Consider the following 72,089-nt stretch of genomic DNA (forward strand, 5'->3'; position numbering starts at 1 on the left):
ATTTGACTTGAGATTTGTGCCACAAAAGGCCATCAAAGGTTCTGCAGTTTCTGACTTCTTAGCAGACTTTCCGCTAGAAGAAGCTGAAAAAGAAGAAGATGAGTACGATTTCCCTGACGAAGATTTACTCATGACCGAAGGCGATAGTTGGACGCTCTATTTCGATGGAGATTCAAACCAAAAAGGATGTGGTGTGGGAGTGTTGCTCGTATCGCCCAATGAAGAACACATCCCGATTTCCATGAAGCTCGACTTTGATGTCACCAACAATGCCGCAGAATATGAAGCATGCATTTTGGGATTAGAAACAGCTGTCGCCTTGGGAATCAAGAAACTCATAATCTACGATGACTCTTCACTAATCATTAACCAAATCTCTAAGAGATGGAAAGTGAGGAGTGAAAGTCTCGCTACGTATCAAGCTCATTTAGAAACTCTCACGGAGCAACTAGATGAAGTGGAATATACGTATTTGCCAAGAGAGGAAAACCAGTTCGCCGACGCACTAGCTAAGTTAGCCTCAATGGTACGAATTCCAGCTGACACGATCGGAATGCCACTGACCATAGAGAGAAGATATGAGCCAGCTTATGTTCATGCACTTAACGATGAACAAGAACCACAGGAAGAAGAAGAACCATGGTATACAGATATCCTTAATTATGTGACGAAAGCAGAATACCCTCCTAATACTGATAAAAGGGCACGCCGTGCTTTGAGGCTCCTGGCCTCACAGTATGTGCTCATCAGGGGAGAACTCCACAAGAGAACCGCAACTTGAAGGAATCTCTTATGTATAGCCAAGAAAGAAGCACATAAAACCATGGAAAACCTTCATGCTGGTATATGTGGAACTCACATGAATGCAAAAATGCTAGTCCAAAAGATTCAACGACAAGGTTACTATTGGACTACTATGGAGAGAGATTGTCACGAGTACGTCAAGAAATGTATGAAGTGTCAAATCTATGCAAACTTACAGCATGTTCCACCTTCGCTTCTCTACACGTATACTTCTCCATGGCCTTTCTCCACTTGGGGCATTGACATCATTGGAAAAATCACACCACCGGGACAAGGGGGGCATGAATTCATTCTCGTAGCAATCGACTACATCACTAAATGGGTCGAGGCAGCCTCATATGCCAAGCTGACAGCAAAACACGTAGCTCAATTCATTGAGAAAAATATTATATGCCGCTATGGGGTACCACATGAGATGATCAGTGACAATGGAACACATTTCCAAGCCGAATGCGCGGAATTGTTGCAGAAATATCATATCAAACATCACCGATCATCACCTTACAGACCATAAACAAACGGAGCGGTCGAATCGGCCAACAAAAATGTGAAAACTATCATCGAAAAGATGACGGAAAATTATAAGGATTGGCCAAGTAAGCTAAATTTCGCCCTTTGGGGTTATCGAACCTCTGTTCGTACATCGACAGGGGCTACCCCTTTTTCTTTAGTCTATGGCGTCGAAGCTGTACAACCAATCGAGCTTGATATACCTTCTCTCCGAATCGCATTGGAAAGCCAACTAGATGAAGTCGACTGGATTAGAGCAAGATACGACGAACTGGTCTTGCTTGATGAAAAACGCTTGGCAGCTTTGCATCATGTCCAAACCTACCAACAGCGTATGGCACGACATTTTAATAAAAAATTCAAGACCAGGAATATCAAAGAGGGTGACCTAGTGCTTAAGGCACTTCGTAAAAATGCGTTAGATCCAAGAGGAAAATTCAGACCAAACTGGTCAGGCCCGTACATTGTTAAAGCCATCCTGTCTGGCGGAGCGGCACAATTAGTAGACATGGACGGTAACGGTTTCCATAATTTAACTAACTTGGATCAACTCAAGAAATTCTACGCCTAGTCGCATGGGTTCATGACCCATTAGAGCTACGTCTGGCCTGATTCCTTTTTAGGATACGTAGGCAACCCCTCAAGGGGGCCCGACCACTTTAAAATAAAAAAATCCTCCCTCTGTTGATCTAATATGCGCGTCGGTTCAGCATTGCGTCACGGCAAAAAAAAAAAAAAAAAAAAAAAAAAGGACAAGGTGCCTCCCGTGACACGGGATTTGTTCTCGTCTGACGGGAAAATTGTTCCGTGCCACGTCATCCCTGTCTGCCGAAAAAAAAAAAAGAAAAAAAAAAATTTGCCGTGACGCGGGAATTTTAACCGTGTCACAGGACCCTTTCACCGTGACACAGCAGATTTTCAGTTTCCCGTTTTATTTATTGGCGCATTCGTTGCGGATTCATTGTTCGAGTTTTTATTTTCGTTCTTCCATTGCGTCCGACTCCTTAACTCGGATTAATAAATAAAAGTCATTGTAATTTTTATTTTTAAGGCTGAAATAAATATGTTATTATTAAAATAAATGCGACTACAAATATTGGCATCAAATGCCTTATGTTAAATAAAAATTATAAATAATAAAATGCAAAGCACTATTGATCTAATCTCTCTTCTCTTTAGGAACATCCTTCTCTTGCTCAATTAGGTCGGCCTTCACCATTAGGGTGTCTTTTGTAGCCCGAACCGTCACACCCCTAGTCGAACTCTCACCCCTTTCACCTTTTTTGAACTTTTTCGGTTGTTTTTCCCTATACACCATCTTTTCTTTACCCTTTCCTTTCACATAGGTCTTCTTTCTTGGCATCTTAGGAGTCTTAAACTCAATCCCTTGTGTTCTCGGACCCAAACGATCTTTAAGAGGAGCTTTCTTATCTCCAGGACGACTCTTTACATCGGACTTGCGTGATCCGAATCGTTCCCTCCTACTTCTAGGGTTCAACCATGCCTTGTATGCACTAGATAATGGAGGAGGAGCTTGGTCACTTGTAGAAACGGTCCACAAAGGTCTTCCAATCCAATAAGTCTCGTACTTGTGAACGTTACTTTCATGCAACGATACTTCACGAGGACTATCGTTATAGCGTGGAATTACTTGTTCAAGTCCATACTGCCGCATCAGACGAGAGGGACAATAAAAGGTCAGTTTGGAGATACTAGGAACACGGCAATATGGAGTTTCATTCGTGCCAACCATCCTAGTTAGCCTCCACCAAGGCACCACCCAACGAATGGAAAATTCCCTCTTTGCAAAGAAATTTTTCCAATCTTCATACGACATGTTCGCAGAGTAATTCTTCTTCCTACGGACTAAGTCGTTGGGGCCATATTTTTCAATATCGTCGGGGGCTTCAAATAATTACAAACGCTCCATCAACCCAATCTGCAAAAAAATGAAAAAAGAAAATTAGTCAAAGTCGAATTAAAAAAAAAAAAAAAAAAAAAAAACTGCAGACACGGCAGTTTTAACCGTGTCACGGCAGACCCCAACCGTGACACGGTGCCTGTTTTGTGTCACGGGGGCTATTCGGAGCGTATTTTTACCTGTAATAGTACCAGAGAGCCCTTCCTGATGGCTTTCCGGTCAGCTTTCGCCTCGTCAAGGCCACGAAATGTTTCTCCAAGGCACGTTGGCATAGGAGATCTTCCGGATTCTACATGCTCAAGCACATACGCTAGACAAGCATGTCCTACCCTACCGTTTGCAAATAGTAACTTGCTAAACATGCAAAAAATATATGCCCTTCTACGATATACATGATAAGACTCAGAGATAGGGCGATTAAAATATAAGTTAGCAAGTTTTTCTAAGTCTACTTCATTACCACAAACAATTCTATTTAAATCTGGATCTGTTAGATTCAGATGGCGTTCAAAGTCTTGGTAATAATATTCACGTAAGGTAGGCATGGCTATAAGATTTCTAGCAGGAAATCCAAAGATTGCACCAAATTCCTCCGGTAGAGGACAGATTTCATTATAATCAAATTTGAAACAGTGCGTTTTTGGACTCCAATAATCTAATGCTGCTCTAAGAAAATCATGTTCAATAGCTACATGTCGCAGGGCTAGCACACCCCTGACATGAAATAATTCTAACTCTCTTTTTTCAGCATTGGTCAAAGAATAAGACCAGTCGCGCAATGTATTATCAAAATTCTGAGACATGATTATTGAAATATGAAATTCTAAATTATTTTGTGTTTTGTAATTATGCATATCGTGAATAATCTGGTCTTATATTATAGCAAACGCGCTCGAAACTGCCCAGAATTTATCTTTTCCCACGCGTAAAACAAACCGCTGAATAATACGCGTCCCGTGACACGGGAAATTCCACCGTGTCACGGGAACCTTTGCCGTAACACGGCAGGTTTTGCCGTGACACGGTGAACAGTGCCGTGTCAAGGCACTTTACGCACTTTATTTTTTTCATCTTTTCCGTATCTGTCCGGATTTTTTTTTATTTTCTTATCTTTAGCGTTTATTTTTCAGTCTTCTTTGAGAGTTTTATTTCTAATAAAATTCTCACCTATTTTATTTTTATCTTTATTTTATTTTAAGATTTTATTTTTTATTTTATTTTTATTTTGGGAAGATATTTTTTATATTCATCATTTTATTTTTATTTCTTTTCTTTTCTTTTCTTTCGGGGAAAGTAATTTCATTTTGAGTGTCTTTTTTTTCTTTTCTTTTGGGGAAGGTCGGTACCCTCCATTACTCCACTAATGTTTTTCGTCGTGTCGTTAATAAATGCACAATCACACACAAAGAGTCTCAAACACACACTAACACACACAATAATAGATATATAAACTGTAAATAACGTACAAAGAGTCATAATACATAAATGTGTCAAGTGTCATCACAGTATGTACAAAAACCCTCGGTAAAAAATATCTAGAATCAGAATCAGTCTCATCTTGACCCTGTGCATGTGGTCCAACCTGTGTGTATGGGAACGGCGAACCGAAGAGTCCCTCAACCATCCGAGTACGGGGAGTAGCGTCCCTACTAGTCCTCGTAGGCCCGGCAGTAGCCAAGCTCAAGGCAGGACCCGTCCAACCGGAAAATGGAGTAGACTAGCCCAAAGATACTGGAATCGTCGGCGAAGGCATCGTCCCATACATCGGAACCGAGAACAAGCCCGACAGCGGTGGAGGAATCCCGGATAATGGAACCGAGAATGAACCAGGATCCAAAGGAGACCCAAACTCGGGAACTGGAGGCTGTGAAAAGGACTGACGCTGAGAAGACTGACCCTGCTGCCACTGAGCCTCCTGGAATGGCTGAGTAGTCTGAGGCTCTCGCAGAGAACGCCGGTGAGCCTCAGGAGATCGTCTACCACGACCAAGCTCCTCCTCGTCCAAGCCTCTGGGCCTCGAGCGCGAGCGGAACCTCCGTCGCTCCTGAAAAACACAAAATCAAAAGGTGTCAATGATGCAAAATAAAACAAATGGCAGAAATGAAGAAATAAGTGATACCTCAAGAACGTCGCTAGAGCTCCGACAACTCGCACCACGCCGAAGCTTGATGATGCAATACTTCAGCGCGTCCACCAGCTTCATGATTCCCATCACCTCCGGGCGGTTAGGCTGAGGATAAAACAAAGAAAAATCAGTAATAAGCAGCATTAAAAGAGTGGATAATGCGTCGAAGAAAAACTCACCGGCTCAAAAACCTCGGGCACTGACTCCTGCGCCTATCTATTACCCTCCGGTGCGTCAGCAATATGGTCCTCCGTGATACCGATCGGCCCAGGGTAGCGAACAGACTGAGGAGGAATCTGAATCCTCCCCACAGGGTGGATGGTCGTCTGAAAATATGATCGAATAACCAAGTTATTCGACTATTTAAAACAGAGACTAGCAAAGAAGACTCTCGAAAGAAATCATACCTCGGGAAGACGGGGTGGAGGAGCCAGAGAGGGAAGTAAATCTCGCGCAGAGTCGCTCTCCATGTGAACGAGCTCCTGCCATGGAAGAGTTTACCGCTCTCCCCTGGTGATCAACTCTCTGATCAAGCGGGAGTCCAGCATCGACTCTGGCGGGGATGAAGGCACCACAAAGCGACCGCCGCTATGCTGACGGACAACTCGCTCCCCCAAATACCAAACGAAGCGCCCAGTACCAACCAAAATGGTACAGTACACTGAAAGACGTAGGGTCTCGGGTAGATCAGTCATCCCGGCCCAAGGACAGTACTGGACATCGATGGGAACCTGGAAACCATAAAAACTTAGGCGTGAAACAACGGAAGCAACATTAGAAGGAAAAAACGCAACAAAACTAATCCTTACGCCAACGGAAGAGGTGCCTCGGCGTGGTAGCCCACGAAGCGCCGGAACAGACTCCACCCGCGACTCTCCTCGGTCGTGCCAGCTGGCCCAGACAGGAAAGTCGTGGACCGCTCCCCGACGCCGGCGGGTAATAGATAGGGAAAAGATAATATTCAGCACACGAGTCGAACAAGCTAAAATAATATTCAGCACACGAGTCGAACAAGCTAAAATGAAACAAGAAGGGAAAAGATCATCACCTCTACGACTCTCCACAGGCCGTAAACGGTGACAGGGGACTCGTCATTCAGCTGACGACAGCCATGACGTAGAGACAGAAGAAGATCCGCGTACCCAAGACTGGCCCAGCTATAGGATCCTATCTCGGGGATCCTGGCCAAAGAGGGGAGGTAGCAGAGGAGCACGCGTGAACTCCTGTCGGGAGAGAGGGTCATAGAGATCAGGATCAAGATGAAGATCCGTACCCGCTGCTCGGCCGTCGTATCCTCCATCTCGAAGCCGTGAGCAAGAACTGAAGCCAACTCCGATCATCCACTCCTAGGACCACCTCGAGACACCGGTCAGGTCCTGATGTGCTGAACAACCGGACCCAATAAATCAGCTACCTCAGCCGATGTCCAAGATAGATTAGACATCTGGCCTACTGCCTGGTCAGTAAAGCGCAGCACACTGATCATGCTGAAGTCCAGGGGGGTCACCGTCATCTCCCCCCAAGCAAAGTGAAACGTGTTGGTAGTATCCCAGAAATACTCCAACAATGCGCGAACAACCGTCGCGCCTCAACCCCGGGGGCTGCAAAACCCTACAACCGCCGCGTAGAAATCGACCAAGCCAGACGACTCCCATAGGGCGCTCGTAGCAGGATCCCTCGTAATGACCTGGTGAAGTCGAGGAATCAAATCACCGGCCCCGGAATCATGCTGGCGAAGTGTGCCATCGACTATGCCGGAGAGTGCGCGGTGAGAGACGTGGTTTTCACGGCAGAAAACCAACTGGTCTGGGGTCCACGGAGGTGGAACCCACCTACCCCTATTCGTAGATGTCCGAGGCTCGGACTCCAAGACGTCGTCGTCCACGCCCTCAGGGACAGTGGGAGTATTCTCCCGAAAAGCCCGACGCCGGCCGCGGGTAGAAAGGTCGCAATCTCGTCGTCTAGGCATGCTATTATAAAAATCTAAATGTTTAGCATCATTTCCTAAACATTTTTAGGTTGCATATTTATAATAAAAATCTAAATACTTAGCATCATTTCCTAAGCTATTTAGTTGTTTATTGAATTATATGCTAAATTTTATTAAAATCTAAGTGTTTAGCATCATTTCCTAAACATTTTATATTGCGTATTTATCATGATAAAAATCTAAAATCTTGGCATCATTTCCTAAGCTATTTAGTTGTTTATTGAATTATATGCTAAATTTTTACCTCAAGGCTAAAAATTGGCAAAATTATGGTATTTAGTTTCTCCATGACAAACTAATACTACAGTTCTCCTAACCGCATGATACTATGTTCTCCATGACAATATAGTACATATGCAAAATATGAATCAACACATCATTTCACAAGATTCACCACCATTTTTTTTTTCACCATTTCAAAACATGAACATTATTTCACAAAGTAGCACCCAAAAATGGTGATTTGCTCAATTCTCCATCAAATCATGCAATTTTTGTCCCAAATTTCTCACAAACACACATGTATACATATACAAATAAAATCATTGCAAGAATTTCAACATAAAGCTTCCAAATAAGAAACCCCCAAATTGATTTTTAGGGTTTGTCATGAAATTGTTTATGTGAAGCAAATTCAAAGCAAAAATCAAAGGAAACTTACATGAATGTTTGTAGAGGGTCGAAAATGAGGAGAAGATCGAGAAATTACAGAAAAATTGGTGAAATTCGAACTCCAAAACTCGAAAAAAATTTCCGGCCACCAGCGCGACTGCCGCGACACGGTCAGCACTAACCGTGACACGGAGAAGCAGTCCCGTGTCACGGCGACCTTCAAGGCTGACGGAGCTCCGACGATTTGGGCGGCAGCTCCGGGAAAGAAACAGAAACAGCAATGGCAGACAGAAGCAGCGCAGAACAGCAGAAACAAACCGCAGCAAAACAAAAACAAAAAAAAAAAAAAAAAAAAAAAAAAAAGGAAAGAATCAGATTTGTAGACTAACCGTGTCACGGTCGCCGTTACCGTGTCACGGTGAGCTTCGACGGCCGGCGGTTAACTCTAAGCGTTGCGCGGCAATTTTCGGTAAACAAGAAGCAAAAATGGTGAAGTGTGAAAGCAAGTATGAAGAAGAAATGTGAAATGGTGAAGTGTGAAAGCAAGCATGCGAATTTAAAGACAGAAAAGGACAAAAAAGAGAAAAAGTGACCGTTGCTTTGACTGATTCAAACAGCGGAAAGAAAAAAAAATGGGAGTCCTGTGACACGGGATACTAGTCCGGTCTGACGGGAAGCCCTGACCGTGTCACGGGAACCTGCTGACGTGGCGCGGCAAAACTGTGCTTGGTCAGGGAATATTCTTGGCTTTTTTACTAGTTTGACTGATTTTCCAAGTTTATTGGGCGATTATTTTTCGCTACAGTTACGCGGAAAATCCCAACTGATATTTAAGGGGGACTAAAATTACCATTTTACCCCTGGCAAGCGTCAAAGCCCATTTTTCGGCATTTTAAGCATTTAATATGGTCGGATAATCGGCTTAAAATTGTGAATCATCTGCGACCCACGTTCGGGGATAATCGAACCACCATACACTTATCAATTTTCATCAATCGTCGGCTTTCCTCAGGCTTGGAAAGCGTTATCGGTGGATTTTTCTTCAAGTATAGAAAACCGCCAAGTCGGCTTTCCTCAGGCTTGGAAAGCGTTATCGGTGGATTTTTCTTCAAGTATAGAAAACCGCCAAGTCGGCTTTCCTCAGGCTTGGAAAGCGTTATCGGTGGATCTTTCTTCAAGTATAGAAAACCGCCAAGTCGGCTTTCCTCAGGCTTTGAAAGCGTTATCGGTGGATTTTTCTTCAAGTATAGAAAAAACCGCCAAGTCGGCTTTCCTCAGGCTTGGAAAGCGTTATCAGTGGATTTTTCTTCAAGTATAGAAAAAACCGCCAAGTCGGCTTTCCTCAGGCTTGGAAAGCGTTATCGGTGGATTTTTCTTCAAGTATAGAAAACCGCCAAGTCGGCTTTCCTTAGGCATGGAAAACATCATCAGTGGATTTTTCTTCAAGTATAGAAAACCACAAAATTTCTTTGTCGGCTTTCCTCAAGTATGGAAGGCATTAGCGGTGGATTTCTTCAAGCATAGAATGACACCAAATTCGTTCGTCGACTTTCCTCAAGCATGGAAAGCATTATCCGGTAGCTTTCTTCAGGCTTAGAAAGGTACCAAATTCTTCAGTCGGCTTTCCTCAAGCATGGGAAGCGTTTCAATCAATGTCACTCGGTAGATTCCTTCAAGCATAGGAAAATACCAAATTCATTTATCACCGATACACTGGTGCCAGATACGTATTCTATCCCTTTACTCTTTTATCTGTGGAATTAACATTTTTCTGCAGGTATCGGCGTACACAGAATGATTTAGGATCGCAGAACGTCTTAAATCATTCTCCGTCCCTACCGGCTACTTTGACTATCGTTTTCGAAACTGACGTTTCTACAAACTCAGTCAAAGTGGGGGCTTTTGTAGACACCTAAAAATGTCTCCCCAAAACCAAACCCGATGATAAATAACCTTTCACCGCCACTGTTGGTCAGGTTTAGTATTTAATCCCGAGAGTGCTTAAAAAATCGTATTTTATTAAATTCATATTTTTGAAAGGTCCATGGATTAGTCTTGATGTTTGGTAAAAGCATAGTTTTAATTTTAGCCCAAGCTTATTAATTAATTTTAAGCCCAAACCTTTTTATTTTATTATTTTATTATTTATTTTTGGCCCAAACATTTTATTTATTTTTATTTTATTATTTTCTTATTTTAACCCGAATAATAAAAGTCAGAAAAAAGCCCGAAATTATCAATCGGCATTTAAAAAGCCGAAAGAAATTAGGGTTAAAAATGAATTTAGACGGAAAAATGGACTGGAGCTGACCGTGTCACGGTACAGTCTGACCGTGTCACGGGAGCCCTTCCCTTCTGACGGTGGGACTTCCCGTGACACGGGAGGTCTGCCGTGACACGGGATGTTCCGTGTCCTTTCCGCGTAAACCCTTAACGCGTTTTTCATTCCGTTTTCTGAAAATTTCCCGCGTCACTCTAAAACTGTACCGTGTCACGGGAAAGTGTACCGTCTGACGGTACAGTCTGACCGTGTCACGGCACAGTTTAACCGTGTCACGGGATACTTTTTTAGGGTTTTTATCATTTTAGGGTTCCGTGTGCTTCCTCAGTACATTTTCCCTATAAATACCCCCTTATTTCTGATGAACGGGGGCAGCCAGAATTTTATTATTCTTATTTTCTCTCTTCTATGCTATTAACCTAAACACTAGCCTACCCTTTTCACTTCAAAATTCCTTCTTCAAGCACTCAAAGGAGTCCATATTTTACTCGAGGTTCTGTCCTTAAGCCAAGGCGTGAAAGGTAGAATCGTTTGAGGGTTTGGCCCTAAAATAAACCTTAGTTTTATTTAATTTAATTTAATTATTGTTTTATTATTTCCTTGAAGTTACTAACTCGTTTATTATTTTGTAGTTGCAAACAAACAGATTCAAAGTAAGGATCATGCTCTTTTTATTATTATTATTTTTCTAACGATTTTTATGTTGTTGGAATTGTGATTAAATTGGTTTTGAATATTAATGTTGCTTTTATTTTATTGATCACTATATTGCATGTTTAAAGGGAATATGTAATTGAAAATCACGACTAATAAGATAATTTGGACAACCGGTTTAGGATCCTTTTTAATCTTATTATTAATTGAAGTGATCACCAAATTTTTAGAATTATGTGTGCATTAATTTTGAACCAATTTAGTTAAATAATAGTTTGGAGCGAATTAAATTATTGTTTGTATGCCTTTGAGATCACAGGAATGCTTTTCAATATAAGAATCAAGTAGAGGCCAATACGGGCGAATGTGACTCCATGACTCACTTCGTACCATCATCCCCGATTCTCCTTTCGTGGTTCCGAACCATATGGAGTTAGTAATCTCATGGATTATGAATGGGGTGTAACCTTCACGGGTCAATCGTTGTTGCCTTCGTTGTCCCTTATCGTGGTTGCCTTTTATGATCCGTGAACGGTTTACAAGTTCCTTGAAAACTTGTTGGCGGCTCCCTACTTTATTTATCCCTAATCGTAATGTCAATTCCCACTTCCTATGAGTGCCAAGCATATTCACAACATGCTTTTAACGTAGGCGCACTTCGAGCGACGCCTACACAGGGCAACGGACTCAGCAATAGCAATGCCTGACCTCCCAAGTCTCCAGGGCGCCTCATTTGACCTATTTTAATGTTGCGGATAGTTTTAATTTCTTTTCTCTTCTCTCTGTTTTTGAAAACCTATTTTAATAAAACAGCCAATCCAGTTTGGTTGGTCCATGATATGGGTCCAATAATAGTGTAGTTGGATGGGGCTTAAAAAGATCTTTCCAACGATATATTATAAGTCCAATTCCGATGAATATTGAGGAAGTTATGGCCCAATTACTGACCTGAGCCTGGTCTGAGCCTTATATGCGGCCCAATGATCTAGAGGAGGGCCTAATATAGATTTATCATTCCTAATGCAATTAGGAATGGTTTTAGTCTTCTAGATTCTTCTAGAAGGTTCTTTTCATTCCTAATTCAATTAACATTGATAAATTGACTTTTGTTGACTTTTTAGAGTTTTAATCAGAATAAAAGAACGTTTTTGAGGAAAATACGATTTTATCCTCCTGTACGGCAATTTCAATCTGATTTTTAGAAAACGCGTCAAACACTTAGTTAGTGCCAAACGCCAGCATTAGCGTTTGACGCTAAGCTTGGTGCCTGGCGCTAGCGCTCGCGCTAATGTCAGTGTCTGGCGCTAACCTAGTTTTACGCGTCAGAACTCTGTTTTGATTTTTTTATCTTTTTGGCTTATTTTCTCTATAAATAGCTTCTTAAAAACCCCGTTTTCATTCACCAATTCTCACCAACTCTCATCAAGATTTTCTTGATTACTCTTTCTCTCTTTTCTAAACTAGCTTTTTCTCAAATACAAAAATTCCGCATTCATTAGATTTAGATACACCTAGCCATATTCGAAGTTGCCTTCGCCATAGAAGTGAAAGGTTTAATTTCTGAGGGTTTGGTCCCAAATCTCTATTTCAATTATTTAATTTAATTGTTTTGATTATTATTTTCCTTGAAGTTACTAACGTGTGTATTTTGTTATTAGAAAGAGGTACGAGGCATCCAAGTAAGTACTTTAATGGTTTTTATTGATGTTATTATGTAGAAATTATGCTTAAGTTATTATTATGATTCCTAGTATCATGTCTAGGGTAATTTTAATATCAAGTATGATTAAAAGTATGATGACTTTTATGTTCTTCCTAATATTTATGATTGTTAGTATCATGTTAGGATTAAAGCTTTGATCTTTATTGCTTAGTAACATTCTAGGGTTTGTTATTAATCTTGTTAGTATCATGCCTAAGATCTTGCTATTATGCTTTAACATTATTATGATTATTTTAATTATAATTTGTAATTGTGATTTATATTGATTATTATTATGTTGCTTGATTTTTATCGTTATTGCTTGATCACCCTTTTTATGCATGTTTAAATGGAATTGGTACTTGTAATCACGCTTAATAAGATAATTAATAATCTTGTTTGGGGTTAATATGATTATAATTCAAGTGATCGCCAATAATAGTTTTATTTGTGCATTAATATTCAACCAACATAGATAAACAGGTTTAGGTTAAACCTATTGATTGCATGTTAGTCAAAAAGCACACATGAATACGATCAGAATAAAGTAGAGGCCTATTATTAGGGCAGGTTCAATCTCTTTTAGGTTTGATTTGTACCTTCATCCCCGAACCCTATTTGGTTCAAGACCTTATGGAGTTGACGATCTCTTGGATCGTTAAGGGGTGTAACCTTCACCTCGTGAATGGTTTACAAGTTCCTAAAAAAACTTGTTTGCGACTCTTTTGCTCTATCTTCTTTCCCTTTGGACGCCACCGTACTTTAGTGTATGATCACAGTGGGGTTCAAGATAGGGGTTAACGCTTTAAATATTCCCAACACTTGGTGATACTTTCAATGTGCATTGGGGTTCCAATTAGCCGTTCTCTTCTCGACTGGTGGGTCCCCAAATGGTCCAATAGGAGTTATAAGACCTTTTGCATTTAATCGGTCAAATGCGGTGTCATAACTCATACCTATAGGAGTAAATTTCCTCCTAAATCGGTCAAATGGATTGTTTTTCTTCTTGCCTTTCCAGCCACTGTTGGAGTTACTGTTAGCAGCTTTTAGCTTAGCCAGGTCGTCTTCAATATTGATTCCAATGTCATAGACGGCTTTGAAGGTATGGAGGTTATTCTGGTATTTGAGATTCTTGGAGTACTTCTCTTGAAGGTTTTTGATGAATAACCTCACAGATTCTTTTTCACTTGGCACCTCAATCATCTTGGCGGAGGTTTCTCTCCATTTGTTAAAGAAAGAGGTGAAACCTTCATTCTCCTTCTGTTTGAGGAATTCAAATTCCCTATAGTCAGTCTCAACTTGAATGTTGCACTTGTATCTATCAATGAAAGCGTTTACTATACACTCCCAAGTAGAGGTTCTTTCTTTCTCAAGAGAAAGGAACCATTGTTGGCAAACGGTTTCAAGAGATAGTGAGAACAAAGAGGGAAACGCCTTCTTGTTGATACCCTTAATACTCATTATTTTTTCGAAGGATCTTAGATGAAAGTAAGGGTTGTCAGTCGCTTTGAATATCGGCATGTCGTTGGCATTGAACTTATGCAGAAGAAGATCCTTGTCCACCGAGACCCCTTGTGAGCTAATTCCTGGAAACTTATAGTCACTAGACAGTTTACTCATACTCTCTTGCATGAGGTCCATCTGTTGTTGCTTCACAGGATCATCGATTTTGAGGGTTAATACCTTTAACGCCGCAGTCACAGTAATTAATTGGTTCCTGAGCTCATTAACTTCCTCTTCAGTTGTCATTATTGTCTTAGCTTTCCTTTTATGAGCGATCGGTTTATCGAAAAGTTGGACTTGAATAAAAAGGTTGTCTTTGATCAAACGCCCTTCCTTTCTTGACCACGCGCTGTAAATTAAACCATTTTTGTTTTAATGACTTGACTCAAATTGACTTTGACTTTACGGTTTTGAAAAAGAAAAAAAAAGTAAAAATAGGGTGCATATTTTTGGAAAAAATAAGGTATATATTTTTGGAAGTTAAGTATAGGGTTCAAACAAGTGGTTTAATTTGAGGATTAATATCCGACTTACCCCCATAAAAATGACGGAAAATATGCGCATACAAGACTCCCTTAGACATGGTCAAAGTGTACATTAGTGTGTGCTTTATGTGGTGAGTGTAAGTGACATGCTATTATGCTTTATGTGGTGAGTCAAAGTGTATATTATTATTATTAACAACAACAACAACAACAACAACAACAACAACAACAACAATAATAATAATAATAATAATAATAACAATAATAATTGAAATAATAATACTAATAATAATAATCAATAAATAATAATAATAATCATCAATAAATAATAATAATAATAATAATAAATAGTATATGTGTTTAAAATGTTTAGAGGTTTCAAGTTTTTAATATATTTTCCATACATTTTATAATTATAATTATATAGTATATTTTTCGTAAATATTTTAATATGTACATTTTTATATACACATATGTATAGTAATAAATAATCAATAAATAATCAAAGATCACTAATCCGTAGTTAAAAATCACTAATTAATAAGTTCAGTTCAGTTCAGTTCAGTTCAGTTCAGTTCAGTTTAGTTCAGTTCAGTCAATCGGAACAGGCCCTTAGTGCTTAGACTCGATTAATGACTTAACAGGGTATTATTGCCAGTAAAAATTAACTGAATTGACTAGGAAACTGTTCAATTAGACATAAGGTGATGACTCGAGCAACAAACCGAACTGTCGTCAAAACGACAGGACTGGCCCCTCTCTTTGTAGTGTAGTGCCAGACGACAGGACTGTCGTCAGGCGCTACGCTCCACAGAGTGGCGCTGCAGTTTTAATCTTGGCGCCATTGCTAGAACGTCAATCTGGAATTGCTTTCGGCATTATTACTCTACAGGGTATGCCTGAAGTCGAACTATGTCAACTCGGATTAAATTATTAGACTTTAATTACTCTAATTAATTAATTAATTAGGCAAAGTTCTTTTAGTCATAAATCAGTTTATTTAATCCTAACACAAGTCAAACAAACGATTAGGAAAAACACATAGAGGATGCATAACCAATAATGCACAATTAGTCAAGTAGGCACAATATGATGCAATGAGTTTGCAACCTAACCATGGCTCTAGTTCTCTAAGGTTCGGGATATGGGTTAGTCAATAGAGGGTCCATGGTTAAATGTCCGGATGCACCACGCAGAAGCCTAACCGTGAAGGGTTGGCGCGAGTGGATGGGACGCCGCGAGTTTAGAAAACTCGCTTCCATGGTTTGGTGAATTCAACATTCTCGGATGTACCCTTTGTTGAACAAAGCGTTCAATCAGGTAGATGAAGCATGAATTCCCATAGGGTTATGTCCATATGTAGAACACATATGGGTTTCAGAAAAGTGAGAAAAACTCAATCAGGAAGTAGAATCGAGCAAACAGTGCTAAAAACCGATCAAAATTAGAACGCATATTTCTGGCTCGGTAATGGAAGAACTTGGCGCCAACAAACAGAGGCCAGCGTCACAATTTGGTTTTAGCGCCTGGCGACAGAAGCTGTCGCCTGGCGCTAGCATCAAATTGTTGGCGCTAAAATTTGTTCCCTGACGCTAGTTCCTACATGCCTCAGCAGCTTTCTGTGCTCGACAAAATTTTCCAGTTTCGCGCAGCATTATTTCGATCTTAGTTGTGAAAGATATTCCTCAAATTTCCTACGTGTAAAAATCCTATGTTTTAACTCAGTACGGATGGTCTTTCCAATGAGATCTTTTTTATGCTTATGACAATAATGTTAATCAAAATTACGCACATGAAATACTTAGAACTTTTCGAGTCTCATCCACTCATTCTAAATCATTGCCGAAATAAATTTCAGGAATTAAAATAGAAATCCTCCCGAGCGGAGTCACCAAAAACTGTAGGGAATATTTCAAGCATTATCCCTAGCTTGAACCCAACTGTGATCATACACTAAAGTACGGTGGCATCCAAAGGGAAAGAAGATAGAGCAAAAGAGTCGCCAACAAGTTTTAGGAACTTGTAAACCGTTCACGAGGTGAAGGTTACACCCCTTGATCCAGGAGATCGTCAACTCCAATAGGTCTGGAACCATGACTTGTAGTTCAGGGATGAAGAGACAAATCCAACCTAAATGAGATTGAACCTGCTCTAATAATAGGCCTCTACTTTATTCTGCTCGTATTCATGTGCACTTTTTGACTAACATGCAATCAATAGGATTATCCCTAAACCTGTTTAACTATGTTGGTTGAATATTAAAGGACAAATAAAAGTATTATTTGTGATCACTTGAATTATAATCAAATTAACCCTAAACAAGATTATTAATTATCTTATTAAGCATGAATACAAGTACTAATTCCCTTTAAACATGCATAAAAGGTGTGATCAAGCAATAACAATAAATATATATATCAAGCAACATAATAGTCATAATAATCATGATAATAATCATAATTAAAATAATCATGTTAAAGCATAATAATAGCAAGACCCTAGGCATGATACTAACAAGATAAATAACAAACCCTAGCATGTCACTTAACTAGGTGCTTCTTGGTCTTGTGAATGCGGAATTTTGTATGTAAAAAAAGGGTTTGTTTAGAAAAGAGAGAGAGCGAGAAAGAATAAGCTTTAGCTTAGAGAGAGTTGTTGCGAATTAGAGAGTTGTTGAGAATTGTTGATGAAAAACGGATATTTTACTCGAGGTTCTGTCCTTAAGCCAAGGCGTGAAAGGTAGAACTGTTTGAGGGTTTGGCCCCAAAATCAACTTTATTTCATTTAATTTAATTTAGTTATTGTTTTATTTATTCCTTGAAGTTACTAACTCGTTTATTATTTTGTAGTTGCAAACAAACGGAATCAAAGTAAGGATCACGTTCCTTTTATTTTTATTATTTTTCTAACGGTTTTATGTTGTTGGAATTGTGATTAAATTGGTTTTAATATTAATGTTGTTCTATTATTTTTTTTATGATCACCATATTGCATGTTAAAGGGAATATGTAATTGAAAATCACGCCTAATAAGATAATTTGGACAACCGGTTTAGGATCCTTTTAATCTTATTATTAATTGAAGTGATCACAATATTTTAGAATTATGTGTGCATTAATATTAAACCAATTTAGTTAAATAATAGTTTGGAGCAAATTGAATTATTGTTTGTACGCCTTTGAGATCACAGGAATGCTTTTCACTATAAGAATCGAGTAGAGGCCAATACGGGCGAATGTGACTCCATGACTCACTTCGTACCATCATCCCCGATCCTCCTTTCGTGGTTCCGAACCATATGGAGTTAGTAATCTCATGGATTATGAATGGGGTGTAACCTTCACGGGTCAATCGTTGTTGCCTTCATTGTCCCTTTATCGTGGTTGCCTTTTATGATCCGTGAACGGTTTACAAGTTCCTTAAAAACTTGTTGGCGGCTCCCTACTTTATTTGTCCCTAATCGTTGTCCCTAATCGTAATGTCAATTCCCACTTCCTATGAGTGCCAAGCATATTCACAACATGCTTTTTAACGTAGGCGCACTTCAAACGACGCCTACACTTAGCTTCATGACCTGAGCAATGGTCATTGTTTCTCGCATCGCATAATGTGCTGAGTAACATTTATATATCAATCATTTTTAATCATACAAAGCATATCATGCTTAGCTTCTTGACCTAAGCAACATTCATTATGCAATACTCAATAATCACTTCATCTATATACGTGCTTAGCTTCCAGACCTAAGTGACGTTCAAGATCGTTTATTTACACCATATATGATGCTTAGCTCCATGACCTAAGTTCATTCATCTATCGTGTCACATGATGTAAAATTCCTTAGCCTCCTAGTCTAAGAACACGCATCATGCATACATTATCTTCAAGAAAAGCAATTCAATCCATGCGATTTATTTCGTCTTGCTCAATGAGGATGTTCAAAACTTCTTCCCTTTTTCATGTCTTTTCTTTTGGGGAAGTTCAAAAAAAATTTTAAAATTTTTATCAAGGGAAGTTCGAAAACAAAACTTCATTTTTCACGTCTTTTTTTTTCGGGAGAAAGTCTGTATCTTCCACTCATCTCATGACAAAAATGACGGAAAAATTTTGCTTTTGCATTTTTTGTTGCTTGTGTCTGCACACATACACCATACACACACACACAAGCATAATTTATACACATGTCATGTCGTGACAAGTCAAACTTGGTCAAGTAAGTTGGTTAAGTCATTCACGGTCTATATGAGTCCTTTGGCAAATTTTATTTTGCAAGTCTCAATTACAGCCCACATTCGGGGACAAGCGAACCATCTACAGCCCACGTCCGGGGACAAGCGGACCATCTACAGCCCACGTCCGGGGACAAGCGGACCATCTACAGCCCACGTTCAGGGACAAGCAAACCAATTACATCGCACGATCTAGGACAAGCGAACCATTTAAAGCCCACGTTCAGGGACAAGCGAACCAACTACATTCCACGTCCGGGGACAAGCGGACCATCTACATCCCACGTTCGGGGACAAGCGAACCATCTACAGCCCACGTTCGGGGACAAGCGAACCATCTGTCGACTTTCCTCAAGCATGGAAAGTATTATCCGGTGGATTTCTTCTAGTATAAAAAACCGCCAAATTCATATGTCGACTTTCCTTAAGCATGGAAAGTATCATCAGGTAGATTTCCTCAAGCATAGAAAGCTACCAAACTCGTTAGTCGACTTTTCTCAGGCATGGAAAGCATTTTAACAAACGTCATCCGGTCGATTCCTTCAAGCATAGGAAAATAACAAACTCATTTGTCACCGATACACTGGTGTCAGATAAGCGTTCTATCCCTTTACTCTTTTATCTGTGGAATTAATGTTTTTTTGCAGGTATCGGCGTATACAAAGCGATTTAGGAGCGCATAACGTCTTAAATAATTCTCCTTCCCTATCGACTACTTTGACTATCGTTTTTGAAACTGACGTTTCTACAAACTCAACCAAAGTGGGGGCTTCGGTAGACACCTAAAAATGTCTCCCCAAAACCAAACCTGATGATAAACAACCTTTCACCGCCCTTATTGGTCGAGTTGAGTATTCTTGGAGTGCTTAAATCCTTATTTCCATTTCATAAACCAACCCAACTTCTAGCCCATTTCCCCAAACCATAACTTATTTTTCTCTTTTCGTGCCTTTAAACCCAAAATAATTCATTTCGTGTCCTTTTTATAAAAACGTTTAATCCAGTTAATTTTGGTCCAGAATCTGGTTCCAATGATTAAATATTTGGATGGGGTTTTAAAAGATCTTTCCAACGATATATTATAATCTCAAATCCGACTTATAACGAATAAGTTATGGCCAAAATATTAAACTGAGCCCAAACCAAACCTAAGTCCACCTTACCGACGACCCAATAATCATGTGGAGGGTCCAAATTATTTAATCCCATTCCTAAACCAATTAGGATTAATTAGAATCTTCTATAAGTTTCTAAAAGATCTTAATTATCCTTTTTGAAAAGATAAGATTAAAGAGTTTGAAGTTGAATAAAACTTTTCTTTTTGAAAATCCTATTTCTATCCGAATTGAAAGACGTTCAAAGATAGTTAGATATAATTTTCATGTCTCATATTTTTTATCCAAATTTTATATGGTTGGATAGCCCTAGAAATTATCTTTCCAATGATATATTATAATATCAATTCCAAGTTATAACGAAAAAGATATGAATAAAATATAAAACTCTATATAAATATGACACCATCCCACTATTTCGTCCATTTCTTTTATTCTACAAATGATTTTAATCTGATTGCAATTGGGTTAGAAATTAGACTTCGACAAATTTATAAAGAAATATTATTTATCTTATTCCAAATTCTGGATCAAAAGATATGATAAAAACAAAAACCGTAAAAACTGCAGTCTATCGAGTTTTATTCCGATTTAATTCGCATCTTATCTTGTTTTTTCGACCCTTCTTTTTGCTCTTTAAATAGAGGTCATATCTCCCCTTTTTCAATCATCAACAATCTTGATCACAAAATAATTCTCTTCTCCCTCTGTAGCCTAAATACTAGCCATCCTATTCTCTCAAAATACTTCCCTTAAGCACTCCAAGGAGTTCATACTTAACCAGAGGTTCCGTCCTTAAATCAAGGCGCGAAAGGTATAATTAACTGAGGGTTTGGACCAAATCAAATCTAATTTTTATTTAATTTAATTGTTTATATTTGATTTATATTTTTTTTATTGAAGTTACACAGTTTATTCATGATGAAGCAATTCAAGGAAACGCGGAAAGTGAGTAATTGATTCACTTAATTACTCTTTTTTTTATTCTTATTGCTAGCATCATGATTAGGTTATTTTTATTTGATTTGACTAACGCTATTATTGTTGAATTGCTTCCAATATTAATGTTTATTCTATTATTAATTATTGATCACCATATTGCATGTTTAAAGGGAATATGTAATTGAAAATCACGCCTAATAAGATAATTTAGGCAACCGGTTTAGGTTCCTTTTTAATCTTGTTATTAATTCAAGTGATCACTAATATTTTAGAATTATATTGTAGGGAATGAATATTTCAAGCGTTATCCCTATCTTAAACCCCACTGTGATCATACACTAAAGTACGGTGGCGTCCAAAGGGAAAGAAGATAGAGCAAAAGAGTCGCCAACAAGTTTTAGGAACTTGTAAACCGTTCACGAGGTGAAGGTTACACCCCTTAACGATTCAGGAGATCGTCAACTCCAATAGGTCTAGAACCATGACTGGTAGTTCGGGGATGAAGGTACAAATCCAACCTAAAAGAAATTGAACCTGCCCTAATAATAGGCCTCTACTTTATTCTGATCGTATTCATGTGCGCTTTCTGACTAACATGCAAGCAATATGATTAACCCTAAACCTGTTTAATCTTTGATGGATGAATATTAATGCACAAATAAAACTATTATTAGCGATCACTTGAATTATAATCAAATTAACCCTAAACAAGATTATCAATTATCTTATTAAGCGTGATGACAAGTACCAATTCCCTTTAAACATGCATAAAAGGTGTGATCAAGCGATAACAATAATTATCAAGAAACATAATAATAATCATAACAATTATAATTATAATCATCAAAATAATAAGCACAATTAAAATAATCATGTTAAAGCATAATAATAATAGCAAGATCCTAGACATGATACTAACAAGATTAATAACAAACCCTAGCATGTCACTAAACAATAAAAATCAAATATATAACCCTAACATGATACTAGCATGAATATTAGGAAGAAAACAGGAAGCATCGCAGGAATCAAAATAAGCATATTTGATATTATAAGCTTTTCCCTACACATAATACTAAGAATCATTGTTGTCATTCAAAACATCAAACATCCTAACATGATACTAGGAATCATAATAACAACTTAGACATGATTTCTATATCATAATATCAATGCAAACAATTAAAACACTTACTTTGATGCCTCGTACCTCTTTCTAATAGCAAAATACACGCGTTAGTAACTTCAAGGAAAATATTAAACAATTAAATTAAATAATAATTGAAAGAGAGATTTGGGACCAAATCCTTAGAAATTAAAACCTTACACGTCTAGGGCGAAGGTAACTTCGAATTATGCTAGATTTTTCTAGATCTAATGTATGAGGGATTGTGTTTGTAAAAGGCTAGTCTAGAAAAGAGGGAGAAAGAATCAAGAAATTCTTGATGAGAGTTAGTGATTATTGATGAGAATTGATGATTTAAAACGGAGTTTTTAGGAGGCTATTTATAGAGAAAATCAGCCAAAAAGATAGAAAATCGAACAAGAGTTTCAACGAGAATAAAACTCGATTAGCGCCAAACGCTGGTCATTAGCGCCAGGCGCTAAAGGTTAGCGGCAGCGCCAAGTCTTAGCGCCAGGCGCTAATGCTTAGCGTCAGGAGCTAATAATCAGTTTCACGCGTTTTTGTTTTTATCATATCTTTTGATCCGGAAGTCCAAATAAGGCATATAATATATCGTTGGAAAGTTCTTGAAGTCTGATTTCCATCCCAATTAAAATCAGATAAAAATATTTTGTAGATAAAAAGATATGGACGAAATAGTGGAAGGGTGTCAGTTTTGGATAGAGTTTCATATCTAATTCAAATCTTTTTCGTTATAGCTCGGATTTAATATTATAATAAGTCATTGCAAATATAATTTCAAGATCTATCCAACCATATAAAATTTGGATAAATATTATGAGTCAGGAAAATAAAATCTGACTGTCTTTGAACATCTTTAAATTCGAATAGACTTAGGATTAAAAAAAAAAAGAAAAGTTTTTATTTAACTCAAATTCTTTAATCTTATCTTTTCAAAAGGGATAATTAAGATCGTTTAGAAATTTATGGAAGCTTCTAATTAATCCTAATTATTTTAGGAATAGGATTAAACCTTTGGACCATCCACATGATCATTGGGTCGTAGGTAAAAACCGGTTTAGGCCCAGTTTAGTATTTTGGCCATAACTTCCTCATTATTCATCGAAATTGGGCTTATAATATATCGTTGGAAAGGTCTTTTCAAGCCCCATCCAACTACACTATTATTGGACCCATATAACGGACCAAACTAAACTGGAATGTACGTTTTTCAAAAATAAGGTAAGAAAAGAAATATTTTCAAAAACATAAAGAAGAGATATTTTAATAAAAACATCCGCATCACTAGAATTTTCACACTTTCGCTTTGTTCGATAATCAAATCACGTGAAAGGTATTCATCACGGGGTTTGGTTTTGGGGAGACACATTTGAGTGTCTACAGAAGCCCCCACTTTTACTGAGTTTGGAGAAACGCAAGTTTCGAAAACAAAAGTCAAAGTAGCGATAGGGACGGAGAATGATTCAGAACGTTCTGCGATCCTAAATCATTCTTGTAACTCCGATACCTGCAAAATATCATTAGTTAAAACAGATAAAAGAGTTAAGAAACGCGTATCTTGCACCGTCAAGCACACGTCTCTGTAAGTAGTCGATTTGTTGTGACGATCTTCCGCAAGCTAGAGAATACCGCCTGAAGACTGCTACGCATATAACTGCCTCCATTTTCCGATGTGATAGTCTTCGAAAAGATCACTACTTGTTGATCCTTAATGCTGCAATGCTAGTACGTCGGCACTTTGCTGCTTGTGAACCAGTGTGTCGGTGCTTTTGTTGTGATGACAATCCTCTTTTCTTTGGGAATCGTTGCCAACATAACTCTTGTATGATGTATGACAATCCGATTTAGGGAAAGTTGTCAATGCTTTGTAACAATCCGTCATTGGAAATGTTGCTATGATGAAGCAACAATCCGTATCTCGTAAAATTTTCCAAAATCAAATTTTTGGGAAAAGTTGCCAATGCTTTGTAACAATCTGTCATAAGAATTTTGCTACGATCGACAATCCACATCTTGGAATATAACTCTTGAAAGCAATCCACCTTGGAAATTTGCCAACGCTATGCGACAATCCTTTTAGGAAAATATTGCCATAATTGACAATCCGTGTCTTGGAACATTTGCCAAAAAAAGAGTCGATCGACAATCCACTTCGGGAAATTTGCCACTTGCTGAAATGAATGACAATCCATGTTGAGGAACTTTTGCCGAAATTTATGATGAATAGAGTCCTACAACAATCCTTTGGGAAATTTTTCCATAGGGAACTGGGTGTATGACAATCCAAACTCGGAAAACTTGCCAGCGATGACAATCCGAACTTGGAAAAAATTGCCAATAAGAGAAGGAGCACAACAATCCACGCTTGGAAACTTTGCCAGAGATGACAATCCAATCTTGGAAAAATTGTCGTTGAAGAAGAATGTGCGACAATCCGTATTTGGAAATATTGTCCTTTAAGTGCTTGCTTTTAAACCGATACGTTGGTGCTTGTAATGAGCCAGTGTTTTAGGCGCTTAAGCTAAGTGAGACGATTTTTTGTCAGGTCAATCACTTACTACAATTGTAATCGAGCCGACTAATAATCATGTCAATTTGCTTATAGGGGCTAACTGGTGTACCAAGGAACCCGAAATTGCTGTATGAAGTCAAAATAACTGTTCTGAGAGGCTTCGAGCTCTGTCGCTGCTGAAATATCGTTGGCGCCAAGAATTGGCTCTGTCGCCAGATGCTGAGATCTAGCGCTAGGCGTTGAAATCTGTTGCTAAACGCCGGATGCTGTTGTCTGGCGCCGGAGTCGGGTCTTCCCTATTCTGCTCTTGTTGCCGCTGTTGCTCGGTTTCGCTTCGAACTTTGAACTTGGTCGTTTCCAAATCCGCTCAAGTCTTTTGTAAATTAAAGCTCTTCATCTCTAATTTACCGATCCATGTAACTCCTCTTATCTTGGAGGAATCTCCTATGTCATATACGCGGTTTTTTCAAAAAAAAATCCGGGAATGTCCTCGCTTGCTGGGATGCACCTGCATTTATATCTTTGACCATAAGACTTTGCTTATCTTTCTTTAGGGTTGACCTAAGACTTAGTGTTGCTTGACTCATTGACTTGACATGACTCAAGGTATAAACTTGACTCGACTCAAAGTGTTTGACACATGTGTTAGACTCAAATAATGGTGATATGACACGACATGACTCAATGTGTACATGACTCGTATGTGCATGGTAATGTGATCGTGCGACTCGAAAAATGCAAAAAGGCACAAATTTTCTGTCATTTTTGTGGAGGGTACCGACTTTCTCCCGAAAAAGAAAGACACGAAAAAGAATCAAAGTGTTTGAGAAGGTGCATGTTGAAGGAGCTTAGTCAAATGTTGTTTGATACTATCTCTCAAGGTGCAAGGATTAATACATCCTAGGCTATCTCAATAGTTTACTCAGTGATGAAAGTATTTGGGTAACTTAGGCATGGAGGCTAAGCACTCTATACTTCGATGCAATGATGATTATGATTGATGAGTGATTTTGATATGACAATACATGCTTCAACGTTGTGTTAAGATTTCATGACAAAGGGTTCCTAAGGGAAGGTATATTTGGTCATATATCTGTGATGTGTGTGAAAGTGACACTAAAGTTAGGCCGCAAAGGATAAGTGTGTGGAGAAAATATTATTTTTAGAAGAGTCAAATAATGGTGACTCTTAGGCTAGGTAAGCTAATGATGTAAGGATCAAGCCCCCAAGTCTAACTCTAAGTGAATAGGGATGAGCACAGGGGATCCCTCGATATGATCATGATGTGAGTGTGTGAATATGAATGTGTGTTTATTATGGCCGCACCTCGATGTGAGGTTGCCTACGTATCCGTTAGGAATCAGGCCGAACGTAGCTATAGCCAAACCTCAAAAAGGGCTTTTTAAGGGTTGTAACGTGGTTAGGCTAAAGGTTGAAGAAGAAGGGGATAAAAGGCTCAAGACCCTAGATAAGCCCCCAAGGTGTGCAACTTTGCTTTTGAATATTTGTATTTTTATGCTTGAGTTTCTACTCTTTTTTAGCTCTCTTTTCTTTTTTTTTTTTTTTTTTTTTTTTTTTTTTTTTTTTTTTTTTGCTTTAGTTTTATTTTATTTTTATAAGTGTGGGAAATTCCGATCATGCAGTCTATCACTCACTTGGCATTCATGTTTCTCTGGCACGGTACCGAGCACTCGATAAGAGACGCAAGCTGAGACGTGTTCTTATCATAGATATTTTCATATCAAAGAAATTGGAACACTTACCCTTTTGTACACTTTATTTATTTATTTATTTTTCTATTTTTGCTATTTTAATCTTTTGAAGTCACTCAAGCTTTTTTTTTTTTTAAATTGCATAAGTTGCACATAATCCCATCCCAAAGTTAGGTAGATACGGTTTGATAAAATGAAGGGTCTATCGTTAGACGAGGCTCAAAGTGGTTTACCAAAACAGGATGTATAATTGAAGGGTGAAAGGTGATATGATGTGGCTACAAGGGGTGCCTCAAATCATTGGTATACCTTGTGCTTAGTTTGACATGGATTTTTTTATATTTTTTATTTATTTTTTAATTTTTTTAATTTATATTTTTTTTAATGCAGTGTAATGAAATGATCATATGCAAGGAAATAAATACTCATTTTATTAAAAGGGAAAAAGAAAGATTATACAAAATTAATCTAAGGGAAAAGAAAGGTGTCTATGCTAGAATTATTGGGGGAAAGGGTAAATAAAAAAAAGAAATAGAAAAAAGAGGTCATGAAATCTCGTCGTTGAAGCTCACCTCTGTCTTGTTTCGTTTGCTTCATCATCACCCAGTCTTCTCGTTAGCTAGAGGCGATGGGATCTTATTTGCTTCTATGAGATCTTGAATGAGATTTTGAAACCTGTAGCATTAATCAGTAGTATGACCGCGTCCTCGATGGTACTTGCAATAAGTGTTAGGATTCCATCTCGAAGATCGATTTTCTGGCGTTGGATCCTCGGTAGGGCTAATAGGTTTGATTAACCCTCGATCATAGAGACGATTGAAAGCAGCATCATAGGTCATTCCAATGGGTGTGAAATCTCTCCTGGGTTTCTTTTTGTATCCTTTATTATCCATAGCAAAGACAACGTTATGGTCAAAGGTACTAACATTGTTACTAGAGTGGGCGTTTTCGGAAGAAGAAGGGTTTTCGTTCTTCTTTCCTTTCCAGCCACCATGGTTACTATTGTTAGTAGCTTTTTGCTTTGCAAGGTCATCTTCGATTTCGATACCTATGTCATAGACGACTTTGAAAGTATTCAAGTTGTGTTGATATTTTAAGTGCTTTGAATACTTTTCTTGGAGATTCTTGATAAACATCCTCACAGACTCTTTTTCGGTGGGCACCTCAATCATCTTAGCGGAAGTTTCCCTCCACTTATTGAAGAAAGAAGTAAAGCCTTCATTCTCTTTTTGTCTTAGCACCTCGAGCTGTCTATAATCGGTTTCGACTTGAATATTACACTTATATATATTAATGAAAGCGTTTATTATTGACTCCCAAGTAGAGGTTCTCTCTTTGTCAAGGGAAAAGAACCATTGTCTGCTAATGGTTTCAAGAGATAGAGAAAATATAGAGGGAAACACTTTCTTATCAATGCCCTTAATACTCATTGTTGTTTCAAAAGCTCTTAGATGAAAATAAGGTTTGTCAGTTGCCTTGAATTTCAGGATGTTGTTGGCATTGAATTTCTGCGGAAGAAGCTCCTTGTCCACCGAGACCCCTTATGAACTAACGCCTTGAAATTTGTAGTCACTAGATAGCTTACTCAAGCTCTCTTGCATGAGGTCCATCTGTTGTTGCTTCATAGGGTCATTGATTTTGAGGGTTAAAACCTTCAATGCCTCAGTCACGGTAGTCAATTGATTCTTAAGTTCGTTGACTTCTTCTTAAGTTGCCATTATCTTTTTAGCTTTCCTCTTTTGACGAATCGGTTTATCAAAAAGTAAGACTTGAATAAAGGTGTTGTCCTTGATTAATCGTCCTTCTCTCCTTGACCAAGTACTGTGGAAGGGGAAATTAAGGATATTCTTTATTAATTATTTGACTCAAGCTCTATTCAACATGCATAGATGGAAGAAGGCAAGAAGAATGAAGGTTGTGATGTGAAGAAAGATGATGTAGATGGGGGGATATGAAGAAATTAGGAATAGACTGTACCCTCAACTTAAATGACGGAAAAAACCGACTCATGAATGAACCTTAAACATGGTCATGGTGACATATACAAAGTGTGTGTTAAACTAGTGAGTGTAGGTGACATGTTAAGACTCGTGTCATGACCATGTGACTAGACTCAAGCAAAGACTAAGTTAAGACTTCACGTATATGCATTAAACTGGACAGGCTGTGGTATTTTAGTCATAACTTTTTATCTATAACTCTTATTGGGATGAAATCAACGTCAAATTAAAAATAAAACTCGGGGCTACAGATCCATAGGCTGTACGAATCGTAGTTCTTCCTAGAACTCCGGCTATGACCAAAACAAGTTGACGTTTGTGCAGTATACGGGAATAAAAATCCGGGTTGACTTAAAGGGACTATGACTCGATTTTAGGTATATATTTTTTTTAGCTCAATTAATAAAAAAAAGTCCTTTAGTCATTAATTAGTTTATTTAGGCTTAATCACAAGTCAAACAAACGGTTAGTTTAGTCACATAATAAGTATGCACAAGTAAGAGATGCACAAGTAGTCAAGTAGTCACAACATGATGCAATGAGTTTGCAACCTAACCATGGCTCTAGTTCTCTAAAGTTCGGGATATGGGTTAGTCAAAGAGGGTCCATGGTTGATTGTCCAGATGCACCGCGCGAAAGCCTAACCGTGAAGGGTCGGCGCGAGTGGATGGGACACCGCAAGTTTAGAAAAACTTGCTTCCATGGTTTGGTGAATTCGACATTCTCGGATGTACCCTTTGTTGCTCAGAGCGTTCAATCAGGTAGATAGAGCATGAATTCCCAGAGGGTTATGTCCATATGTAGAACACATATGGGTTTCAGAAAAGTGAGAAAAACTCAATCAGGAAGTAAGATCGAGCAAACAGTGCTAAAAACTGGTCGAAATTAGAACGTATATTTCTGGCTCGGTATTGGATGAACTTGACGCCAGCAAACAGAGGCCAGCGCCACTTTTTGGCTTTAGCGCCTGGCGACAAAAGTTGTTGCCTGGCGCTAACGTCAAATGTTGGCGCTAATCTTTGTTCGCTGACGCTAGTTCCTACATGCCTCAGCAGCTTTCTGTGCTCGATAAAATTTTCCAATTTCGCGCAGCATTATTTCGATTTTAGTTGTGAAAGATATTCCTAAAATTTGCTACGTGTAAAAAATCCTATGTTTTAACTCATTACGGATGGTCTTTCCAATGAGATCTTTTTTATGCATATGACAATAATGTTAATCAAAATTACGCACATGAAATACTTAGAACTTTTCGAGTCTCATCCACTCATTCGAAATCATTGCCGAAATAAATTTCAGGAATTAAAATAGAAATCCTCCTCAGTGGAGTCGCTAAAAAACTATAGGGAGTATTTCAAGCTCTATCCCTAGCTTCAACCCCACTGTGATCATACACTAAAGTACGGTGGCGTCCAAAGGGAAAGAAGATAGAGCAAAAGAGTCGCCAACAAGTTTAAGGAACTTGTAAACCGTTCACGAGGTGAAGGTTACACCCCTTAACGATCCAGGAGATCGTCAACTCCAATAGGTCTGGAACCATGACTGGTAGTTCAGGGATGAAGGCACAAATCCAACCTAAAAGAAATTGAACCTGCCCTAATAATAGGCCTCTACACTATTCAGATCGTATTCATGTGCGCTTTCTGACTAACATGCAATCAATAGGATTAACCCTAAACATGTTTAATCTATGTTGGTTGAATATTAATGCACAAATAAAACTATTATTGACGATCACTTGAATTATAATCAAATTAACCCTAAACAAGGTTATCAATTATCTTATTAAGCGTGATAACAAGTACCAATTCCCTTTAAATATGCATAAAAGGTGTGATCAAGCAATAACAATAATTGTCAAGCAACATAATAATAATCATAACAATTATAATTACAATCATCAAATAATAAGCATAATTAAAATAATCATGTTAAAGCATAATAATAATAGCAAGATCCTAGGCATGATACTAACAAGATTAATAACAAACCCTAACATGTCACTAAACAATAAAGATCAAATATATAACCCTAACGTGATACTACCATGAATATTAGGAAGAAAATAGGAAGCATCGCAGGAATCATAATAAGCATATTTGATATTATAACCTTTTCACTAAACATAATACTAAGAATCATTGTTGTCATTCAAAACATCAAGCATCCTAACATGATCCTAGCAATCATAATAACAACTTAGACATGATTTCTATATCATAATATCAATGGAAACAATTAAAACACTTACTTTGATGCCTCGTACCTCTTTCTAATAACAAAATACACGCATTAGTAACTTCAAGGAAAATATAAAACAATTAAATTAAATAATAATTGAAAGAGAGATTTGGGACCAAACCCTCAGAAATTAAAATCTTTCACGTCTAGGGCGAAGGTAACTTCGAATTATGCTAGGTGTGTCTAGATCTAATGTATGAGGAATTGTGTTTGTAAAACGCTAGGCTAGAAAAGAGGGAGAAAGAATCAAGAAATTCTTTATGGGAGTTAGTGATTATTGATGAGAATGGATGATTTAAAACGGAGTTTTTAGGAGGATATTTATAGAGAAAATCAGCCAAAAAGATAGAAAATCAAACCAGAGTTTCAACTAGAATAAAACTCGATTAGCACAAAACTCTGGTAATTTAGCGCCAGGCGCCAAGTCTTAGCGCCAGGCGCTAATGCTTAGCATCAGGTGCTAATAATCAGTTTCACGCGTTTTTATTTTTATCATATCTTTTGATCTGGAAGTCCAAAAAAGGCATTTAATATGTCGTTGGAAAGCTCTTGAAGACTAATTTCCAACCCAATTAAAATCAAATAAAAATCTTTTGTAGATAAAAAGATATGGACGAAATAGTGGAAGGCTGTCAGTTTTTGATAGAGTTTCATATCTTTTTCGTTATAGCTCGGATTTAATATTATAATATATCGTTGGAAATATAATTTCAAGATCTATCCAACCATATAAAATTTGGATAAATATTATGAGGCACAAAATTAAAATCTGACTGTCTTTGAATATCTTTGAATTCGAATAGAATTAGGATTTAAAAAAAGGAAAGTTTTTATTTAACTCAAATTCTTTAATCTTATGTTTTCAAAAGGGATAATTAAGATCTTTTAGAAATTTATGGAAGCTTCTAATTAATTCTAATTATTTTAGGAATAGGATTAAACCTTTTGACCCTCCACATGATCATTGGGTCGTAGGTAAAAACCGGTTTGGGCCCAGTTTAGTATTTTCGCCATAACTTCCTCATTATTCATCGGAATTGGGCTTATAATATATCGTTGGAAGGTCTTTTCCAGCCCCATCCACTTACACTATTATTGGACCCATATAACGGACCAAACTAAACTAGAATGTACGTTTTTCAAAAATAAGGTAAGAAAAGAAATATTTTTAAAAACTGAAAGAAGAGATATTTTAATAAAAACATTCTCATCACTAGACTTTTCACACTTTCTCTTTGTTCGATAATCAAATGACGTGAAAGGTATTCATCACTGGGTTTGGTTTTGGGGAGACACATTTGGGTGTCTACATATATGTTGCATTAATATTCAACCAATTTAGCTTAATAATAGTTTGGAGCAAATTAAATATTTTGTTTGTATGCCTTTGAGATTGCAGGAATCACTTTTCACTATAAGAATCGAGTAGAGGCTAATACGGGCGAATGGGACTCCATGACTCACTTCGTACCATCATCCCTGATCCTCCTTTCGTGGTTCCGAACCATATGGAGTTAGTAATCTCATGGATTATGAATAGGGTGTAACCTTCACGGGTCAATCGTTGTTGCCTATCGTTGTCCCTTTATCGTGGTTGCCTTTTATAATCCGTGAACGGTTTACAAGTTCCTTAAAAACTTGTTGGCGACACCGTACTTTCTGATGATTTTTCATGTGGTTGTGTTTATAGATCGATCTCCGTCCTTGGAGTTTGATCGTTGGAGTCCCTGAGGCTGTCCGGTTTGGTATGATTTGTTGCCGTTTCCGGGCCCTTTATCAGGGACTTCCAGTCTTCCAAAGGACAGACGCTTGGTGGTTAGGCGAACGTGTGCTTTGGCAGTCTGCATTTGAGGAGCCCAGGGTTCCTATGGATCCTCTAATCCAGATGTTACATCCGGATTTGCTGTCTATTAAGGATCGAGCTCAGGCGATCCTAGGTTATCCAGCGGAGCAGCTGGTGGTGCCAGATGCATCGTATCCGACTTTCATTGGATCCAGGCTAACTCCTTTCCCAGATTTTGTTCCGGTTAGTACTTTAACTTTCTTTTGTTATTTATATTTATTTTTTTGGAACCTTGACCCTTTTATTTTTTTTATTTTTATTTTATTTTAGGAAATTTTTGAAAATAACACCACATATTTTGAAAAAAATGGACTATAACACCGCCTTTTTTCGAATTTTTATTATAACACCATCTAATAAAATTAAATTATGATATCACCACAAGAAAACAGATTCTGTGACGAAAATTCTGTGTGGGTCCCACAGGTTAGCTTACCCTCCAAATTTTTGAGTTCATGAATTCGATTTTCTCTCTCCCTATTTCATTACTCCCTCTTCCTCATTCATTACTCAACTACTCCCTCATTTATTTCTCAATGATAAAGATTCAACCACAAAAGTGCGAATTAGAATCAAACCCTAGGATAATTTGTGGTTGGGAGAGTGAATTGCAAGGAGAGGTGTTAGTGTTTGAGCGAAACAACTCAACCATTTTTGTCAGCCATTTTCTACCTACATAAAGCTTGTACTTTTCTAGGTTTCTAACAGCGACAGGAAGAAGAATGTGAAAGAGGTACCACATGAAACTTGTATTTTACTTTGAATTTACTTTTGGTGTCAATTTTGCAATATTAATGTTCAGATTAGGGCTAATTTGGGGAAAAATGTTGCTGACTATAAAATAGTCAAACTTTTGTTTGAATTACTGTGAATTATGGGTAATTAGGGTTTAATTGGGTAATTTTGTTTAGTTAGTGCTTCATTTAACTTAATTGTGTGATTTTGTGTAATTGATAGTTTGTTGCATAGTTATTTGTACTTTACTTTAATTGAAAATTGATGTAAATCTAAATTGTTAATTATGTTTTAATTAGCGTTTGCTTTGTGGTTGTGCAATTGGGATATAATATGCTAACTTATGTTCCCTTTTGGTAGTTGTGTTGACTGTTTTTGCTTTTCTTTATTGTCTAGATAATGGCCACAACAGATGGTGGTTGATATTGTTTTTAGAGTAGGGGGTGCTTTTGTTCCCAAGAGAGTGCACAAAAAAAAGAGTTTAATTGTCTACTGTGGTGGGTTGTGTTATTGGAGGAGGGGTGTGAAAGTTAATAAGCTTGATGTGCCTTACATTAGGGAAGCTGCAATTCATGGTTTTGTCAACTTTAGTGTCAATGTGCCTACTCTTTACAGCTATTGGTATGGGGAAAAAGGAAAAACCTTCAATACTGGGAAAAGGGAAATAGTCAAAGAAGATGAAATTAGGGGACATTTACAAACAGTTAATGGGCAAGGGTATGTTGAAGTGTTTGTGTCTTCAGATGAATCAGTGAGGCCCAATATTCCTGAGGCCCAACAGACTCGAAAGAAGGCTGTATTACCAAAGGGGAAGAGTGCATGTGAGAGTTTGCAGTTTAAGAGAAGCCCTAGAGTACATAAGACTAATTTACAGGAAAGGCAAAGGGAACAGAGCTCACCCAAACTGAGATCTACATTGCCTCCCACAAACAAGGGAAAAGGGAAAGTAGATACTTGCAAAGGGTTGTCTGGAGCTTCTGGTAGTGGGAAGGATAAGGGGAAAGGGAAGCTAGTTCGGAAAGAATTGTTGTTTGAGAGTGATAATGATGATGACAGATCTGGAAGTGAGGAGTTTTCAAGTGATGACTGTAGTGAAGTTGACATAAATTGGGAACCAACTGAAGAGGAGTATGATGATGGTGATGAGCAGTGGTTTATACAAGATGCAGGGGTGATTCTTGTTGAGGTTGACAAGAAACTAACAAGGGGTTTACAGAAAGAAGGTAGGGGCCTTAGTGAGAACTTGGATGTTGCTGAGGTTCAGATTGAAGTAAAAGATGAAGGAGATTCTGATGAGTTAAGAAGTTTAGATGGTTCATCTGATTTAGAGGACCACAATCCTGTATTTAATGATAAGGTTGACTTCACCAAGGCTGTAAAACTGGTTCCAAAGTTGAAGTTCAAGGATGATGTTGTGTTTAGGAAAGCTTTAAGATTGCATGCCATTAAAAACAGGTATGAATACTACTTCTTACATAATGACAACACTAGGATCACTATTCAATGTAGGAATAGATGTGGCTATCAGTTTAGTGAAAAGACAAGTAGGATGCCCCTTTGTACATGTGTAGGGTGAGTTAGGTGCAATTTCAAGGTGTATGCTAGGAAAGTGCTTAGGCAAGAAACTTGGCAAATCAGAATTCTGAGATTAGAGCATAACTGTATGAGGAGAGAGGACAACTATAAGGTGACTTCAAAGTGGATTGCAGACAGGTATCTTAAGGACTTTAGGAGTAAACCTGGATGGAAGGTTAAGCAGATAAGGGACAAGATTCTCAATGATTTTGGAATTCAGGTCAGTTATTATAGAGCTTGGATAGCAAGGTGTAGAGCTAAGCTCATAATATATGGTTCAACAAGTGAACAATATGCTAGGGTCTGGGATTATGCTAGGGCAGTGATAAAGCATAATCCCAGACCACTAGCATCTTAATGGTTATCCTTGTGTTCATGCTTATGCATGTGTAATGGACCAGATATCAGATATTGAGCAGTTTGTTCACCCATACTACAGCATGAACACCTACAGGAAGGCTTATGAGCCCCCTATTCAGCCGATGCCAGGTCCTAAGCATTGGGACAGGGTGAATGTCAGAGAACCACTTCCACCAGCTGTTAAGATTCAACCAGGAAGACCTAAACTGAAAAAAAAGGAAGTTGGAGCAGGATGAAGGATCATCAAAAGGGGCCCATCAACAGAAGCCCAAGCATAGGAAGAACCAATGCAGAAAATGTGGTGGGTTTAGGCATTATGCAAAGACTTGCAAAGATGAAGCTGTTCCTAAGCCATCTGAACAAAAATCAGCAGGCAGGCCTCCCTTAAACTCACCTTGGGTAGTGGATCAAAGGAAGAAGAAGGAGGAAAGAGCTGCAAGGAAGGTAATACATTTTAGCTAGCACATGTTGTCTGATTTATGTTTATGTGCACATGTCTGCAGGCCAGTTATGTATTTTTTTTTAAACCTATGACAGAATGCCATTGGAGTTGGGCCAAACAGCATTGGCAACAGGACATTTCCACAAGAGAGGCCTGGATAGGAACCTTGGATCAAAAGGAAGGCTCCAGTATCACAACAACAATCCCAGGATGCAGCCCAAACAAGGCTTTCTTCTAGTAAGCCAACTGCAAGCAAAAAAGCCATCACCAGCGATGTTGGAGTACAAACCAGGAGGGTAAAGCTTCAAATGCTAACAAGCTTAATCTTACTCAGTGATTAATATGTAATCAACTTCATTTTGTATGACTGCAGACAATAATTTAGGTGATTTAGTGTTAGTTTGTTTAAGTCAGTAGGTTGTGGTGTTAGTTTTGAACAAATAACTTGATTTAAGTCTTTTGTATGCCTCTTTTGTTGCCAAACTTTGTGCAAATTGTGGCTTAATGGTCAATATAACTAATTTTGTGCAAATTGTTGTTTTGGCTGATTTATTGAAGTTGTTGATGTTATTTGAAACATTGCTCATTAATTCCAAAGATACATTGCAAACACTTCACCATTCATTACAAGAAAATGTGGATTCAACCCACTTCATTTACAGTACATAACAACCAGTGATCCCATTTCCATTGCATATTACTGAATACATTAGTAACCTACTCATACTACACCTACTTAAACATAAAAGACACTACACCTACAACAGCAATACAAATAATAACAACAGGCCGTAGTTTAAACTGTTGATCCATGCATCCCCTGCCCTCACCATCTTTGCTCATTCTCTTTCTAACACAGTTAAGGGCCTTACATTTTAGCTTCAAATTGTGAACCTCATTGACTAAGCACCTCATTTGGCCACTTAGATCTTCCACTTCCCTTTTGTAGTCACTAACTTCACCCTTAAACAGCTTCTTATCAAGCAACAAATTGTTGATAACCTTTGTTTTCCATGTTGTCCCATCAGGTTGATCAGCCCATTCGAAGGCTTTACACCACCTGCTCTCAGTCACTGGATCATAAAACTTGCAAGTTCTGAATTTTCTCCCAGAATTCTTCCTTGTCCAGCTTGTCAGCTTTTCTAAGGGAACACCACATTGACACTTCTTCTCTTTCAAAGGAGATGAGCTCATGAAAGACATCACCTGCAACAAATTACCATCCATTATAATCTAATTGACCTGAACAAAATATGGAATTACATATAATAGGACTCAGCCTCATACAGTTCCCGAAATAAAAAAACCTCCAATTCAGATATCGGACGAACCCTAACTTTAAACTTGGGTTGATATGGGTGCAATTCAAACAAGTTTAACTCCAATTATACATCCATTGCATGCTTAATCGAGTATATCAATGATAAAATTGCAAATAGCATTTCAGATTTCCATTAATGAAAATCAAAGTTCTACTCTTATTCAAAATCAATGTACATACCTTATTTCAGCACTCCCAGCCAAGATATCTTCAAGGAATGCTAATTAGTAGTGCTAAGATCAGTTTTGGTTAATTATTTTCTGCAATTCAAAAGATTCAAGGGTTTAATTTTTTTCACAATTGAAAAACATGAACGTTAATGACGATAATCGAAGATATGTATAAAGGTTTCCAAAAAGTATCCGTTGTAGTGGGCCCCATTAACATTTTCAATAGCGGAGTACTGTTTCTGGTGGTGATTTCATAATTTAATTTTATTAGATGGTGTTATAATAATAAATCGAAAAAAGGTGGTGTTATAGTCCATTTTTTTTCAAAACATGTGGTGTTATTTTCAAAAATTTCCTTTATTTTATTTATTTTTATTTATTTAATTTTTTTAGCGCGTTGAGCTAGGTGGTTGGGTGCCTCCTATAGTGGAGATCACGTATACCGATGTTGTTTGGTCGGTAATTCGTGAGATCCTTCAAGCAGCGGAGGGTGAGGAGGGGATACCGTTTGTTCTTGAGACGGTTGAGTCGGTATGTTCCTTATGCATATGTATTTATATATATTTTTCATATACATTTTTTGCTAACTGTCCTTGTATTTTGGAACAGGTTCCGCGACAAACTGTGTACGGCATGGTGAGGACTTTGCGCGCTTTCCGAGCTGCTTATCGGAGAGCCCTCATCACTTTGTCATGTCGTGATCATCGGATGGTCGCGGTAAGTTCATTATATATTTTTTTTAGCAAAGTTATCACACATTTTATGTATTAATTTTCGTTCGAATTTTGCAGGATGTGCAGCAGCCGTCTGGGAGTCGCCGAACATCCTAACCTCCTTTGTACACAATTTTTTTATTAGGAAACAGATGATATATTTTTTTTTGTACATATGACACGTTTTCTGTATATATATGTCATTTTCTTTTGTTTCCATGTGTACATTTTTTATTTTTTATCTTTTTTTTTTTTTACTATTTTTTTTATATAAAAATTATAAAAAAATTTCCCGAGGGAGGTAAGGAAGGAAAGAAGAAAAAAGGAAAGAAAAAAAGAAAAAAGTAAAGGAAAACAAAAAGAAAATAAGAAAAATAAGAAAATATCAAGGAAAAGGACACAAGGGTTAGTAAAAGGTAAGCGTATGATTTGTCTTAAGATCTCGTAAGATTCCGTCATTATGTAGTCCAAAATACGGAAATAATCCTAACTCACATGCCGCGACAAAGAAGACACGCGCAACAGGAGGAGTTGCGCGCGGCTATCGCGCTCATGTGAATAAGTTGCGCGCGACAAAGCAGATGCGCGCAACAGGAGGAGTAGCGCGCGCCAGCTGCTGGTGAACTTTCCTTCGAGCGAAAATTGCCAAAATTTTGCCTCTCTTGGGTCTATTTAAGCGTGGTTTTGTGTAGGCTTTTGAGTATCTCGCATTCATTCGTTTAGTAATATCATAAGAAACTAAAAAGAATTACTCTCTCTAAATTCTCTGTCTCATTTTTTTTTTTAGTTGAATAATGGTGAAAACCTTTGAACAACGTTTGAAGCAATCTGAGGACAAACTAGCTTTCAAAATTACAACCTAGTCCCTCTATTGAACTACATGCAACTAGTTAATTTTGATTTTCTTCATGTCGCCGTCAACCATTGGGACTATAACCACCATGTTTTTCTGTTTAAAGGGGACGATATTGTCCACTTCCTGGTGAGTTTCAAGCCTTGCAAGGCTTCCCTACAAATAATCTCCCTATGACCTATGCGCCTACCTTGTCGGATCCTAAACCTATATTCCAAAGATTTTTTGGTTTTGTCTGACAATGATATGACTAACATTGGAACTGAAGAAGGCATGAATTTGATCCAATTTATTGAACACTTCGTCGCCCCTCGTGACAACATGACTAAACAACGCTTTCAAATTCGTGCTTTATGTTATTGTCTTGTTGTTAATTGTTTTCTTAGGACAGGCAAAGAGTATGGAGATTATTCCATGGTGTCCATAGTAGAGCAAATAGAGGGATGTCATTCACCCGCTCCTTTGGCTTTGGCGGAAACCGTTCTATGCTTAAATTGCCTTAGAGGAGACCCTAACGAAAACGGTTTCATGAGAATTCCACTCCTATTACACGTACGTTTTTTTGGTCGTATTTCAGTGCAAGTTATGAAGTTGCGCTGGCATGACCAGCTCAATTTTTTGCGCTGCGCGTGGTTGGTGCGCGCAACTGATTTTGATGAGCGCACCACCTGCTTGTGTAAAATCGCAAACATTATTTTTTTCCCTTTTTGTTTTTAGATTTGGCTCTTGGAGCATTTGCGAATTGTTGATCAACCACAAAACCTTGAGGCTAATGGAGGAAGGACATTCCCTGGACGTCGAATTCTCTACATACATAAGAATGAAGAAGAATGGACGACGTTTTTCTGTCACGGGGTTCCTAACATAAGCTTTGTGATTCCTTGGTGGAACATAAGTAGTATGGTTGGAAATAGTCTTATTTTCCCTTATATTAGGCTTCTATGCCTATCTAGTACTACTTACATCTTTCCTTGCAGGGTAATGAGACAATATGGGATGAAAGAAATTATTCCCCCCGCAAGATTATGATGCCCCTAAAGATGTGACCTTTAAACCTGAACGAATTCCTCATTTAATGGAATATTGGTCAAGTTTTCCTAGATGGGTAGTACAAAATCCTACCGTGAGTATTGTATTGTCTTCCTTTTACAAAGCTTGGATGAATGGGCGGATAAAGGCGAATTAAACAAAGCTCAATCTCAACATCAAGCCGCCACGGCTCGCAGTCCACCTAAGACTTTGATGCATTCGGCCATCACTACTACTCCTAGTGGCCAAAACAAAGGAGTGAGAAGAAAATTAGACTTCTCATCTCCTAAGGCTCGTTCGAAGGAAACAAAAGGGAAAGCTCCCTCCAAACCCGCGCAACAAGGTGTGAAAATTAAAGAACCTTAATCAAATACTCGCAAGAAAGCTCCAATTGTTAAAGGAAAAGGAAAACAGGTTGCAAAGGCCCCAATCCCAAAATTGAAGAACAATGTTTGGGTGAAAAAGAAGAGTGTAGGGGAAAGCTCCAAGGCTTATGAAAATATTGCGATGGAAACTACTCCTCCGTCGTCCGTGACAATCGATGACATAGTAAACCTTAGAGTGTTACACAATTTTATCATTAGTTTAAGTTGAATAAAATGTAATCACTACTATGTTATTTACTAATTTTTTTTTTTTTTTTTTGCTTTTGTCATTTACTATCTAATTCAATAATGTCTCTCTTTTTTGGGTTTTGAATGAAATAAAAATGAGCTTTATATTTTTTTATTTTGATATGACCGAATCATAAAGATTGCCTACGTATTCGTAATACGAAATCAGGTCTTTGCGTAGTTCTTTGACAATTTTTTTTTATATTATTTTTTTCTTTAATCTCTTGAATAGAAATGAAATAAAAAAATTAATCAAACTTTGTTTTAAAAAAAATTTAAATCAAAGTTTAAGTTTTATTTTCCGAGTATATGTTATATTCAAGAAACACCCTCTTTTTGTCGCAAGTAAAAGTCGCAACTTTTTTCAAGTGTAAAAAAAATCGGGTTCGTAGTTCGTCATCAGGTGGCATGCGCAACAGCTGAGGTTGCGCGAGCCTGTCGCGAACAACGAAATTTGTTGCGCGTGACATCCGCGCGCAACTATTCTAGTTGCGCACGACACCTGTACTACGAGTGTTTTTTTTTTTTTGCATTATTACCCCCCCAAGTGTGAAGAGTTTTTTGTGATGTTCGAAAAAATCTGAACACTTATAATGGTCTATTATTTTTAAATTACCTCCCCAAGTGTTATATGCTTTGGCGTGTTATTCGGTAAAGTGCATAACACTTATAATCTTTCGTTGAATGCCAAAAAAATATTATTTATTTAATGAATGAATGAGTTTATCCGGGTTTCATATGTAATATTTTTTAAGTCGATCAATGTTTATTAATTGGCAAATTTCATCTCCTCCAATATCCATTAATCTGACGGCTCCTCTTGATAGGATTTCAATTACGCGGTAGGGACCTATCCAATTAGGCTTGAATTTCCCTCTTGGATCGGTTGGTGGACCCCTAACCTCCTTTAGTACAAAGTCACCTTCTTTAATATTTTCGGGTTTTACCCTTTTATTAAAATGACACGCAATGCGCCGTTGGTAGACTTGTACATGATGCAAAGCTCTTAATCGTTGTTCATCGAGGAATAAAAGCTCTTCATACCTCGCTCTTACCCATTCAGCTTTCGGTAGCTTACTTTTGAGTACGATGCATTGAAATGGATTTTCCAGTTTGATTGGTTGAACTGCGCCCATTCAAAAAATAAGGAGTATGGAGTTACCCCTATTGATGTTCGTATGGACGTGTTATAACCCCATAATGCGAAGTGTAGTTTATTCGGTCAGTCTTTATAATTTTCTGCCATTTTCTTAATGATGATTGTTATGTTTTTAATTGCCTATTCTACAGCTCCATTCATTTGAGGTCTGTATGGAGATGAGTGATGATGTTTTACTTTATAACAAGTTGAGAGGGTCTCGACTTTAACTTTGAATTGAGATCCCTTATCACTGATTAGTTCATGTGAAACTCCATATCTACAAAATATGTTTCGTTCAAGAAACTTTGCGACATGTTTAGAAGTGATATTCATGTAAGAAGCAGCCTCAATCCACTTGGTAAAGTAATCGATGGCTACTAATACGTACTCGTGCCCTCCTGCTCCTGTTGGAGAAATTTTACCAATTATGTCAGTTCCCCAAGTTGAAAAGGCCAAGAAGAAGTGAGATTGTATAGTTCGAATGGTGGAAGGTGTTGTAAATTAGCGAACATTTGACACTCTGGGCATTTTTTAACATATTGGCTGCAATCATATTCCATAGTGGACTAATAGTACCCTTGTCTTGAAATTATTTTTGCAATCATTTTACCATTCATGTGAGGTCCACAAACACCTACCTTTGTAAGTATCTTCTATAAGGCGTGTGGATTCGGGTTGGTCTATACACTATATGCTTTGACCATTAGGTCCTTTTTTGCATAATTGACCGTTTCCTAGACCATATTGTGCCGCAAGTGTTCTTAAGGCTCGTTGGTCTTTCGATGAAGTATTTTTAAGGATATGTGCCATGCGAAATATATTGGAGGATATATATGATCATACAAAGGATTATCTCCTTCGATGTCATTTATTTCCTCTATTGCGTTGCAATGTGCTGGTTCTTCTCCTCTATCAACGCATAATGGGATCATATTTAAGTGATATGGAATGTTGATCATTAAGGCTAATTTTTCTAGCGCATCGGCAAATTGATTATCATCCCTTGGAAGATATATAAAATCAATATGTTCAAAATGCTCGATGAGTTGCTCTAGGTGTGTTTGGTATAATATCATTGTGGAGTTCTTTTTTTTCCATTTTTTCATTATATGATTTATAATTAAACTAGAATTTTCATATACCTCTAATTTTTGCACACTTATCCTAGCTGCTGCTTCTAATCCAATAATGCACGCTTCACATTCCGCGGCATTATTAGTAACCTCAAAGTCTTATTTAACAGAGATTGGAGTATGTGCTCCCTCTGGACTTATGAGTAACACTCCTACGCTACATCCTTTTTGATTGGACGCACCGTCAAAGTACATTACCCATTTGTTATCTTGTGTCATGAGAGTCTCTTCATCCGGAAGATGAGTAGTTCTGCATGACTTGTTTGAATTGGATGTTGGGCTAGAAAATCGGAAATTACTTTTCCTTTCCTTGATTTTTCAGGAATATATGTTAGCTCAAATTCGGCCAACTTCACCAACCACTTTGATTTCCTTCCCTGTATAGGTGGTTGTTTGAACAAATACTTTATCGGATTTTGTTGAGAAATTACATGAGTGGTGTGTGGTAGCGTATAATGTCGTAATTTTTTAGTTGCCCACACGAATGTTAGACTTGTTTTTTCCAAGGTGCTATATTTTGTTTCATATTGAATGAACTTTTTACTTATGTAATATATTGCACGCTCGACTTTTTCTACCTCTTGTGCTAACATGGCGCCCGTGGCCGTGTCTGTAACCGTGATGTATAGCCTAAGAGGTAGTTTGGGTACTGGTGCTAAAATTAGTAGACTTTTGAGATAATCTTTGATTTTCTCAAAGTCCTTTTGGCATTAATCGTCTCATTCATGTTTTTCCTCTGTTTTCAATTTTTTAAATATTGGCTCACAAGTCGTAGTCAATTTGTTGATAAATCGACTAATGTACTGTAGTTTGTCAAGGAACCCCTAATTTCATTTTCTGTTTGATGGGGAGGCATGTCAACAATTGCCTTTATTTTTGAGGGATCGATCTCAATAGCACGTGTGCTTACTACGTATCCTAGTAACTTGCCAGAAGTTACCCCGAAGGCGCATTTTTGTGGATTCAATCGCATTTTGTATTCTTTTATGTGAGCGAAAAATTTGCGTAAAGCTTTTATATGACCCATTTTATATTTGGACTTTACGATCATATCATCCACATACACTTCTATTTCTTTATGCATCATATCATGCAAGAGAGTTGTAGTCGTTCTTCGGTACGTAGCTCCTGCATTTTTTAAACCAAATGGCATGACTGTGTAGCAATATGTACCCAAGGAGTAATAAAGCATGTCTTTTCTTCGTCTTCTTTTGCCATTAAAATTTGATTGTAACCTGCATATCCATCCATAAAGGATAACTTCGCATGTTCAGCCGTGTTATATACCAATATATCAATATGTGGTAGAGGAAAATCGTCTTTAGGGCTAGCCTTATTAAGGTCCCTAAAATCGACATCCATGCGAACTCGTCCATCCTTTTTGGAGACTGGGACAATGTTTGATAAGTCACTATTTTATGTACCTTAACACTGCTTTTAATTATTATTTGAGTATGATGTTATACGCTTTTATATAGATTTATGCATAACTTATTAAAGGTATTAGTAGTGAACTTAGTACTTAAGCCTGAATTTGTAACTTTTGCAGGGGTTAAAGTATTAAGCTAATGAAGTAATGAAACACTATGCCCACACTTATACTCTCATCTCACGTACTACAAGCTTTAGAGAACAAGTGGTAGTGGATTTTAAAACCCATTAACTCTTAATAGCCCAAGTTCCCATACGAGCAGCAGACATCTTGAAGTAATAATGGGTTAAAAGTTTAAAACCCAATAACTCCTAAGTTTGAAGTGGGCACGAAAGAAGGAAAATAACAAAAACCCATTACTGAGAAAGTAGCAGTGGGCCAGCGGCAGCAAGAGGCAAAAACCCACGAGAAAACCCTCACAAATACTACTGTATAAATCACGCACACTAGGAGGAAAGAGGGAGGCAATCACACGGAGACGACGCAGCAGAGGAAGCACGAAAGAGGAGAATAGACGAACATCAGCACCTCGCGAGTCGCGGGAGACGTTACTGGACCGAGCTTGGAGCAGTGTTCTTTCTTCCCTTAATTTTGTGCAATTGACTGGTTTTTGCTTGATTTAATATGTTTAATATTGACTCTTAATTAATTAGTTGTGTTCTCTTGATTTCCATGCAGTGGCGGAAAGAGAGGGGTACAAGGGGTGACAGCTGTCCCCCTACTTAAAAAAAAAATAAAATAAAATAAAAAAAATTCAGATTTTTATTATTTTAAAAAAAAAAAATCAAACTTGCAAAACACGGCTGACAATTTGACAAAGGTTTGTACAAGTTGTAAGACTTGTAACTGACCCACAAACAATAAATAAAAACTTTTGTATACATCCGGTTTACACTAATAATAATGTACATCGAGCAGTAATTTTAGGGTAACTTTTTGCTTGTTTTTGGGTAACTTTAAACGTAATATAATTTTTATATAAATAGACAACAAGAAAAGTTTTATAAAAGTAATTTAATTACATTCAATCACTAACAATTGATTTTTAGTCATTTAAAATGTGATTCTTTACTAATAAAGTGTAGATAATTTTTATTTGAATTGGGTTACTTTTACGCATATTGGGGTAACTTTTATTTATTTTAGAGGTAACTTTTAATCACTTTAAGCTATCTTTATAATGGATGTACAATAATTATTGTACACCCGATTTTTTTAAAAGTTTGTGAAAAAAAAAAAAGCAAACGTTGAAGTAAAGTCTCATATATAAAACAAAAAATATAAAGAATAAAAAATACTAATATGAAAAATTAAAAAAGTAACAATTCTTTTACAATTCCACTGACAACGCTCCACGAGTCCACGGGATTGCGACTTTACGAGTCATAACTGACGAGTGACGACTGAGTGACTGGCGATCTGATCGACGCCGGCGAAACCAGACGACTGACCCCACCGGCAGCCCACAATCAATCAATTTTTCTTTGATTTTTCCCCAAATTCATATTAAGTAACTTTTAATTATAAATTAACCCTCTGAACCCTAAATCTTATTTTTTTTTTTTTTAATTGTTTAAGTGCCAAATTTTTAAAAGTGCTAATTGTTTAAATCCTAATTTTCTAATGGTTAATTTTTGAATTCCAATGTTTAATTAGGGTTGTCAAATTGTTCACTTTTTAACTTGTTATTTGTGTTAAATTGTTTTGTTATTTGGATTGTATGATATGAATATACGATGGTAATTGAATTATTATTGATTCATTGTTTGCGATCTTATTGATTAAATTAGGACATGTCAAAACAACCCGATCTTCAACAATTCATGTTTAAAAGAATGAAACCTCAAGGAAATGAACCCACTTCTTTTACCACCCCCGAAACTCAAGAAAGTTTTGTGGAAAATGGTGGTGGTACAAGTACTAGTAATGTACCACTAGAGGAGGAAGAATTGATATATGATGTTGAACTACTTCCTCATGATTCGGGAAAAAGAATGAATATAATGGATTATCCCCCAAATCAAAGAAATGCGGTAAGAAGAGCTTATATTCTAAAAAAACCTTGTAAGCCAAAAACTCATAACTTCCCTCAAAGACAAGTAGGTGGTTTGCGTCGTTTTAGTGTGAATTGGTTCAACAAATGGGATTGGCTTGAGTATAGCATTGAAAAAGATGCCGCATTTTGTTTTGTATGTTATTTGTTCAAGGGTGAAGTTGAAAATAATATGGGGGGTGATGCATTTGTTGATTGAGGGTTTAGGAAATAGAATAAACTGGAACGATTTGAAAAGCATGTTGGTGGAATTAAGAGTGCTCATAACCTTGCTTATGAGAAATATGTGAATTTAAAAGATGGGAAAAATAAATCAATTGTGAATATGTTTGAAAAGGCAAGTGAGGTGATTAAAAATGAATATTATATTCATTTGAATGTATCTTTAACTTGTTTAAGGTTTCTTTTGGGGCAAGGTTTGGCATTTCGTGGCCATGATGAAAGTGATGAGTCTCATAATAGGGGTAATTTAATTGAGCTATTGAAATGGTTAGGAGAAAAGGTTAAGGAAGTAGGTGATCATGGAAAATATGCACAATGATGAGAGATTTCAAAATATGCGTGATCTTAACTTTCTTTCCATGATGCTTGTTAATACCAAGAAGGATAAGACATATCCTCTTGTATATTTGCTTATCAAGTTGATGTTGATTCTCCCCGTTTCTACGGCAAGTGTTGAAAGAGTATTCTCCGCAATGACATATGTCAAAAGTAAGTTGCGAAATAGCATGGGTGACCAATTTATGAGTGATTGTTTGTTCACTTTTATTGAGAAGCAAGTGTTCTTACAAGTTCATCATGAAAAAATCATTGATCGTTTTCAAAATATGAAGACTCGAAGGATGCAATTATAGTTTAATAATAAACTTTATGTACTTTTTTCATCTTTTTTTTTTGAATTGTAGGACTAATTATAAATTGTCGATTTTTTATTTGTAAAATTTTAACTATAAACCTATCGTTGTGTTTATTTTTTTTTTTTATATATATTTTTGTCAAATGATGCGACGTTTAGTTGTCGTCCCCCCGGCTATATATTCCTGGCTCCGCCACTGTTTCCATGTGTAGCTAATTTTGTTTGTTCTAGGTTAGGGATGTAGTCTTTTACAATTTATCTATGAGTTGAATTATTTTGTTTGGTTTGATTTATATCATTGCAATTTGATAATCTTGTTTTAATTTGTACTTTTTATCTGGCCAATTGATTGTATGTTTAAGGTATTGGATTATTAGCGAAAGTGAACTTTCAATACTAGTTCGTGGGATTATCAAACGTCAAGTAGTATAATTTTAGGAATAGTTATACACTTGGGGTGGTCTTATTGAATTCCTATCCTTAGTGAGTTTATTTCAACTGTTGTGATCACGGAAGTAGACATGAGATTGATTTAATTATACGTTTTCTACCTTGGGAGAGGAGATAACATACTTTTGGTAATTCGATCATTGTTATATAATATATGTTCAACCCTGCAATTAGTTTAATTTCATTATAGAGAGTATCTGGCGAAACCCGAAACCTAGAACTACTTCTCATTATTGTCTATCGTTTTATTAATTTGCAACCTTAATCGTTTAGAGTTTAGTACTACTTTTCTCATATATTCTGTCGTCTAAATATTATTTTAGTTTCTTAACTTGGTAATTGAGTAGACCTCCTCCTTGTGAATACGATACCTTGATCACCCTATATTTATTTTAATTGACCCGTACACTTGCGGTAGATTTAGACCCGATCAAGTTTTTGGCGTCGTTGTCGGGGAGGCAATAATTCAATATCATACTATAGAAACTTTCGTATTAGTTTGGACTTTATTTTAATTTCTGCCAGTATTTGACCGTATTTTTTTTCTGCTAGCTTTTTATTTTCTTTTTTTTGTCGTTTAGAGTCTGAAAAAAAATAATCTGCCGATATTTTTTATTTTGTTTTCTGTAATTTGCAGTCTAAATTTTTTTTACTGTTTCTACTACTACACACAACAACAGTTTACAAGAGAAATTTGTTTTTTTGCTTATTCTAATTTTCTGTATGTGTTATTTTATATTAGTGTATGCCACGTCCTAATCGTTCTTTAATCCCTTTTGATCCAGAAATCGAAAGAACGTTGCACGCGTTAAGGAGACTCTAGATTTCTGAACAAGAATCTTCAATTCCTAACTTGGAGTCGCTTTTCTCATAAACTTAAAACATGGCAGAACCACCAGCTATGATGTTGCATGAGTAAGCAATGCCCGATGCCAGTTCAACCTCTGCAAGTATAGTAAGACCTTCTATCCAAGCTAATAATTTGAACTTAAACCTGCTTTAATTCATATTATTCAGCAAGATCAGTTTGGTGGGTCGCCTATTGAATGTCCATTAGAACATTTAGCTAATTTTCTTGAAAAATGTGATACCATTAAGCTAAATGGGGTAAGTGAAGATGCTATTAGACTTAGGTTGTTTTCATTTTAACTAAGAGATAAGGCAAACAATGGTTGTCTTCTAAATCTTCTAATTTTTTTACCACATGGACTTATTTATCTCAAGGTTTTCTAAATAAATTTTTCCCACATGCTAAAACGGCTAAATTGCGTAATGATATTACTAATTTCACTCAAAATGAATTAGAGTCATTATATGAGTCTTGAGAAAGGTTTAAAGATTTGCAACATCAATGTCCTCACCACGGTACCCCTGATTGGTTACTTGTGCAAATTTTTATAATGGCTTAAATCATTCTATTAGAAGTACTATAGATGTTGCAGCAGGTGGTGCTTTAATGAGTAAGACTACTGAAGAAGCTAATAAGTTATTAGAAGAACTTGCTTTTAATAATTATGGTTGTTCTAGTGAAAGATCAATTGCTAAAAAGAGTACAGGATGTATGATGTGGATGGTATTAACATTTTAAATGCTAAGTGTAAGGAATATTTAAATCATTACCCCAAACTTGAACCCCACTGTGATCATACACTAAAGTATGGTGGCGTCCAAAGGGAAGGAAGCTAGAGCAAAAGAGTCGCCAACAAGTTTTAGGAACTTGTAAACCGTTCACAGGGTGAAAGTTACACACCTTAACGATCCAGGAGATCGATAACTCCAATAGTTCTGGAACCAGGACTGGAAGTTCGGGGATGAAGGTACAAATCCAACCTAAAAGAGATTGAACCTGCCCTAATAATAGACCTCTACTTTATTCTGATCGTATTCATGTGCGCTTTCTGACTAACATGCAATCATTGGGTTAACCCTAAACCTGTTTATCTATGTTGGTTGAACATTAATGCACAAATAAAACTATTATTGGCGATCACTTGAATTATAATCACATTAACCCATAAACAAGATTATTAATTATCTTATTAAGCGTGATTACAAATACCAATTCCCTTTAAACATGCATAAAAGGCGTGATCAAGCAATAACAATAAATATAATCAAACAACATAATAATCATCATAATAATTATAATTATAATTGAAATAACAATCAAAATAATTAAAAATAATCATGATAATAACAATAAAAATCACGTTAAAGCATAATAATAGCAAGATCCTAGGCATGATACTAACAAGATTAATAACAAACCCTAGCATGTCACTAAACAATAAAAATCAAAGCTTTAACCATAACATGATACTAACATGAATATCAAGAAAGACAATAAAAGTCATCATAGAAATCACAATTGTCATATATGTTATTATAACCTTTACCCTAAACATGATACTAGGAAGATCAAAACACCCTAGACATGATTTCTATATCATAATAACAATGCAAACAATTAAAGCACTTACTTGGATGCCTCGTATCTCTTTCCTTAAATTGATAAAATTTAAGCGTACGAGAGGGCAAAATTGTATTTTCCTTAAAAACTTTTTTTTTTTTTTATTAAAACTCTTAAAAGTCAACTAAAGTCAATTTATCAATGCTAATCAAATTAGGTTTCAAAAGAACCTTCTAGAAGATTCTAAAATACTATAATCAATCCTGACGACACTAGGAATGATAAATCTATAAATATGCCCTCCTCTATATCATTGGGCCGCACATAAATATCAAACCGGGCCCAGTTTAGTAATTTCGCCATAACTTCCTCATTATTCATCGGAATTGGGCTTATAATATATCGTTGGAAAGATCTTTTCGAACCCGACCCAACTACACTATTATTGGACCCTTTCCATGGACCAAATCAAACTGGATTGGCTGTTTTCTTAAAATAGGTTTTCAAAAACAGAGAGAAAGAAAAGAAATAAAACTAACCGCAACACTAGACTTCCACACTTTCACTTCATTCGATTATGATTCGACACGAAAGGTACTCATCACTGGGTTTGGTTTTGGGGAGACACAAATGGGTGTCTACACTAAGGTTGATAATTTGACTAAAATTTTCAGCAAAATGAGTAATGTTAGTCTTATTTCTAGTCCTGATTTTTCTTGTGATAATTGTGGGGGTGCACATGCTAGTAATGATTGTCCTAATTTTGAACAAGCTCAATTTGTTTATAATTATAATCGATCACAAAATGACCCTGATCTATTAAAGGAATTCATCGATGTATTCGCTTGGTCATATGAAGATTCCACTAATTCTAGGAATGAAACCTGTAAAACAAAAGTTATGTCGAATGAAACCCGGCGTAGCTCTTAAGATAAAAGAAGAAGTACAAAAACAAATAACATTAGGTTTTATCAGGGTATCTCCAATGGGTTGCGAACATAGTCCCAGTTTCGAAGAAAAATGGAAGGGTACGAATGTATGTCGACTATCGAGATCTAAATAAGGCAAGTCCAAAGGACGACTTCCCTTTACCACAAATCGATATTTTAGTAGATAAGACAGCAAATCAGGCGCTTCTATCATTTATGGATGGATACGTAGGGTACAATCAGATCCTCATGGAAGAAGAAGACATGGAGAGGACAACTTTCATAACATCTTGGGGCACTTACTACTACACGGTGATGCCATTGGGGTTGAAGAACGCGGGTGCCACTTACCAATGAGCAGCGACTGCCTTACTCCATGACATGATGCACAAGGAAGTCGAAGTCTATGTAGATGACCTGATTGTGAAATAAAAGGATCGACCAGGGCATTTAGTAGCCCTAAGAAAATTCTTTGAAAGATTAAGAATGTATAACATGAGTTTGAACCCATCCAAGTGTGCTTTTGGAGTCACCTCAGGAAAACTAACCAAGATCAAAACAATCATGTCAATACCACCGCCTAAAACCAAGAAGCAAATTCGGGGATTCATTGGCCGGTTGCAATACATAAGTAGGCTCATATCAAAGTTGATAACAATATGTGAACCAATATTCAAGAAGCTCAAAAAGAATGTGCTGGTAATATGGGACTATATGAGTGTCAAAAATCCTTTGAGAAGATCAAATCCTATCTCGCTAACCCTCCTGTATTAGCACCAGCACTCCCAAGAATCCCTCTTAGGTTGTACTTAACAGTCACCAAGGAGACAATGGGGGCTTTTCTCGCACAAGAAGTAGAAGGAAAGGAAAATGACATCTATTACCTAAGTACGAAGATGCTCGAGTATGAAATACGCTATACACCACTTGAGAAATTGTGCCTCGCATTGGTGTGGGCCACAACCAAGTTAAGACATTACATGCTCGTTCATACAATCTTTGTAGTATCTCGAATGGATCCACTCAAGTATCTTTTCGAGAAATCTACACTAATTGGGAGAATATCAAGATGGATAATTAACCTAGACAAATTAGATGTAAGGTTCATGCCTCAAAAGACCATTAAGGGATCCGTGGTTTTCGATTTCTTAGCGGATTTTCCAATAGGAGATTCCACGCGTATACATGTTAATGATTTTCTAGACGAAGACTTGATGGTCACAAAAGACGATACTTGAACTCTCTACTTTGACAGAGCCTCAAACCAAAAGGCATGTGGTGTAGGAGTACTATTGGTATCACCAAAAGAGGAACATGCATGTTTTAATCTCCATAAAGCTAGATTTTGACGTTACCAATAACACTGCAGAATATGAAGCATGTGTGGTAGGCCTCGAAACAACATTGGCATTGGGAGTAAAGATACTTCGAATTTTGGGGAATCTTCATTGATCATCAATCAAATTTCCAAGAGATGGAAAGTAAGGAGTGAAAGTTTGGCTCCTTACCTAACCTACTTGAAAACTCTCACAAACCAGCTGGAATAGTTAGAATGCACATATCTACCCAGAGAGGAAAACCACTTTATTGATGCCTTGGCAAGACTGGCCTCAATTGTTAGGATTCCTATAGAAATAGAGAAAATGCCCTTAACAATAGAAAAGAGGCACAAACCGGCTTACATTCAAGCAACAGAGGATGATGAAGTAACCCAAGAGGGAGAGGAAGAAGAGGAAGAATCTTGGTATAAGGACATCCTCAACTATATCACAAAGGGAGAATATCCACCCCATGCTGACAAAAGGGCAAAACGAGCCTTAAGACTTTTAGCTTCCCAATATGTGCTCATTAACGACGGGTTACACAAGAGGGTACCTAAAGGTCGAGCTCTTTTATGTGTAGGCAAAAAGGAAGCCCAAAGGGCTATGAGAATAGTCCACAAAGGGGTATGTGGAACACACGTAAATGGAAAATTGCTAGTCCAAAAGATAATGTGCGAAAAATATTATTGGACTACCATGATTAGGGACTGTCATTAAAATGTTAAAAGATGCCTTAAATGCCAAATATATGCCTGAAAAAGGAACAAACACGTCGTCAAATTTTCTATCCTTAAATCAAATACAATTTATAAAACCTAAACAAACCCAATACAAGTATAAGGTAAGCAAAGGGTCAAACTGCAGGGAGAAGTTACACGCCGTAATCACTACTAATCAATTAATCTATCTCGGAACAAAGAGTGGAATTATCTAACAGATTAAACTAAGAGAAAATTGAATTAAAGACAATATAAAGAAAACACCAAGGGGAATGGGTAGATATAGGCTTCACTTTAACATGCAATAACATAAAAATAAATCGATAATGAACTAAACATGCATTAATATAGATATAGAGGGTCCAATCTAGCCACCTGTCAGGGTCAATTGGCTTCTCCTAACATAGCCTCTATGTTGTCACATTAGAACCATATACAAGGAGGTGTTATCAAGTAACAATCGATAGAAATGAACTTAGCTAAGTCAGGCGACATTTCATTTAGCAAAGATTCACCTTTAATCAACTAACAACGTGCCCTTTGCAAGAAGATCAAAGAACAATCAAGCATGTAAAGACTTTAATCACAATCAACTTGAATCCCAATACTATAAGCATGAACAAACTCCAAGTACACCATCCCCATACCCTTGGCTAAGAAATTACTCACTATCCATGGCAATCATCGAGTCAATCATAATATTAACAAGCAAAAGTATGATTAATGAGTAATTAACAAAACAAAAGCAACTTAACACAAAATCAAATAGCAAAGTAAAGATAAAAGAGTAAGGAAACGCTCATTCATTGAAGTTGAAGTTCTTCAAAGAGGTTGATTTAGCTTCTTATTCAAATTCCAAGCTCAACAATGGAGTAATCCACACTTTCTCTCTCTAAAATGCCAAAAATAATGGTGTTTCTCTCTCTAGATTAAGCTAAATATCAGAAAATTAAAACTAAGCTAATCTAATTGCCCCCCTAAAAGAGTGTACGGACTATAAATATGTGCTTCTAAAGAGAAAGAAACTTGAGCAACAAGGCGGAGAAAAATCTGAAACCCAGCGATGCGCGCCCGCACACGAGTTTCGCGCTCCCGCATAGGTGTAGTGTGCGCCCTCTCTGGGTAATGCGCGCCCGCAACTTTGTGGGTATAGAGAAAAGAAGCCCTTGGATGCGCGCCCGCACTTCTAGCTTGCGCGCTTGCACAGAAGGTTGCACGCCTGCGTAGAGGTCGCATAAAAGGGGTGCAAAACTCTCTTGTTTGGTTCTGTTTCTTGAGCTTGGCTGCGCAGGTTCTGACAAGGCTGCGCGCCCGCACGTTAAGCGATGCGCGCCTGCGCGGTGGTTGTGCAGCAGTCGCACAGAATAGCCTGCTTAGTCTCTTGATTTCCTCCTTATGCGCGCCTTTTCACCATTACGTGCGCCCGCGCACTGTCAATGCGCGACCTCTCCAGCTCACGCACGACATTGAATACTTGGTTCAAAGCTTCCTTATTTCAGTACAATGGGTCCTACAAAACAAAACAAGAAAGCAAAACTAGAAAATACACAAACGTGGTAAAAAAAAAAAAAAAGAAGACGGGCAAAAGAAATGAGAACTAAAGATAATAAAAAGGGGTACAAACAAGCTACAAGTATGGGATAAACTCGTTAGAATGAACTCTTAATCGTGGCATAAATGCCACTCATCAACTTCCCCCAGACTTGCTTCTTGCGTGTCCTTAAGCGAAGAAGGCTAGAAGAAGATAAACCAACAAAGAAAAGCCGACTTTGCTGTTAGTGAAAACAACAAGCCATTTAAACCTCACGGTTGCCGATGAGGACGAGTTGTGATCTCGTGAGGGTTTCCAAAAAGTTTTCCCACAACTCTTACAAAATTGTGTCCAAGACAAGCGAAAAGGAGAAGACAAGAATATGGATTATCAAGCACATGCAAATCATAATCAAATCAAGCTTTTATAGGAACAAGCATAAGTGGATGCCAAACTTTCTAAATAGTGAAAGTAAACACGCAAGGGGATGCCAATGGTTGATTGAAGGATAAATCATGTTAAGTGCAGAGAACTCTAACATGCACCAACCACCCCCCCGCGCATTCCATACATTCTTACCGCGTTCCCTCATCTAGTTTCAAATCCACCCTTGGAGGTAGCGTCTCATGACTTCACAAAGGAGCCAGAACAAACGTAAAACAATACAAAATAGGGAAACCCGATATCTTACCAAGTCATGCCTTCTCCATATGTTTGAAGTCTAGCTCCCTCCACCGACTAGTGACTCAAATTTCCTAAGTCAAAAGAGCATTAAGAGGGTTATAACGTTGGCTACTGGGTAAAGGTGTGGTAAAAATTTGGAAATTGGTGCTTAGCTAATCATGAAACAAAGGGTGATCAAGCCTCTTTTCCAAAATCAAACTTCTACCAATTTCAACTATACTTCCACAAACTTGAATTTCATTGCCAAACATTTTCAAATTTCCATCATCATTCAACAACTCTTTATTCTTTCTATTTTTTTCTTTTTCATCTTGCAAAATTTTTGCTTTTTCTATAAATTGTACTTGCTTTTATATAAACAAAATTCACAACATCACTACTTCGCTTTCCATAAAAACCTTTGCCTCTTAATTTTCAAATCAAAACATCGATAGGCTTCCGGCTTAAGTTTCATGATACTAAGGGTGAGAGCAAAACAAAAAGGCCATAAGCTTGTAATGTGCTATAGTCAAGGAGGGGAAGGCTCAACATGGCAAGCAAAAGGGGAAATGCAACCAAAAATATAAGAGGAAATAAAATAAAAGCCAATCCTAGAAAAAAAATAGTCACCGAATGAAGAATGCTCTTTATTATCCCTAATTTAGCTCGGTCGCGATATCGGGAAGCAAAATGCCAAGTTCTAGATCTAAGCATGCCTTAGTAAGGATCCTATGCCGCTAAACAAAAATTGTTGGAGGCTTAAACAATGAAACTCACATCGGGTTACAAAAACTACCTCTAAGGCTTCAAATCCCCTAATGTGAGCAACAACTTCTTACCATAAACAAGTGAAATTGGTATTGGTTCTAAACCGGCTACCTCAGCATGAACCTATCCTAGAGTCAACCGACGGCAATCCCGAAGCATTTAAACTGTAAGCACTTAGCAAGAAAGACATTCAATCACGCAAGTTAACTTTTATTATGCTCAAAGTGAAGATGAAACACTAAAAATTTGGTGGTTTGTCTTGAACAAAAAGAGCACATATATATTTTTTCTTTCTTGTTTTTTCAAAGAGGAAGGAGAATAGAAGTGATAAGAGGCAAGTAAATATTTAATTCCCAATCGACAAGCAAATATCGTTCGGCATCAAACTAACGATCACCAGATTTTGTAGAATCAAATGCATACAACCTCGAACAATCAACTCCATCCTAATCTAAATAAATATGCACACAAGAGAAAATAAAACAGAGGAAAGGTCTCACCAAATGCCGCTTGAATTAGAAGACAAGAGAATTATGCAATCTCACCGAGGGAGCTTGTTCCGCTCCTTAGCTTTCCTTTTGTCCTCATTCTTCAAGCTACATGGAAAGTGAGCCCAAACAAAAGAAACTACAACTAAACAAGAAAAAGTTAGTAAACAAAGAAAAAGATTAGAGCTATAAACAAAGAGAAAATGAAGAATAAAAAAGCTATCCACAAAGTTTGGATCTAGGGAAATTTGGATTATCGTGAGTTTGGATTTTTCTTCTTAGGAGCGTCGTCGCCTACACAAACACTCAAATTTTTGTCAAATTTTCATTGAAAACTCATTAGCAAGATCTCATCAAAATCACCATGAAAAATCATCATCACATTTAGGAAAAACAATCAACATCAATACATGCTAAAACCAATCGAACCATGCAAACTCTACCACCCACAATGAAATCCCCCCCCCCCCACACTAGCATGATACTAAACCTTCCCCCGCACTACCAAAAAAACATCCCTTTGCCACTTACATCCCCCCCACACTAAAGCAAAGCAACGTCCGCGGTGCACTAAATAAAAACAATAGGAAGGGAGGCTAGTGGCCACTTGGGCCGGCGTCATCATCATCCCCATCTCCCACGAGATCATAAGAGAACCCGTCCGGAGGAATTTCATGGGGGTCCCAACCACCGGTGACACCCGGGGCCAACCATAGTGACCGCAAAAGAGGTCTTGTTGCCATTGAGGCAACGGGTCGTAGGGGGGCGGGAAGTTGAAGTAAGGAAGGATGGGAAAGGTTGACATATAGGTAGTTGGGGTCACCCCTAAAATTACTCCCTCCAGAGGCAGGAGAATTGTACTCGGTCTCCGTCGGGTAGTCTACTCGAGGGACGCCTTGGGAGGAGGGCCCTTGCCAAAAGGGCTAAGTAGGCTATGATCCCTGCCATTGTGGGACCGGGCCTTGCTAAGGCGGCCAATGAGGGTAATTGACTGGGGGTGATCTCACCTCTATCCACGGTCGCACCGTAGAGAGCTTGAGTTTGCACGAACATACCTTGTTGGTTCTCAAGAAAACTTTTCATGCCAAGTTGCATGCTCATCATTTTTTGCTCCAGGCTACTCATGCCTTGATGATAATGATGATGATGATGATGTTTTTGTTGTTGTTGTTGTTGTTGTTGTTGTTGTTGTTGTTGTTGTTGTTGTTGTTGTTGTCCACCTTCAACTATCAAATTTCTTGTGCCGCTCGAGGCGTTGGGTAGCACATCATTTTCCAATGGAACTTTCCAGACATTCCTAGCATTACTTCCCCAAGATGTTCGACTGGGATTAGGCAAGATGCAATGGTGTTGGCGCTCGACACACCAATCATTAAAATTGTTGGTATCGGCAGTTGGTTGGATGAACACCGACCTTCTCATTTGCTGGAAAGAAGCGCTCAAACCCAAGCTTACTAGCTATCCTAGTTACCATCCCACCAAGGGCGATTGAACCCGTCTTGTTGCCCGATTTGATTACTTCACAACACAAGACGAACCAATACCCCATGTTGAGCCTCCCTCTCAATTCCTCCCTAGTTGCAACCCATAAAGTGAAGAGCTCTTCATGTGAGAGCTTGCTCATGTCTTTCTTACTAAACACTGCATACACCAAGAGGCGGTTAATAATACGGAGAGCAGGGTGGATGATTTGGCTTGCTACCGAATATCGAGTATTAAACTCTTCGAAATCAGTAATTGTTTGCCACCAACGGAATGCATCATATTCGGGGAAAAGACTCATGGATAGGGCAAGGAGATCCGCATCGGGGTGGAAGTCCAACAAGGAATTAAGGTCACGAAGCCTCATGGTATGGTGGTCGTTGAATAATTGGAATGAAATTTGGAAATCATTGTTCCCACATGGTTCCTTTTCGAAGGAGGCTAGGAATTCAAGAGTGGGCTCTTTGTATGTTCGATGATGGTGTTTAATGAACTCACTCATTCCAAGGTTGTCGAGGAGTGACCTGAGGTCTTCATCTATTCCCAAATCCCTGATAGAGCGTTGATAGTAGTGCCTTGTGGGGTTAAGTTTCCATTTTAGAAGGTCGTTATAGAAGGGAGAATGGAGTTAGTTTATTAATTTCACACGGGGAAAGCAACTGGTGTTTAGGATTGAGCTTGAGCACAAGGCTCCTCGACTACCAACCGGGGCTCCTTTCTACTCGTTCTCTTACTCATTGTAACCTCAAACAACACAAATATCTCCAGGAACACACCAACAACCAAACCAAATAGGAACTCAACTCCCAACTCAACCAAATTTGAACCACAACAACAACAAAACGAGCTTTAACAATCTGCAAAGAGGTTAGTAGCAACAATGACAGGGTAAAGTCGTATCCCCTAATAAAAAATAATTACCTAAATCAATAACTACAGTAGATAGGGAAGTAGGGTCGATCTCCACAGGGAAACAAGTCTTTTTACTCCTAATTAATTATTATAATATAAATTATTTAAGTAACCAATATTTATAATTAAGTAAGAAACTAAACTACTAAGGTTGAGAATAGGAAGAAAACAATATATGAAAGGATCTAGGGCATAGGTTCACCAATAAATAATACTCCAGGGTAAAACATAGTAATCAATCATTGACATTGCATAAATAACATGATTAACAGGCTCTCGCAATTTATTAATCAACATAGATCTAACAGGCTCTCGCAATTTACTAGATCTAAGTTCTTATTGAAAATAGCCTTTAATATCAAATTAACATCTGCTCGATTCATCAATTTAATATTGCTATACTTTTACAAGCCGCAATTGTAAAACGTTAAAACAATTCAATAAGAAATTATCATGCAATACCAATAATCAATAATAGTTAATCATCAATGCATCAATTAACCAGATTGTAAAGGGCTCTCGCTACGTATTACAATCACATAATTAATTTACCGGTATTAAATCTCATCTCTCGAATCTCGACTTAACCATTTATAAATTAATCTGCCTATTGAAACTAGACCTAAACATTAATTCTCATCTCTCGAATCTTGAATCAATATTGTCAAACTCATGCATAAAAGATAGGCTTAATATAGTCACAGAGCATTAAATCAATCAATAGGAAATTAATCTAGCATTGATAATTAACAACAATAAATTACCCCTTCATATTATTTATTAGATCCCCATAAACCCTAGAAATTAAACTACTCACACATATTAAAAACTAAACAAATCAAAGCAATAAAATAAGACATGATAGAAGAAATAAAATAAATAACTGAGATTAAACAAAGAGTTGTAGAGAGAGAAACAAGAGAGAAAATAATACTAAGAGTTTAATTAAGGGAGAGAGAGAAAAGTTAGAGACAGAAAAAGAAAAGAAAACTAACTAAAACTAATCTTAAACTAATGAAAAGGAAACTAAAACTAATTAATCTCCCCGCTAAAACTTGCCCCCCACGTACTACTACCTCCCTTATTATATCAGAAAAGTCAAAGGATAATTTTTGAGGAATCAAACAACTACTCCAACTCAAACTCCTCCTAGAAGCAAATCAAGTCCACCGACTTTTGCTTTCCTACCCAATTACGAAATCTCAAATAACAAGATCTGCGGCCCGAGTTTGCTTTGATCCGCTTGATTGGACCCGCGTTGAAGCTCAGAGATTGAAGCCCAGTAACTTTCTTGCAAGCTTAGATTTGTACGTTTGAGCTATTTAGTTATTTGGCCCAATTTCTTTCCTTGGTTGGTCCATAGTAATAATAACTTGTAAAATCTTGGACGTATCGAGCCCTTAGTCACCGAAATAAATTTCTCTAACTCGGCCTTGGGCTTAAAATATACGGTCATAAAATACGATCCGACTCTAATATTTTCGTAGTGGCTCAATAAGCTCAGGAATTATCGTAATTCTGCAAATTCCTACAAAATAATACCAACACTACAAAAACACTAAAAAACGTATATTAGTAATAAAAATAGCTCCGTAGAGCTCAAATAAGCACAAATATGACCGTGGGACGGGGAATAAAAATATATATAAAATAGACTTATCAAACTCCCCCAAGCCAAACCTTTGCTTGTCCCTAAGCAAAGCAATGAATAAATAAATCAATACTTCACCCCAAAAATAATTTTAATCAATAAATACAATTCGAGGTAAAGGCAACAAACATGTATCAGAGTCAATCAATCAAATCCATCTAACTACCAATCTTCCCTAACAATTATCAAATAGAGCAAACCACAAGAGCATATAGAATTCAAGACTAGTGCTCACACACTCAACTCTCATTTATGTGGCGAGTAAAAGATGTACTTGATCGCTCTCCAACCAATCCCTTTATGTGAAAAATGCCCTCCCAACTCACACTCTCGTGTGTATAAAAACAATGAACGCTCAACCTACTAGTCGACTCGAAATATGTTAAGTCATAACTTGCATTAATAAACAACAGTTTCACATTTACACAACTTCTATGCACAAGGTCGGAATGTCTTTAAAGCTTGTAATGTAAGGTTAGGGTAAAGGGTAGGATAAATGTGGGAATAAGTGAGAGAAAAGCTATGCCTAAAGGGAGCAAATTCTAATAAATAAAACCAAGGTCAAAAATAAATAATAACCAATAAATCTCCAACATACTCAACTCCACCAAAAATTCACCAAATACAACTCCAATCATATCAAATAATTTCCAACACTTACAATAATCACTCATGAAAATATGATAATGTAGAACTTTGAGTGAAAAACAAACTTTGAACTCATTCTCTTTTTTTTTTTTTTTTTCTACTTGAATTTTTTCTTCTTCTTTTTTTTTTTTTCTTTTTCCTTGAACAACCTTCAAATAGAACATTTGAGCATTAATAAATTTTTTCTTTTGCTCTTTATTTTCTTTTTAACTCATATTGGAAAATTCAACTTTGAAACACAATATCAATATTTTCCAATAAAAAATCAAAGAACAATAACTCTTCTTTTATTCCCACATTGTGCAAATAATATGCACACCACAACTCCCTCACCTCACCAACTAATAGCTCCCCCAATCCAAGCTTGGGACTAGTAACCAATGGGGCTCATATAGGCTTGTAATGTGGCTAAATAAACAATAAAAGGGCACAAGCAACAACATGGGTAACAAGAAGGGAAAAAATGTATCTAATACTCTGAAGGCTACCTAAAAGAATGAACGCCTTCGTCCTCCTCATGTGCATAATAATAAGTCATGAAACACTACTCATAGTTGCAAATCAATACTCAAATTCATTGACATACCAGGAATTATGGAACTATCACACATTTCCTAACCAAATAAACTAGTCAAGCACTATAATCACAAGTAGTTGGACAAAATTGACGCATGCTAAGGTTTCAAGGTAATCAAACATCATATCATGATCAACTAATCCACATTGCTTATCATCAAATACCAAGAATCAAAACAATTTTCTCAAGTAAGGGCCACAGTGAAGCATAATTTACAATTCATTGGAATAAAACTAACCTAAGAAAGTAATAAAATCTATACTTAGAAAAATAAAAATAAAAAGAGAAGAGAGAGAGTGAAAGATGTACCATACGAACACGAGAACCTCCCCCCAAGCTAAATCAGACAATGTCCTCATTGTCTTAAAGGGAAGCTAGTAGTCAAGGTGACTATTCTTCATCATCACCACATCAATGTCACAAAAGCCTCGAGGATTGCAATGCATCTCTTTTGGAACAAAATTGGGCAAGAAAGAAACAAAGTGTTAGTGGGAAAAAGTTCATATTTGAGTCAGGTGCTCTATTCTGATCATAACTTTTAATGTATAAATGCTAATACAGTGATTTTAATTGCATTAGAAACTAGACTTGAAGAGCTTTCCAACGACAGGTCACACGCAAAAATCGGATAAGAAACGCAAAAGTTATGGCCTGTCGAAGTTGACGTAGTTTGCTGACGCGTACGCGCGCCCGATCGGGCGAGCTCTGCCCGATCGGGCCCGTGCTACTGATTTGACGGGGCAGCTTGCTGCTGCTAATTGCCCCGGGATTCCTTCAGCCCTTCGATCTTTTCTCAACTTTTCTAGTGTCTGTGCACAAAATCACACTCCCACAAATATAAGATATACTCTCCTCCACCTCTCTAAAACAAAACAAAAAGAAAACACACAAACAAATAAATAAATAAAAAAAACTAAATAAAAATCAACAAAATACGGGTTGCCTCCCGCAAAGCGCTAGTTTATCAAGGTCCCGCTCGACCATACTCCTTCTCTCAATCGGAAGAATTCAATGCCTTGAGTAACTTATCAAACGCTCCTGCAAACATTTCATTAAGCACTATATAGGGCTTAATAGCAAGCACATTTATCCCTACAAAGAAAAAGTTAGAAGTACATAAAGAGAACTCAAGGTAGAAAGAAAAATCAAAAGAGGGAGATGAAAATACACCACAACCTTCTACTTCCTCCGCTAAAAATTTAGAATTAATAGAACGAACATCGAGGTAGTCATTGTCTTTATCATCCAATAATGACTTTAAAATTTTACCCTCACAAATAACCTCATCATCAACAAAGAAATTATCAACCACCGTTTCTACAACTAATGATTTTTCAATCACTGATTCGTCAACCAATGATTTTTCAACCACAAATTCTATAACCGATGGTTCTTCATCCTCAATAACATTCATATTATTATAGTGTCCATAGACTTTTTCATCAAGAGCCTTCCAATAACTTTCATTAGCAACTAATCGTTTCCGAATATGATCATATGTATATGGAAAGACTCTAAAATCATCCGGAGCACGCACAAAAAACTCACTATAAGGGCATTCAGGATTTTCATGACAAAGACGTTGACAACTATAGTAGTTAGGTGCTGCATAAAAATTATATAATTCTTGTAGTGACATAAGCATGGATATTTTCAACTCATAAAAAAAAAAAAAAATTAAAATTTTAAAAAAAATAATAAAAAAAAATAAAATTAATTAAAAATAATCTAGACTCCAATAATAATTAGAAATAAAAATAAAACCGTTTCCCCAGCAACGGCGCCAAATTTTGACAGGGTAAAGTCGTATCCCCTAATAAAAAATAATTACCTAAATCACTAACTACAGTAGATAGGGAAGTAGGGTCGATCTCCACAGGGAAACAAGTATTTTTACTCCTAATTAATTATTATAATCTAAATTATTTAAGTAACCAATATTTATAATTAAGTAAGAAACTAAACTACTAAGGTTGAGAATAGGAAGAAAACAATATATGAAAGGATCTAGGGCATAGGTTCACCAATAAATAATAATCCAGGGTAAAACATAGTAATCAATCATTGACATTGCATAAATAACATGATTAACAGGCTCTCGCAATTTATTAATCAACATAGATCTAATAGGCTCTCGCAATTTACTAGATCTAAGTTCTTATTGAAAATAGCCTTTAATATCAAATTAACATCTGCTCGATTCATCAATTTAATATTGCTATACTTTTACAAGCCGCAATTGTAAAACATTAAAACAATTCAATAAGAAATTATCATGCAATACCAATAATCAATAATAGTTAATCATCAATGCATCAATTAACCAGATTGTAAAGGGCTCTCGCTACCTATTACAATAACATAATTAATTTACCGGTATTAAATCTCATCTCTCAAATCTCGACTTAACCATTTATAAATTAATCTGCCTATTGAAACTAGACCTAAACATTAATTCTCATCTCTCGAATCTTGAATCAATATTGTCAAACTCATGCATATAAGATAGGCCTAATCTAGTCACAGAGCATTAAATCAATCAATAGGAAATTAATCTAGCATTGATAATTAACAACAATAAATTACCTCTTCATATTATTTATTAGATCCCCGTAAACCCTAGAAATTAAACTACTCACACATATTAAAAACTAAACAAATCAAAGCAATAAAATAAGACATGATAGAAGAAATAAAATAAATAACTGAGATTAAACAAAGAGTTGTAGAGAGAGAAACAAGAGAGAAAATAATACTAAGAGTTTAATTAAGGGAGAGAGAGAAAAGTTAGAGAGAGAAAAAAAGAAAAGAAAACTAACTAAAACTAATCTTAAACTAATGAAAAGGAAACTAAAAATAATTAATCTCCCCGCTAAAACTTGCCCCCCACGTACTACTACCTCCCTTATTATATAAGAAAAGTCAAAGGATAATTTTTGAGGAATCAAACAACTACTCCAACTCAAACTCCTCCTAGAAGCAAATCAAGTCCACCGACTTTTGCTTTCCTACCCAATTACGAAATCTCAAATAACAAGATCTGCGGCCCGAGTTTGCTTTGATCCGCTTGATTGGACCCGCGTTGAAGCTCAGAGATTGAAGCCCAGTAACTTTCTTGCAAGCTTAGATTTGTACGTTTGAGCTATTTAGTTATTTGACCCAATTTCTTTCCTTGGTTGGTCCATAGTAATAATAACTTGTAAAATCTTGGACGTATCGAGCCCTTAATCACCGAAATAAATTTCTCTAACTCGGCCTTGGGCTTAAAATATACGGTCATAAAATACGATCCGACTCTAATATTTTCGTAGTGGCTCAATAAGCTCAGGAATTATCGTAATTCTGCAAATTCCTACAAAATAATACCAACTCTACAAAAACACTAGAAAACGTATATTAGTAATAAAAATAGCTCCGTAGAGCTAAAATAAGCACAAATATGACCGTGGGACGGGGAATAAAAATATAAATAAAATAGACTTATCAAACAACCAACCACACAATAATGGCTCAACTAACAACTAGAATCAACAACAATGTACACAATCACAAAATGTTATGATAAAAGTTAGAGCATGTCAACAACAATGTCAAATTAATCAAGCAACTTCCATGGAATTAGTCTTATCATCAACAATTCTAACAATAATACAAAATTACTCAAACAAGTTCCATGAAAATAGCTTTAATATCAATAATGCCAACAACAATGTTCCAAAATCACACAATATCACACTAAAATCCAACAATCCTTAGCAGTGAAACCCAAAATCACATAAAACCCACTTAAGCTAAATCATTCTTAACAACTCAAACTTTGCATAAACTAGTGAAACTAAGCAATAAAGTAGTAAAATTTAGAGTTACACCACAAAGGAGAAGCTTGAACACCACCAAGAACACCAAAGACAACCACCTTCAACCAAGCTTGCACAACCACGAAAATGGGGAAAAATTGGGTATTTTGGAGAGAGAAAGTGGTGAATTTTGTGATTATAGTGAAGAAAAATGATGGATTTGGTGAAAAATCAAGGGAATTTGTGAGTTATGGGTGAATTTGAAGGGTTAGGGTTTGTGTTTGTGAGGAGAGAGAAGAGAGCTCGAAATTTTGGGTTGAGAAATGAGGGGGTGAAATGGGGAAGGAAGAATTTAACCCCGATTTACCCAGCGATGCGCACCCGCGCAGCGTTTTGCGCGCCCGCGCACAGATCGCACACAGGTCACGCAAACTTCCATCCTCAGTTATGCAATTTCAACATTTTGTGCACGGCTTCTGATAGGGCTGCGCACTCGCGCACTTTTACCTTACACGCCCGCGCAAAGGGCGCGCAGAACTTTGCCTTAAATTGCCTTCTTCTCTCTTCTTAGACATTGAAAAGTCTCAATCAAATCATCCAAACACCTATCAACCAAAAGGACGAAAATGAGACTCAAAAAGAAATAAGAAGGGCGAAATTGGTATAAAGAGGGTTAGAAACACGAGTTTCGTCCCGGAAGCGCTTTTGGTTTACGTCGTTAGCTCGACGCCCTCGAACTAGGTCAAGGAGGATAATGTGGACGATGCACATCAAGAAGCATCATTTAGAGTTTTGGATAAATAGTGAATGACATGAAGTTTTCTTCCTTTTCGTTGCCCAAGAACCGATCCAATAGCCTCATCGCTTGCGTCGCAGATGAGTTCAAATGGTAAAGACCAATCTGGTCCTTGGACGATGGGGGTGGTGCAAAGTGCCTCTTTCAACCTACAAAAAGACTCTTGGCAAGCATCATCAAACATAAACTCTTTATCTTGTTGCAAGAGGGATGTGAGAGGTTTAACAATCAATGAAAAATCTTTAATGAAACGCCGATAGAACCCAACATGGCCAAGAAAAGATCTCACTTCCCTCACATTGGTGGGGGGGAGGAAGTTTCTCAATGACCTCCACCTTGGCTTTATCAACCTCAATGCCAGCATGGGAGATCTTGTGCCCAAGAACAATTTCGCTTTCTACCATAAAATGACATTTCTCCCAATTCAACACAAGGTTTGCCCTCTCACATCTCTCTAGGAAACGATATAAATTGGATAGACAATATTCATAGGTGGCTCCTCCAACAAAGAAGTCATCCATGAAGACTTCTATTTCATCTTCAATCATGTCACTAAAGATTGACATCATGCAACGTTGAAATGTTGCGGAGGCGTTACAAAGTCCAAAAGACATTCTCCCTATAGATCGATTTTGTGCATGCATAAGGATGGGGTTATACCTTTGATGTCATAAATGGTATATCCCAAAGCCTTCTTGTGTTTTCTCAAAACATCGATCAAGAGGGAAGTTTGCTCCTCCTCCATTAGATTAGAATTGATGATCACAGGGAAAGACTCATTGGAGTCGAGATATGCATACCTCAAGCCCAAAGGTAGAGGTTTCAAGTCTACCTTTGGTGCTCCCTTACCATTGAAACTCTCTTCTCTTTCTTAAACTTGAAAGAGATCATGAATAAAGGGAGCCACTTCCTCCATGTTTTCATCCTTGCACTCCCTCTTTCTTTCCTCAAGCAAATCCTCATAAAATTGCATGTCCTTCTTGTGAGCACCTATCTTCAATTCATTTAATAATACACTTTCAAGATGATCATTAGTAGCATACAAAGGGGAGTGAGAAAATTCATTGAGCACATTATCAAGAACATCAACTCTAAAACATTCACCACTTGAAGAAGGTTGTTGCATGATACTATGCAAATCAAATTCAATTGAATCTTTATTAATTTTTATGGTCATCTTACCCTCCTTTACATCGATGATTGCTCTAGAAGTAGCTAGAAATGGTCGACCCAAAATTATAGGAATGCTCTTATCCTCATCCATCTCTAGCACATTAAAGTCCACGGGAAATGTGAGCTTTCCAACCCTAAGGAGAATGTCCTCAATTTTACCCATGGGAAACATGGTAGAACGGTCTGCTAGTTTGAGAGTAACATTTGTGGGTGAAAGGGTTCCTACACTAAGCTTTTGGTAGATGGAATAGGGCATAAGACTCACGCTTGCTCCTAAATCACACAATGCTTTGTCAAACTCGACACCATTAATGGAACAAGGAATAGAGAAGCTACCTAGATCCTTTAACTTGGTAGGAAGCTTGTTGGAAAGAATGGCACTACAATTGGCGGTTAAGCACACTGTTAGTTGTCACTGCATACAAAGGTTTTCCTCTATAGATTGGCGATTTAGGGGAAAGGGGGTATTTTCCTTCTCCTTTGGCACCTCAACATCCTTTTCTTTCTCAAAACTTAATGACTCATTGACTCTCTCACCCTCATTCTCTAATTCCACTTGTTCTTGAGGATCTTCCTCCACTAAAGGGTCACTCCCCACTACCTTCCCACTCCTAGTTGTCACTGCATACAAAGGTTTTGGATGGACTCCTTGACTTGGAATGGTGGAAGAAGAAAAAGAAGGGTATGAATTAGAAGCAAATTGAGCTATTTGAGTTTCAAGAATTTTCATATGAGCATTGGTTCGTTTTAGTTCCACTTCATGCGTCCTTTAATCCTCTTCACACAATTTCAATATGGCATCTAGTTTAGCCATCACGGGATCATTTGGGGGAGCTTCAAGTTAAAGAGGTTGTAGAGGTGGGGGAAGTTGGGGTTGATGGAAACCCGGAGGCCTATTAGTTTTGGCATTGTTAGAGACATATTGACCCTTATTGCCTCCGGTGCCTTGGTTAGGAACATTGCTTTGTTGATTGTTTCCCGTGTTACTTTGATCACCAAAATTTTGATTTTTATGGTCATAGAATTGAGAGTTAGGTTATTAGGTTTGATTACCATACCCTATTTGGTTAGAGTACCCTCTTCCATTGAAATTGGAAGGGTCTTCCCTACCATGAATGATATTGGTCACTACAACCACTACCACTTTGGTTCCAACCACGGTTTCCACTGTGATTCCAATTCCCCATTTGATTGGAGCTTGGCCTCATATTCCCCATTCGAGGAGCAAAATTCATAGCATTAACATCTTCCACATTTTACTCAATATTTAGGGACCTAGGGTTTCTATGTTGGTTGATTTAAGTGAACTTAATTAATCATCACAACATTCGAAATCCTGAACATGCATCTAATATATAATTCATATACATAAACATATATAAATCGAAAAACATAAATAGAGATGAATTTGGCAACTAGCATAACTCCTTGAGATCTTCAAAAGGTCTTCATTTGCAACTTCATGGCTTCGTCTTGCAACTACTAGTATCTACAATTAGTACTAATTTAAATATTAAGGTAAAAAAATACTCAACGGTTCGCAGACCGTATTTAGATTTACAAAAATACATCACGAATCACAGTCCGTATTTTCTATCCTAATCGAGCCCCACTAGTTGCCATTTCATAAAACCTGTGAGAGAATACACATTCCATTCATCCATTCACTATCAGAGAATGGCCCATGCATTTTACAACGATAAACAAGTAACAATGCATAAACACGCGAGAACTAGTAACTAATCTAGGAGGTTAATCTAATTAACACGCCTAATTAAAACTAGTCAAAGTTGTTTTAACCGGTTATGAAAATAATAAATGAAGCTCCCACTAAATTCCGCATCCAACTTAATTAATCCAATTAATTAAGTCGGTAAACCCAAATATTTACCAAAATTAAATTTTGCAAATGTCGCTCAAAAAGCCAAGGGCTAGCCTCCAAAATTTTAATTAAATAAACAAAATAATTAAAACGACAATTTAAGCAAAAAATTACATAGTCCAAAATGTCTAAGTGCCTAGAACTAAGACTTGGAGTGCTCACACCCCGCACAACCATTTGATGCTCAATGAACGTGGGAGTGAGCCCGATGTCGCTCAGCGTTACACCGCCCACATCAGCGAACTCTCACGCATCAATAACGTGGCCCTTGATGGCCATGTTGTACAAACTCATTGCACTACATTGCTATGCAAGCAACGTCTACGCATATTACCCTTATTCACATACTAAGCAACGCATAATAAACTCTTAAAATAGCATTGCCTTAAAACCCGGGGTTAAAGTGCTAATTATGGGAGTGTGCGCATCGTGCTACAAGCACATAACATATTCAATCGCACTCCCCGCAACACCAAGCATGCACACGAGCAGCTTGTGCTCGCACCAGCCACGGCCAGCCCAGCGTAGCAGCACGCACAACACCCTGCTGCTGCTGCGCCATGCTACTGCTTGTTGCTGGCTGGCGTGCCACGATGCTGGCAGCGAGCAGCAGCCTCTGGTCTTCCCTCTCACACACGCACGCACGCATAGGCTAGCTATCTATGCACACATCCCTATGCACACACGCACGAGGCGCCCAACAGCCTCGACAACCTCATGTGGGCTGCGTGAGCAGCCTAGCTGGCCGAGAGCTAGCTCGGGGCTCTTAAGCCTCGACTTGTGTGCTTATGCCTCGAAAAAATTTCCGATTTTGTGTGTGACAATATTAATCAATTCTAAATTAATTTTGAGGAAAAATGAAATTAATAACAAGTCCAACTTAAATAAATTCATCCAAGAGCAATTAACCAAAATTATTTCCAAGAACCATTCTTTAATAAAATTGGTTTAAACTTGGTATAACAAAATAAATTAGGGCTATTCTCATTATTAATTTAATCAATTTAAATTAATCTTAAGATTTTGACAAAATAAAAGGGATTTGGAAAAATGAACATAGGTTCAATAAAAACTCTAACTTTAATACTTGAGAATCCCTGAAAAATTACATCTTTCAATATGAATATAAACAAATTTCTATCACAAGTTTTAAACTTTATGATTCCAATCAACTAAAATGATTAAATCAACAAAGTTTAACCAAAAAATATGGAATTTAGTAACTCAAAGCTTCAATCACTTAACATAATTAAAATTGAATCTTTACTACTTAGAAGCCTCAAAGAACAACAATTTCACACTTAATGCAATTAATTTGCAATTATGTGAAAAATAAAACCAAGCTTTCAAACATAAATTACGACCAAGTAATTATGCCTAAAGAAGTTTAAAATTGCATATAAATTAAGGAAAGAACCAAATACATAACCACCATAAATATGCAATGAATTTTCAAGGTTAGAAAGACTTAAAATTTTTTGTCAAAATGAAAAATCCCTCGAAAAGTGCATTTCTGGTCGTTTTTTGGCAAAAAACCGAGTTGGGAGCCATAAAAATACCTGGGTTCGGGAGCTTAAGACCGCTCTAATACGAGGTTAAAATAGATAAAACGAGCTACTAATCTAATTAGCAACTTTATACTAGAAAAATTAAGCCATAAAAACACCTTGAAAAATATTATGATTTTAAAAATAAACGTGCGAGGCTCCGATACCGCTGTTGAGGTTTGGTGAGTCAGACTCACCGTGAAAACAAACCCTAAAACAATACTGCACTCGCCATAAATAAAACTATAAAAATATTAAATTAATCACAAGATTAAGATAAAACGATTACCTTTGAAGCGTGCTTCGCCCGACCAGAAGGGGCTCTTACTTCGAAAGCAAGACTCGAAATTACGACGGCCTCCAACGATAGTCCACCCACAACTCGAGAACCGAAAAACGGCCCAATGCCTAGGGGTTAGCAAGGCCTGACCTAAACCCGAGTAATTAATGAGTTCAAAGGTTTTCACAATGGTGATGCCTTTTTCAACTCTTACTCAAGTGCTCTTCCCAATGCCCCAAGTTAGGTATTTATAGGGAAGAGCTAGAGAGTGAAAAACTTTCCCATCCTTGTGGGAGAATTTGATTTTCCCATTTTATTTTAAAGCTAAAATAAAATTAATAATTAAACTAGTAATAAATCAACAAGTGGCAAGCTCATATGAGAGGTTAGGTGAGGACCATTTTGAGGAGAAGGGGAACCAAACTTGCTCCCCAATCCCTCTCCCAAAACCGGCCAACATAACACTTCACACACCTCTCACCATGCACCACATGGCACCCACCCTTGGGCATCAAGGCACCCAAGGTGGGTTGCCTTGTCCGTGGCTGCCTCGCCCAGCAGGCCCAGTACAAGCGTGTGGGCTGCTAGCACTGCCAGCCAGCAATCCCATCATGCTTGTGCGGGCTGCTAACACTCTCAGCCAACGAGCCACACACCAAGGATGCGAGCTGCGGCTGGCCTTGCGCCTTGGCCCAACATTGCTAGGCAGCACGCATTGGCCCAGCCATGCTGCTGCTTGCTGCTGCGGTTGGCGCGCCTAGCCTTGCGATGCTAGCATTAGTGCGCTAGCACACACCAGCCAGCCTAGGCTCGGCTTGGTGCTGGCTGGTGCGCATGCTAGCCACCATGCTAGGACATATGCCCCTAGCACTCAGTTTGCTTGGGGCATTCCGATGCTAGGGGTATTTTGGTCTTTGTTGATTTATTATTATTTTCACGTCTCGTCTTTTACTCTTTTTCGACTCGACTTTTGACGTTCGGTTTCAACGCTCTAAGCTTGAATTCCTGACGTCTAAATATTAATTAATCGGTTAACTTATTAATTCCTTCCGGATTTATTCGTCGCTTTTCTTCGTTAGTTGCTTGGGTGTGACCCGAAGGGTTCAGTCAAGATTAAGCTGTAATATTAATTATGCATTAATATTACTGATCGGAAGCGGCCTTTACCCAGGCATTCTGATCATTTGACCTTACTGAATATATTAGCTTTCTAATAATTCTGAACCCACTAACGGAATAGTACACTTGTTCGAAGGACACCATTCCTTTCATCCACCTACCCCTACTCGAAGAAGGGCGAGGCTCGGTC

General features: G+C 37.5%; 1 non-coding gene across 1 annotated transcript; it reads right to left on the reverse strand.

Moving 5' to 3' along the window:
* Positions 1-48,467: 48,467 nt before the first annotated feature.
* On the reverse strand, positions 48,468-48,574 carry LOC145566305 (small nucleolar RNA R71). Its single transcript, XR_014095400.1, has one exon. It is a non-coding gene; the product is annotated as a small nucleolar RNA R71 (small nucleolar RNA).
* Between the last annotated feature and the right edge of the window lie 23,515 nt (positions 48,575-72,089).

Source organism: Chenopodium album, chromosome 1 (assembly GCF_948465745.1).
Source record: "Chenopodium album chromosome 1, dcCheAlbu1.1, whole genome shotgun sequence".
Taxonomy (NCBI): Eukaryota; Viridiplantae; Streptophyta; class Magnoliopsida; order Caryophyllales; family Amaranthaceae; genus Chenopodium; species Chenopodium album.